At 34.8% G+C, this 72,089-nt stretch overlaps 3 protein-coding genes across 5 annotated transcripts; all 3 read left to right on the forward strand.

Moving 5' to 3' along the window:
- The first annotated feature begins 16,681 nt into the window (after positions 1 to 16,681).
- LOC148581909 (thyroid adenoma-associated-like protein) lies at positions 16,682 to 25,088 on the forward strand. Of its 2 annotated transcripts, XM_088484196.1 has the most exons (5): positions 16,708 to 17,977; positions 18,091 to 20,204; positions 20,481 to 20,740; positions 21,295 to 21,885; positions 22,501 to 25,088. In XM_088484196.1, exons 1-5 carry the CDS (start codon positions 17,896 to 17,898, stop codon positions 24,923 to 24,925), a joined length of 5,472 nt encoding a protein of 1,823 aa, XP_088340322.1. In that variant the 5' UTR covers positions 16,708 to 17,895; the 3' UTR covers positions 24,926 to 25,088. The 2 variants fall into 2 exon arrangements, with proteins under 2 accessions (XP_088340311.1, XP_088340322.1); XM_088484185.1 differs by having other exon boundaries at positions 16,682 to 20,204.
- A 2,517-nt stretch (positions 25,089 to 27,605) lies between these two features.
- On the forward strand, positions 27,606 to 33,573 carry DEG8 (Trypsin family protein with PDZ domain-containing protein). The gene is made up of 14 exons (XM_016325977.3): positions 27,606 to 27,744; positions 27,845 to 28,045; positions 28,242 to 28,369; positions 28,872 to 28,954; positions 29,062 to 29,160; positions 29,371 to 29,437; positions 29,809 to 29,884; positions 29,962 to 30,028; positions 30,627 to 30,844; positions 31,008 to 31,075; positions 31,325 to 31,404; positions 31,514 to 31,600; positions 31,680 to 31,787; positions 33,273 to 33,573. The coding sequence occupies exons 2-14, from the start codon at positions 27,858 to 27,860 to the stop codon at positions 33,399 to 33,401; spliced, it is 1,398 nt and encodes a 465-aa protein (XP_016181463.1). The 5' UTR covers positions 27,606 to 27,744; positions 27,845 to 27,857; the 3' UTR covers positions 33,402 to 33,573.
- Positions 33,574 to 53,539: 19,966 nt separating this feature from the next.
- Positions 53,540 to 56,643, forward strand: NAC094 (NAC domain containing protein 94). 2 transcript variants are annotated; one of them, XM_088495531.1, is made up of 5 exons: positions 53,540 to 53,617; positions 53,712 to 53,858; positions 54,188 to 54,393; positions 54,898 to 55,196; positions 55,843 to 56,643. In XM_088495531.1, exons 3-5 carry the CDS (start codon positions 54,207 to 54,209, stop codon positions 56,377 to 56,379), a joined length of 1,023 nt encoding a protein of 340 aa, XP_088351657.1. In that variant the 5' UTR covers positions 53,540 to 53,617; positions 53,712 to 53,858; positions 54,188 to 54,206; the 3' UTR covers positions 56,380 to 56,643. The 2 variants fall into 2 exon arrangements, with proteins under 2 accessions (XP_088351657.1, XP_088351675.1); XM_088495549.1 differs by having other exon boundaries at positions 53,712 to 53,815.
- Positions 56,644 to 72,089: the final 15,446 nt, after the last annotated feature.

Below are 72,089 nucleotides of genomic sequence, written 5' to 3' on the forward strand. Positions count from 1 at the left end.
CGAAGTTCAATTTGAGAGTGTGGTTTGGAGGTATAGCGCTACTTATGGTAGCCCTCAACATAATACCAGAAGTCTACTTTGGGATTATTTGGTAGCTCATTCGGCAACTTTTCAAGGGCCTTGGATTGCCCTCGATGATTTTAATGAAGTTTTATTTTCTCATGAATCTAAGGGTTGCCATTTCTCGAGTTGACATGCGGATCAGTTTGCCAGTTCTCTAGGGGATAGTGCTCTGTTTGACTTGAAGACTATAAGGAGACGTTTTTCTTGCTACAGGAGGGTGAAAAACAGTATTGAGGTGGCAAAAAAACTTGACCGGATTTGTATTAATACTGGATGGCTATCTCTTTTTCCTGAGACCTATGCAGAAATTTTGAATAGACTGCAGTCTGATCATTGTCCTATCTTGGTGCGCTGTAAAGGGCTCCCGCAGCCGAAAAGGAACAAACCATTCCGTTTTATGGCAGCGTGGGCAACTCATCCTAGTTACATAGATATTGTGAAACAGTCTTGGTGGTCTGACTTTAGAGGGGTGCAAAGCAAGCTCTTGGAGGTGCAGAGAAACTCTCTTGACTTTAATTCTAAAGTGTTCGGTAATATTTTTATTAGGAAATATGAACTGGAGCGACAAATTAATTATCTTCAGAAGCGTTTAGAAGAGAGGGAAGATTCTTACATGCATCAAAGGGAGCAACAGTTGATTAAGGATTATAATAACAGTCTTGTGCAAGAGGAACTCCTTTGGTTTTAAAAATTCAGAGAATAGTAGGTGAAATTTGGGGACATAAATACCAGCTTCTTCCATGTTCAGACTCTTATGGGAAAGAAGATAAATAAGATTCATGGTCTTTTTCTCAAGGACGGAGTGTGGGAGACGGACCCAGAAATTCTTAGCCGAGAAGCTGAATCTTTTTTCAAGAACTTATTCTGTCAGTTGGAGAATATTGATTTAGGGTGTCTGGATGAAGTTCCATTTCCTTCTTTGAATGAGGAAGCCTGATGTAATCTTACTGCGCCTGTGACTATGAAGGAAGTTAAGGCAGTTGTTTTTAGCATGAATTCCTTTAAGGCTTCGGGTTCAGATGGATTTCAAGCTTACTTCTTCAAGTAATACTGGGAGATTATTGGGTCTGATGTTTGGAATATGGTTAAGGAAGCTTTTTCTGGGGGTACTATTAATTCGAGGATGATGGAGACTCTTTTGGTTCTAATTTCCAAGGTGGAGTGACAGTATCAATGAAGGATTTTACACCTATTAGTCTCTGTAATGTGATCTACAAGGTCATCACTAAAGTCCTGGTCAACAGACTCCGGCCTCATCTTCAAATATTGTTGGCCCTCTCCAAGGGGGTTTATCCCAGGAAGGGGAGCTCTTGACAATATCATTATAGCACAGGAAGTTCTTCTTTTCATCAAAAAGACTAAGTCGAAGAAAGGTACTCCGGCGTTTAAGATTGACTTGAAGAAAGTTTATGACAGAGTCGATTGGAGGTTTCTGAATCAGACACTCGTGAAATTTGGTTTTCCTATCCCTACAGTCAAATTAATCATGAGCTGTGTCACTTCATCCTCATTGTCTATTCTCTGGAATGGTGATAGATTGCATAGTTTTATTCCTCGTCGGGGGCTTCGGTAAGGTGATCCTATGTCACCGTACCTTTTCGTGTTATGTATGGAGATATTGTCCTGCTTGATTAGCCATCAAGTTGATATGGGCCGGTGGAAGCTGGTTGCTATTTCTAGAGGGGGCCGAGAATATCACATCTCATGTTTGCCGATAATTTGCTTCTCTTCTGTAAAATGGAGAAGCTTCAAGTCCAAAATATGATGGCAGGATTGGAGAGTTTCTGTAAAGCTTCTGGGATGAAGATTAATTTGGAGAAATCTAAGGCGTTATGTTCCCGTAATGTTTCCTCAACAAGAAAAGAAATCTTTACGGGAGTGCCATCCATCAGATTTGTCCAAAACTTAGGCAAATATATTGGAATTACTCTTAGTCATGCTAGGGTGACCCGAGCTTCTTTCAATGAGATTTTGGATAACATCCGGGGAAGGATAGCTAGTTGGAAAAGGGCGTTTACTTAACAGGACGAGTAGGCTCTGTTTGATCAATTCAGTTGTGGCTGCTATTCCTACCTACCGCATGCAAGTCTCTCTATTTCCCAAAGGAATAACAAACTCTATAGTATCCATGATGAGGACTTTTCTCTAGAAAGGCCATGCCAATGGTCGGGGGCTAAATCTTGTTAGCTGGAAGGTGTTGGTCACCCTAAAAAAGTTTGGTGGCTGGTATGGGAACTAGAGATCCATTTTGTGCTAATGTTGCTTTTTTTGGTAAGCTAGTTTGGCAACTATTTCATCACCCTCACAAGCTTTGATTTCAGCTGCTGGTAGATAAATATCATTGTTCTTCTGGTGATGAGTTCAACCACTCGGCGTCTAAAGGATCTTATGTTAGAGGAGTTTGTGTAAAACATGAGATATTCTGAAGGATGGTTTTGAATTGTGCATTGGGAATTTGGATAAGAATTTTTGGTATTCTAAATGGAGGAAAGAGGGGCAGCTTTGCAATGAGATGGATTATGTTCACATTTCTGATTCGGATCTTCGGATTTTAGATCTTTGGTCAGCTGGAAAGTGGCAGCTTGAGAAGGTTTATTCTCCTCTTCACCAGGTTTTGCATGACAACATTCTCTCTTACAATTTGGATGTGCAAGCGGGTTCAGTGGTAGGTTGGACTTGGTTTGGGGCGGTGTCTAAGGTTTATAATGCTCGCAATGGCTACCTTTGGCTCTGCAAGAAGGTGTTTGGATGGGAGGAGAGAGGGAATTGGTTTTGGCTTTGGCGTCAGCTTGTTCCGGAAAAGATCAAATTCTTGGCCTGGCTTTGTCTTCAGAGGCACTGCCCATTGCTCGTTTCAGGAGAGGCTTGACTCCTTCAGATAGTTGCCCCAGTTGCTTGATTTGCTAGGAAACAGTTTCTCATTGTATTCGGAATTTCCCAAAAGCCAAGCTTGTTTGGCAGTCTCTGGAGATTTTCTGTCATCCTCTCGATTGAAAAATTAGTTCTTGTTCCACAGCAAAGAGCATCCTTTTAGATTCTTTTTTGGTCTTTGGTGGATTTGGAGAGTTAGGAATAATAAGATTTTTAATCATCAAGAGCCTTGGACACCTTTTAAAGTGGTGCGTATGTTGTTAGCCTTGGAGAAAGAGCTTCAGAATATTTTTTAATTGCAACGAATTTCTATTCCTTCTATGATTAGTGTCTCTTGGGTTCTCCTTCGTTGGGTACTTTTAAGGTAAATTATGATGCTAGTTATCCTGGTTCTGGTGATCGAATTGGTCTTGCCTGTGTTAGCAGGGTCTGGAAGGGAAACTGGCAAGGTGGCTGCTTGGGAACAATTGAGAACTGTAATATTCTTCAAGGAAAGTTGCTTACTATTTGGAGAGGATTTCTGTTAGTCTGGGACTTGGGGCAAAAAGATGTGATTTGTGAAACAGATTGTCTGGAGTCTTACAATCTTGTTACTGATTCTCATAGGGATGTCAATGGGGCGGGGCAGGGGCAGGGGATGCCTCCCTGCTCCCCGTCCCCGCCCTCAGATTTTGTCCCCGTCCCCACCCCGATCCCTGCCGTGGGGAGATAATTGCCCCCATCCCCATTCCCCGCGTTCCCCGTGTTCCCCGCGGGTCTCCATTCCCCATCTCTTTATGTTGAATATTTATATGAAAATTACAATAAAAAATTTAAAAAATATAAAAAAAAATGACAAAACATTATTACAACACACAAACATACATATCTTATCCAAGATTACAACTTACAAATCAAGAAATATAAAATAAGAAATCATAATCCATAAAACGAAATTTTAAAATACAACTTCCATTCTTAAAAAAAGCCATAAAATAAAGTCTTCAACTTCCAACAAACAACTCCATGTTCTCTGTTAAAATACAACACAAATATGAATATGTTAACATACATCATAAACAAGAATATCATATATTTAATATGAATTTGACATAATAAAAAAATAATTACCTAAACTCCTAAATCCCCATATCCATCACATAGTCCCAAGAAATTGGAATTTTTGACCCTGATTTATCTATATTATATCAACCAACAATTTATAAGAGTTAAATTTAACATGAAATTGAAATTTAATACGAAATAAAATTTGAGTTATTAGTACTTTTACCTGAAGAGTGTATCCAGTGCTGAGTGCAAATTAACGCCTCAACAAGTTCACAATCCAATTTATTGCGATGTGGATGTATAACTCGACCACCGGTGCTAAAAGCAGACTCTGAGGCAACAGTAGAAATAGGAATGGCTAAAAAATCTCTTGCAATCTTTTGTAAAGTTGGATATTTCACTACAATATTTTTCCAATAGCCCAAAATGTCAAATTTTTCCAAATTTGTTTTATCTACCATAACACTCTCTTCCAAATAGAAATCCAACTCAGTTTTTGCGGCGCAGTCTTCAGATGTATCTTCCACAAATTGCAAATAGATAGAGTTAAATTTTCTCTTTGAAGATCCTTCATCATGTCCAACATCCAAAGTAGAAGCTGAATTATCATCATTTGTTCCTCTTCTTTTAACCCTAGCCTTAAGTTGATATTCACATACTAATTCTTCCATCATTTTCTTCACCTTGCTCAGATGATTCTCACTTTGAGATCCATATATTTTAGGGAAAAAAATTTCAATAACTTCATCTTATACCTAGGGTCTAAGATAGCTCCCACAGCCATGACTTCATTAATTTGATCCCAATACTTTTCAAACTTACTAATCATATTTGTTGCCATTCTATGAACTATCTCATTTGAACTACACAACCACTCATTCAATGTCAATCTCATTTCACACACCTTGGGAAAGTACAAATTTGTCGTTGGATATAAAGTGCCAGAGAATAATTCAGTCACACTATAAAAGATTTCTAATTTATCAACAAGTTCATTTGCCATTTTCCACTCATCATCAGATGGTACAACTTTATACAGAGATTCACGGTGTCTTAAACGCTCAAAAACTTCTCTATATGGTAAAGCAGAAGCAAGCATTAGATAAGTTGAATTCCATCTAGTTCTACAATCAAGTGCAAGCTTTCTCCTATAATTAATATTCAATTGCCTACAAGTCTCTACAAATTTTTCTTCCCTCTTCTGTGTTGCAACCCAAAAAGAAACACTATCTCTGATTTTTTCAATAGAACCATATATTGCATTCATGCCATCTTTCACAATCAGATTAACAATGTGAGCACAACAACGCATGTGAAAAAATTCCCCTCTCTTAACAAAGTTAGATGGTGAAATCTTATCAAGCAGAAGATGAATCATGGCATCATTTGTACTACAATTATCAACCGTTAAAGTTGATAATTTTCTATCTATGTTCCAATCATACAAGGAATTCACCAAAGCATCACTAAGAACTTCAGCAGTATGAGGTGCAGGCACATATGCAAACCTAGAATAATGTAAATATAATAAACAATCATGACATTAAAAAATCAAATATTTAAAAGATGCTAAAAGCATAAATAATACCTTATAAGTCGACATTGCAAGTTCCAATCATCATCAATAAAGTGAGCCGTAATCGCCATATAGCCTTTGTTTTGACAATCAGCACTCCACATGTCAGTAGTTATAGCAATGCGGCTTGAATTTTTTTCCAACAATTTTAGAAGCTTTGCCTTTTCAGCTTCATACATCTTCTCAACATCATTTCTCAATGTATTTCTTGTATAAAATTTGAACAAAGGTTGAGTCTCAGCCATAAACTCATGAAAACCCACTTGCTCAACAAATGACATAGGGTGTTCATCCCTAATAACCCATTTTGTGAGTGCTCGTCGTGCTGCCTCTTGACTAAATGTGAAGTTTCCAACCAAAAGTGAATATGTTGGCCTTCCCGTTCCAGAACCTGATGATTGTTGCACTATTTTTAATATTGACTGCTTTGGTCCCCTAACAGTACGAATCGGGCAAATTCTAATGTGATCATGCAAGTGCTTAGTTCCTTGCTTCGTGTCACCTCCAATCTTTCTTTCGCAATATTTACATATTGCCTTCCACTTTCCATCTATTTTCTCCCTCCTAAAATGTTTCCAAGCCTCAGATGTTAATCCTTTTTTGTTAGGACTGTTTTGCACTTCTTGGCTAACTTCTTGTCCTCCCTCTTGTGTTTCTTCTTGTCCTTCCTCTTGTGTTCCTTGAATATGTGCTTCAATTGCTTGACCCTCATCATCTTGAGTTGGTTCTATCTCATTATTATTTTCAATAGGAGTTGAGCTAAAGCTATCCATCCTATACAGTAATTTTTAATACAGAAATACTAAATTAAAAATGAATACATAAACAATAAATTAAAACAAGCCACAATAAATTAAACCCAGCAGCTCAAAAGCAACTCAGAATTATTAATAAATTAAATTATAAAATTAGAAATAAATTAACAAGAAACAAAGATATATAAAAAATAGAAATAGCAAAAGAACAATTGAAGAAGACAAGACTCAAGTTAAATGACTAGAAAAGCAAAACTAGCAAAACAGTATCAAACTAAAAATTTATACATAATAATAATTTGTACAACATAGCTAAAGACTGATAGATAGAATCTAATAAGAAAACTGATGAAATAATAACTAAACAAGTGGCATAGTAGAATGAAGCTTGTGATGATGATGATGAAATAATAACTAAACAAGTGGCATAGTCAAAATAAATTAACAAAATCAAGAATTCTAGTTGATGGATTAGCTAATGAAATTGGACTACATCCAACAGTGGACTACAGAACTTGATTTGAGGGAAAGTAGGTTTTATATATATAACTACATTGGGAATATTGAATAATGCATTGGATCACCATATATATATAACCGTGCATGAATGTGTTTAGGGAATGGATAATGAAATGATAGCTATATACTTTACTTCAGCTCCTACCATCAGTGCTAAAAGTTGCCACAGAATTCCTGATTTATTGAACCACAATCGACAGAATCAATTCTGACCATTTCTAACTAATGCATTTTGTACATATGTTTAATTTGAATTATATATGCCAGTATACTCTGTACAGAAATTATTGTTTCCAGAATAATGAATAATCGTACCACACGATGAAAAGGGGTAGTAGAATTATTAGTTCATTGTAGTATACTAATCCAGTGAGATTTGTTTCAGAGTAATAAGACGACACGTTCATTGTATCAGCATTAGTTCATTGTACATACCTATGAATAAAAACTGAGAATAAAAATTTAGAAATATCCTTTTGTTAATAATATTTAACTTACAATGAAAGGAAAATGCTTAAGCAAGCAAACACTGCATTTAAAAAGAGTTTCTCCATTTGTTGCAAAAAAATGGTTTGTTCCAACAGCAGACAAAAAAAAAAACATAAAACCTAAAGTGAAATGCCAAAATATAAGAAGAAAAGGGGAGTAGTGACTCTTACCAGGGATAAGACAGAATCACAGAAATGGCCGAAGAGGTAGAGACGCTGGTGAAGAGAAGAGCGGCGACCGATGCGGAAGAGGGCGAATGGAAGATGGCGCACGGGGCGGTGCGGTGACGATGGTGGTCGGAGGCCGTGACGATGGTGGTCGGAGGTGGCTGGCTGGGACGAGGGAGAAAACGCAGAGGAAGGGCGCAGAGAGGAAGGGTTTCGCGAGGAGCACTGGAGCAGGGTGAGGGAGTTGCAATGCACGGCGCTCTATGCCTCTGGGAAGATGGGTTTCGCGAGGAGCACTGGAGCAGGGTGGATGCCTCTGTGGGAAGAAGGGTTTCGCGAGGAGCACTGGAGCAGGGTGAGGGAGCTGCAATGCGCGGCGCTCTATGCCTCTGCGAATTGGGATTCTGGGAAGAGAAGAAATTAGGATTTTCACTTTTCAATATATATATATGTAAAGTGAAATGACTAAAAAACCAAAATAAAAACTAAATTCTTAAGGGTATTTAAGTAATTTAATATATTCGAGGATTGTGGGGAATACGGGGACGGGGACGGGGATCCCTGCTCGGGTCCCCGCATCTACTTCAGGGGAATTTTGTCCCCCATTCCCGTCCCCGCAGGGAAAATTCCCCGCCATCGGGGCCCTGTTCGGGGTGGTCCCCGCGGGGATCCCCGCTGCCTGGGGATTTTTGACACCCCTAGATTCTCATGACACTGCTAGTTGTGTAGATCCTTTGGTACTTAAAGTCATCTATATCATGGCTTGAAAGTGGCGTGTTGATTTTTGCTTGATCTTGAGATATGCAAACACTATAGCGGACACCATGGCAAAGACGGCGATGAGATCACACTCTTCGCATGTCGAGCTATCAGTGCCTTGGAAGGAGTTTAAGTTGAGTATTCAACGAGACCATTCTACATTTTTTTAGTCCTTTAGGACTTTGTTTTTTCTTTTCTTTTATGTTTGGTTATTTTTCTTTTTCAGTCACAAAAAAAAATGTGTCATGATTTACATAATATTAAAACATGATATATATATATATATATATAGAAAGAATGTGTACATATGAACTTTTTTATTTAAAATATGATAAAATTTTGCAGTTCGTTGAACATATTTTAAGATACCTATATTTTATTCCGTACCCTTTTATAAAAAATTAAAATTAATATTCATTAATAACAAACAAAATGTTTAAAGAACTGTAAAGATTTTTAATGACCTAAAAAAAAAGGTTAAATTTATGATTTTTTTAACTTCTTTTAAATTTTACCACCAAAAAAAGATTTTGTTGTATGTGTGATGTGAATCATGCACAAGACAATTTAATTTTGTCTCATAATGAAATGAATGAAAATAGAATAGAGAAGAGAGAAGTATACAGTCATGTATCCTGTTTTAACTATTTTATATAATGTGACTTATATCTAGTTTACACCACAACTATGGTAAAATTTTCACTATCTTTTCAAAGATTATATTCACCAATTCTCAATGATTCTTCCTAATCCAATCAGGGACAAACCAAACTTCTAACTAAGCTTGATTTGACCAGGTTTACTCTCTAGACTATCAACACTAAGTGCTCACCCAACTTAGCAAATGATACTTTTTAGGTTCAAGGAAACAAAACAAAAAATAATTACAAAAGAGATTGACATAATTTTTTACTTTTTCTCCAAGCTAACTCTCTTTTTCTTTTTTCTCAGTGATTTTTTCTAAATTCTCACATTTATGCCTTTTTCCATTGATTGAAATAAAGAAAAATAAAACTGAAGAATCATAATATTAGAGAAACACGAAGGAGAAGAAGTAAAACAACTTAAAAACTATAAGCATAATCCGATTTCAAAATTCTCAAATATTGCCATCCATCTTAGTAGAATGCTCCCTTTAGTATAGGTGCATTGCTTCCAAAATTTTAAATTTTGAGTGAAGAGTGTGTTAGGTTATCTCAGAACTTTAGGTGTTCTCTCTCCTTGCCTCAATCTTTGATTGATTACTCCGTTTTGTATGAGGTAATACCTCTTGTGAAAAGAGTCAACTCATTAAGCATTGAACCAGCTGAGTTCTTCTTCTTCTCCCGAAAAATTGAAACAGAAAATCAGGGTTGAAAATCAGAGTAGAGTGGCGCAAAGGTAAGATGATCAGTAGCAAAGTCATGGTTATGAGACCTTCAATGTGTTTGTCAAATCAACACTCTTAATATTATGCTTTGACCCCAAATTTTATTTTTGGCCTTTGATTTATAACAGAAAAAAGTAATCACCATTTTTTTCTTCTTTTCCAAATGGTAATGGGTGAAAAAATGGACCTTCAACAAGTCATTTGACTTGTACAATAATGACATTGCTATAGTACTTATTTTGCTTCTGAACTACAAGAAGCTTTTGGTTTGACTTTGCCTCCATTAATTTAAATTTTTCCTCCAATGCTTTTTTGGTAAATGGTTTTAGTTCCATAAAAAAGTGAACCATTCTCCCTTTGATTTGCTTTGTCATTATTGGGTAAAACTTTAGTAGCAATTCTAAGAAATTTCCATTAAAACTAAACCAAGTTGATGAATTTGTTAGCATTTGGATTTCATACACAAGCTTAGACCTTCAACAAAAAGATATACATCAAATAAACTTTTAGATTTTTAAACTTAACCAAAAATATATGTTTGTCATTATTAATATTAAATTATTTCCTAATTTCAACAAATTGTTATTCAAAATCTAAATTAGTAATTTTCTCTGTTTTTTTTTTTTGAAAAAAAATTGGAGATAAAGTCACAACATCATATACAATTCAATATGAGACCAAAAAAAAAAATTCAATATGAATGATATGGTATACATTCGAAGGGTAAAAAACTGAGAATAAGAAAAAAATTAATGATACCAAAGCATCACAGTGTCATAATGTCATACCTTATTTTATGTGAGAAGGAATATGGTTGTTGTTGGTGGGTCTCCAATCTCAAGTGAGAGAGAGAAAGAAGATTTATTCTTTTTTTAACGAAAAGAAAAACGAAGCCCTGCTTCTGCGTCAAGGGAGAAGAAGAAAAATTGGAGAAAAAGGCAGTTACAATGTGTTTCGATTGAATCGGTAAATTCGTTCCATTTCTTAGGAAATTTTAGTATGTTATTCTTGGTGTAGAGATCAACATTAGGATATAACTTGCTAGTTGTATTGCCTTCTCTTTTGTCTGATTTGAGATACCCACTTTGTGGAGAGTTTATATTGATTCCATCAGTTTTGATAATGTATCTTGTTGATTGTTGAGATGCCTTAGTGCTACTAAGAAGACTGATTGTGTACCCATTATTTTGATAGTAGAAGATTTTACTGGACTAGGTCCCGTGGGTTTTTGTCCTTCTTTTGGGAGTTTTCCTACGTTAAAATTCTGGTGTCTGATTATTTAATTTCTGCCATTATATTTGCTGCTTGGAGTATCTTTGGTATTGCCTATTTAATCGTACATGTTGTGGAAAAATTATTTTTGGTGCTTCTGCTGTTAGACAGGTTCTTGTTTGAACCTTGTTGAGTTTTTCCAACAAAGTGGTATCTAGAGCTTTGGTTGTTTATGTGCTAATTAAATGGAGAAAAATACTCATGGACCGAATATGGTCAAATTGAATTCCCAAAATTATTCAATTTGGAAGATCTTCATGGAAGATATGTTGTATAGCAATGACTTGTATGATCATGTGGAGGGGGATAAATCCAAAGGTACTAAATCCGATGCTGAATGGAAGAAGCTGAATTGGAAGACAGTTGCTTTGATAAGGCAATGACTTGATCTTAGCGTGTATCCTCATGTTGATACCGAAACGAATGCCGAAAAGATGTGAAATAAATTGAAGGAGTTATATGAGAGGAAGAATGTGCAAAACAAAGCATTCTTGATTAGGAAGCTTGTCAATATGAAGTATATTGAAGGTAAATCAATGCCGGAGCAATTGAGCACTTTTCAGGAGATGGTGAACCAACTGACAAATAATAAAATCACTTTGAATGATGAATTGCAAGTTTTGTTGTTGTTGAGCTCTTTGCCTGATAGTTGGAAAGTTCTGGTTGTGACAGTGACTAACTCAACTCCAAAAGAAAAGTTGACATTAACAATGGTTAAAGAGAGCATGTTGAATGAAGAAGCCAGAAGAAGAGAGCGAGGTTTGATTAATGCCTCCTCCCAGTCAGAAGCACTTGTTTTAGAGTCACGGGGGAGAAGTCAAAGTTAAAAACCTTACAGTTCTAACAAGTCAGATAGTCGAAGCAAGTCAAGAGGAAAGTACAAGCCAAGAAAGGAGTTCATTTGTCACCATTGTGGCAAGTCGGGGCATATCAAGAGGTATTGTAGGTTCTTGAAAAGAGAACAATCAAGGGAAAGAAATGAAGACAAAGGTAAAGATAGTAATAAAGAAACTGCTGCTATTGTTTATGAAGATGTTCTTATCACATATGATGAAAATTATATGAATCTTGTCTGTGATGATTCCACTTGGATTATGGACTTTGGTGCCTCATGTCATGTCACTCCGAGGCGTGAATTTTTCACTTTCTATACTACTGGAAATTTTGGCAAGATCAAATTAGGAGATAAAAGAGTGAGTGATATCATTGGTATGGGTGATATGTGGCTTGAAACCAACATTGGATGCAAGTTGCAGTTGAAGAATATTAGGCATGTGCCAGATATGCGGTTCAATCTTATTTCAGTGAAGGCATTGGATCAAGAGGGGTATTGCACTTCCTTTGGTAGTGAAAAATGCAAAATTACCAAAAAGGCTCTCATTGTTGCTAAAGAAGACAATAGTCTCACTACTCTCTACGGATTGCAAGCAAAGTTGTGCAAAGAAGAGATAAATGTAGCTGATGATTCCTCTTCTTTGTGGCATATACGTCTTGGTCACTTGAGCGAGAAAGCACTAAGCGTCTTAGCCAAGAAACACTCACTTCCAGTGAAAGGTACAACTTTAATTACTTGTACTCATTGTTTTGTTGGAAAGCATGCTAGAGTATCATTTCATAATTCTGGACCTCATAGGAGATCACATGTTCTAGATTTAGTTCATACTGATGTTTGCACTATATATGCTAAGACACTAGGTGGTGCATCATACTTTATTACTTTTATGGATGATTATTCTCGAAAAATGTAGGATTTTGTTTTGAAATCTAAAGACCAGGTGCTCGGTATCTTCAAACACTTTCATGCAAGTATTGAAAGAGAAACAGGAAGGAAACTGAAATGTGTTTGAGCAGATAATAGTGGTGAATATAGGGGTCCGTTTGAAGAGTATTGTAAAGGACATTGGATCAAGCTTGTGAAGATGGTTCCAAAGACTCCTCAACATAATGGAGTTGCAGAGAGAATGAATCGCACTATCAATGATAGAGTCAGGTGTATGCTCTCTCATGCAAAGTTGCCTAAATCCTTTTGGGGTGAAGCGATGAGGATTGTAGTAGATTTGATCAACCTTTCTCTTTCAGTTCCACTAAATGGTGATGTTCTAGAGAAAGTTTGGAGAGGAAAAGATGTCTCCTATAGTCACTTACGAGTGTTTGGCTGCAGAGCTTTTGTTCACATTTCAAGAGATAAAAGGTCCAAATTGGATGGAAAGTCAAAGTAGTGTATCTTCATGGGTTATGGTCACGAAGACTTTGGTTACAGATTATGGGATCCAGTGAGTAAGAAGATAATTAGAAGTTGAGATGTGATTTTTCTTGAAAACTAAACTATTGAAGATCTTGAAAAGACAGATAAGCCAACAATAACTATTAGATGTTCTGCTAATGATGAACCTGGTCCTTCCACTAGACCTCCTGTTGATGGGAGAGATGCACAAGTTGATAATGATGGTGATTGTTTGCATGATGAACCTACACCTCAACCTGAGGTGCTAGATGCAGAAATTTTACGAGATGTTGAAGTTCCACCTGAATCACCAGTTGAGCCTGAATTGAGAAGATCTACTAGAGAATGTCATCCTTCTCAGAGATACTCTCCTCATGAGTATGTGATGAACACTGAGACTGGAGAGCCAGAGAACTATCAGGAAGCTATGTCTGATGAGCATAAGAAAGATTGGTTGAAGGCCATGCAAGAAGAAATGAAATCCTTGCATGAGAATCATATGTTTGAATTGGTAAAGTTACCGAAGGATAAGAGAGCATTCAAGAATAAATGGGTGTTCAAATTGAAAGCGGATGAAAATGTCTCACGACCAAGGTACAAAACTCGATTGGTTGTGAAAGGCTTTGAGCAAAAGAAAGGTATTGATTTTTGAAGAAATTTTCTGTCCAGTTGTTAAGATGTCCTCTATTCGAGTTGTGCTTGGATTGACAGCTAGTTTGAATTTAGAGGTTGAGCAGCTTAATGTGAAGACTGCATTCCTTCATGATGACATAGAAAAAGAAATTTATATGGAGCAATCAGAGGGTTTCGAGGTTAAAGGAAAGGAGCACATTGTATACAAGTTGAAGAAGAGCGTATATGGGTTGAAGCAAGCGCCAAGATAGTGGTACACAAAGTTTGATTCCTTCATGGAAGGTCATGGGTATAGTAAGACTTCTTCTGATCATTGTGTGTATGTTAAGAAATTTTCTGATGGTGATTTTATAATTCTCGTGCTTTATGTTGATAACATGTTGATTGTTGGTCATGACACTAAGAAAATTGAAAGTCTTAAGAAAGACTTGAACAGATCCTTTGCTATGAAGGATTTGGGTCCTGCAAAAAAAATTCTTGGCATGAGTATCACTCGTGACAGGAAGAATGAAAAACTGTGGTTGTTGCAGCAAAAGTACATTGAGAAGATTTTAGAGAGGTTTCGCATGAGTAATTCCAAACCTGTTAGTACTCCACTTGCTAGTAATTTCAAATTGAGTTCGCAGCAATGTCCTACAAGTGAGAAAGAGAAAGCAGAAATGAAGAAGATTTCATATGCATCTACAGTTGGTAGTTTGATGTATGCTATGGTTTGTACCAGGCCAGATATTGCTCATGCTGTTGGATAGTCGGTTTCTCTCTAATCCTAGCAAGGAACACTGGCAAGCAGTAAAGTGGATTCTCAGATACCTTAATGGTACTTCCAGAGTTTGTTTATGCTTTGGGAGTGGCCAACATGTGTTAGATGGTTACACAGATGCGGATATGACCGAGGATCTTGATTCAAGAAAATCTACTTCTGGTTATATGATGACTTTTGCAGGGGGAGCTGTGTCATGGCAATCTCGACTTCAAAAATGTGTTGCTTTGTCTACTATAGAGGCAGAATACATTGCTTTTGTTGAAGCTTCTAAGGAACTTTTGTGGATGAAGAAATTTTTACAAGAGTTAGGCATCAATCAAGAGAAGTTTGTGTTATTCTGTGACAGTCAAAGTGTTATCCATCTCAGCAAGTATCCGACATTTCATTCTAGATCGAAGCACATAGAGGTGAGGTAGCATTGGATACGTCAAGCGCTTGAGATAAAATCATATGCACTTGAGAAGATCCATACTGATGATAATGGTTCAGATATGATGACTAAGAATTTACCTGCAGTGAAGTTTGATTCCTGCAAAGAGAAGGCGGATTTGGTAAAGCAGCCTATCTCCACTTGAATTGGTGAGGGAAAGATTTGTTGGTGGATTCCCAATCTCAAGTGGGGCCCACACAACTTAAAAAAATAAAGAAAGAAAGAAAGTGGCAAAAGCCACGAGAAAGAGAGAAAGAGAAAGAAGATTCATTATTTTTTGAATGAAAAGAAAAATGAAGCCTTGCTTCGGCATCGAGGGAGAGGAAGAAAAATTAGGGAAAATGGCAGTTACAATGTGCTTCGATTGAATCGGTAAACTCGCTCAATTTCTTATGAAATTTTAGTACGTTATTCCTGGTGTAGAGATGAACATTAGGATATAATTTGTTAGTTGTATTGCCTTCTCTTTTGTCTGATTTGAGATACCCACTTTGTGGAGAGTTTATGTTGATTTCATATGTATCTTGTTGATTGTTGAGATACCCTAGTGTTACTAGGAAGACTAATTGTATACCCATTATTTTGATAGTGAAAAATTTTTCTGGGCTAGGTCCCGTAAGTTTTTTGTCTCTCTTTTGAAAGTTTTTTCATGTTAAAATTCTGGTATCTAATTATTTAATTTCTGCCATTATATTTGCTGCTTGGAGTATTTTTAGTATTGCCTATTTAATTGCACAGGTTGTGAAAAAATTATTTTTGGTAATTCCGCTGTTAAACAGGTTCTTGTTTAAATTTTTGTTGAGTTTTTCTAACAGTTGTTGTCTCTTCTTCCCACAATACATAGCAAAAAAAAAAAAAAAAAAAGAAGAGAAGTACCCAAAAAGAAAAAAAAAAAAAAGAATTGAATATTTAGTAATAAAGAATAAAAATTAATAAAAATGAAAATAATGATTTTTTTAGAAAAATAGAATATTACATAATTATTTTTTAAAATTTAAAATGAAATTAAAAAATCAACAATAAAATGCTAACCTATAAAAAATATAACACATAGATATAGATATACTTTACTTAAAATACGGTACTGTCTATCCGAATAATCTTATATCTATAACTTTTAAAAGCTTTTTCATTTTTACTCCTAATGTTTAAATTTTATCAACTTTATCCCAAACTTTATAAATATCGATTTTACATCTAATTGTTTTAAATGTTGTCAAATATTGGTCATAGTATACGCATTTGATAATATCTTAGAGAGCAACACTATAGAGTGACAATTAATTTCAGTTAATATTATAGTAAATTATCAAATAAACTTAATATAAAATTTATTAAAAACGAACTTTTGTTAAATTTAAATTTTAAGTATTTTTAATTAGATTTTTAATGTTATTATTTTTAAGAGTTTTATTTTTTTATATTAAATATTGACTGCAAATTAGTTTTTAAAATATTGAACGTAAAATTGATACAATTTAATTATCATAAATAAACTTGAAAATTTTCAATAGATTTACATATTTCGAACAAAAATACCAAGAACATTAAAAAAAAATTATGACGAATTTATAAGTTTTGAGAATTTGTTTTTCCAGGAGTTTTGGTTTTATTTTAAGAATTTATAAATCTATTACAAAATTTTTCAGAATCTAATTTTTTATTATTAGAAAAAAAAAGAAAAAAAACTAAAGAGAAAAAGAAAAGTAGAAAACAATTAAACAAGTGAAGGCGCCAATTGGAGTCTCTCTCAGTCTCTCTCGTATCCCTAGACCGGTTATCCCTAATCCCTCTCTCTGCGGCGCCACCACCCACAAAACAAAACCCTCTTTACCTAATTACCTTTTTGTCCCAATCATTCTCTTGTTCATTGAGGCATTTCATCGAACATGTCATCGGCGAAGTGGCGTGCTCTTCAGCACCGCCACCGCTACACCTACAGCGCCGTCACCTTCCCCTCCTCTTTCCTCTCCGCACTCTCTTCCGTCCTCCCCAACCCCCTCTTCTCCAACTTCCACACCACCCTCCTCCAACTCACCACCCTCTCCTCCACCTTCTCCCAACTCTCCCACTCCAAACACCTCGCTTCCTCTTTCTCCCATCTCCTCCAATCCCTTCCTCAAGATGATCATCACCACCACCACCACCCTGCTCTTCTAGAAGCTTCCACACTCTACTTGGAGCTCCTCTTTCTAGAAAATTCCGCGCCTTTGCACCGGACTCTTGTCTCTGTGCTAGCCAAGGAGAAAACTTGGTGCCCTTTTATTGCTGGATGCTTCAAGAAACTCTGCGAGGATTATGCTGCCGGTGGCGGCAACAAGGGGAGCCGGTTTGCGGCCTCAAGGGCGGTGCTGTCGGTGCTGGGGATGCCCAAGTTGGGGTACTTGGTTGATGTGGTGAAGGAGTGTGCTGTGTTGGTGGGTTGGGATGTGGTGTGTGGCTTGGAGAGTGTGCTTTGTGAGACCAGTGATGGGTGGGCTAGGCCTTCCCCTATTGTCATGGAGCAGTGCCAGGAGGGTTTGTCTTGTTTGTATTACTTGCTGCAGAAGTTTCCTCATAAGTTTAGGGAAATCAGTGATGGTGCTGGTGATGGGAATTGTGATCGTAAGGGTGTTGTGGAGAGAGTTGTTAGTGTTCTTTTGAGTGTTTTGAGGTCGTCGGCATTCTCACGGGACTGCTTTGTGGCTGCTGGGGTGGCACTCTGTGCTGCCCTTCAGGTGTGCTTGAGCTCGCAGGAGCTTGGATTGGTGTTGATTCATGGTGTTTTTAACTTAAAGGTGTTGAATTCCAGGGTTGATTGCGGCAGTGGGTTTAGCAATGCCACTGGAAAGATTCCTTGTAAGGGCGATTTCTACAATGAAATGTGTAGTCTTGTTGTGCTAAGTAGGCTTTGTCTCATAAGAGGGATTCTTACCGCGGTTTCTAGGGACTTGCTTAACACTCATTTTGTGTCCATGGATGGTGGCTGTGAGGTTCAGAATTTTGAGGAAAGAACTATCAAGACTATATTGTATGATGGGATTTTGCCTGAGCTCTGCAGGTATTGCGAGAATCCTGTTGATAGCCATTTCAATTTTCATGCCTTGACTGTGATGCAAATATGTTTGCAACAAATAAAAACATCAATATTGTCAAATCTTACTGATCTTTCAGGAGACTATGATCCTATTCCTGAGGAAATGGGCATGCGAATACTTAGAATTATTTGGAACAACTTAGAAGATCCTTTAAGTCAAACAGTGAAACAAGTTCATCTCATTTTTGATCTATTCTTAGACATTCAGTCATCTCTTTGTAAGTCAGAGGGTAGTGAGAAAATTAACAAGTTCTTACAGAAGATTGCATTAGATCTTCTTTCCCTGGGGTCAAGATGTAAGGGAAGATATGTTCCCTTAGCATTGCTAACCAAGAGGTTGGGAGCAAAGAAAATGTTGAATATGAGCCCTGACCTGCTATTTGATACCGTACATGCATATGTAGATGATGATGTCTGCTGTGCTGCCACATCATTTCTCAAGTGTTTCCTTGAATATTTGCGTGATGAATGTTGGGAGACTGATGGCATTGAAGGTGGGTATGCTACCTATAGAGGTCTTTGCCTTCGCCCAATTCTTTATGGACTAGCTTCTGGATTCTCAAAACTTCGCTCCAATTTAAATACTTATGCACTTCCAGTTTTACTAGAAGTGGATGTGGATAGTATATTTCCTATGCTTTCATTCATCTCAGTTGGGCCAAGTGGGGATGAAAGTGGACTGCAATGTCCCGAGCATGTTTGTGGAAATATGGAATTGAATCTTGAACAGAGAATTGCAATTCTAGTTTCATTGCTCAAGGTATCTAGGTCTCTTGCTTTGGTTGAAGGAGATATTGATTGGTGTGAGAATCCTGACGAAAAGGAACAGATGGGAGTAGAAAAACATGCTTTTGTTTGCATAAAGGGTACACATGTTAAGATCCTTGTTCAGTGGCTAGTAAATGCATTGACACATGTTGATGAGTCACTACGTGTAGATGCTGCTGAGACTCTTTTCTTAAACCCGAAGACAGCAAGTCTTCTTTCTCATTTAGAGCTAACTCTAATGAAGGAAGCTGTACCTTTGAATATGAGGTGTTGCTCCACTGCTTTTCAGATGAAATGGAACAGCTTGTTTCGTAAGTTCTTCTCTAGGGTTCGAACAGCCCTGGAGAGACAACTAAAGCAAGGAAACTGGATCCCCCTTGAGCATAATAATTGTAACAAAGTTCTTTCTTCAAATGGGAACAAGGAATTGACAATTAAAAGAGCAGATGATCTCTTTCACTTTATGAGGTGGTTGAGTGGTTTCTTATTTTTTTCATGCTATCCTTCTGCCCCTTACAAGAGAAAAATGATGGCAATGGATCTCATCTTGACTATGATAAATACTTGGTCTATGAAGCCATCAGCTAGTGAGAACTTTAACAGTTCTTTCTCAGGAAATCATCTCTATCCTTACTGTAAGGGAGTGACTTCATCTGATTCAACTCTATTGTTAGTTGGCTCAATTGTTGATAGTTGGGACAGGCTGCGTGAGAGTTCATTTCGCATATTACTTGATTTTCCAAACCCACTTCCTGGAATTTCATGTGAAGCCATGCTGAAGCAGGTAATTGACTGGGCTATGAAATTAGTTTGCAGTCCACGTGTAAGGGAAAGTGATGCTGGAGCTCTAACTTTACGGCTTATATTTAGGAAGTATGTACTGGAGCTAGGTTGTTCAATTGAAGATTCATTTAATGTCATCCATTTAAGTTCAAAATCTGAATTGGTAAATGAGGTTAATCAGTCTGGTACATTCAGGAACCCTGTGATACTTTATATGAAATCAATGGTTGATTGGTTGGATGCTGTTGTGAGAGACGGAGAACAAGATCTTTCTAAAGCATGCAAGAACAGCTTTGTTCATGGTGTATTACTAGCTTTACGTTATACTTTTGAGGAATTGGAATGGAATTCTGATGTGGCATTGTCTAGCATAGCAGAGATGAGAAATTTGTTGGAAAGGCTGTTGGAGCTTATAATGCGGATAACTTCGTTGTCACTATGGGTGGTGTCTGCAGATGCTTGGTATCTTCCTGAAGACATGGATGATATGGGTGATGATGATAATCTTTTGGTAGAGATACCAGATGATGAGCATGAACACATGCCTTCATCTGAAAATGATAATAATTCAAAGCCCTCCCATGCTGCCAGATCTTCAGAACAGATTGTTATGGTTGGTTGCTGGTTGGCTATGAAAGAGGTACATAACATGAACTTTAAGGGAAATTTTATTTTCCTTTTATTATAATAGTTACAAGTTCTTGAAAAAGCTAACACAACATGAATATATTTCTAATTTTATTGCTAATTATTTATTAATAAGTATTCTGGGAAGATACCAACAACACAAAATTTACTTGTTAATACTGTTTCTTTTCAGACAAGAATTGAGTGAGGATTGTATATTCTATGATGTATAACTTTAAATTTCTCTTTTCGGATCCCAATTGTTGTTTCACTATGTTTTCTTCCTCAGGTGAGCCTTCTTTTGGGGACTGTCATAAGAAAGGTACCATTGCCAAGTAGTGCTTCTTCAGAGTTATCCGAGTCTGACAAATCTTCTGTTAATGCTGCTGGTTTTTCATCTGATTCTGTGCTTGATTTGGAACAACTTGAAAAAATTGGGAATCACTTTTTAGAAGTCCTATTGAAAATGAAGCACAATGGTGCAATTGACAAGACGAGGGCTGGGTTCACAGCTCTTTGCAATCGCTTACTTTGCTCTAATGACCCAAGGTATACTCTTATTGTTCTATTTATTCCATTAAATACTTTATGATGTTGCATTCTTTTGGTCCATATTCCTTACTTATCGTTCATGTCAAGTGAACACCGAGAACTCAACATATTAGAATGAATTTGTTAGAACCTTAGTAATCATTAGCATGCTTGGCCTATCAAGATAAAATATTAAAACTAACATATTACAATGAATGCCTCAAGTTGGTGGCTTTATGGTGATTCTTTATTACCTTACTCTATTGATAAATATTGATGCAGTTAGGTTTTCAAATCATATTTCTATTTTATTCACTTATAACATCGTAGGTTAACATGATGTAGAAAATGTGTATGATAATCAGTTGTGAAATTGTTGTTTACAATCTTGTTAGAGGTCATACCCTTGTACAAGTAATTAAGATTATTGGCTTTGTCATGTTCCTTATTCTGTATCATGAATAGATTACATTTGCTTGTCTTAATTGAGGATGGTTATATCATTATGACCAAATAATGTTTTCATAGATAGTATATCTTTGCTACTTCTTAAATGTATCTCTCCTTTTCAGACTTTGTAGATTGACAGAGTCCTGGATGGAACAACTTATGCAAAGAACTGTAGCCAAAGGACAAACAGTGGATGATTTGCTAAGAAGAAGTGCTGGAATACCTGCTGCATTTATTGCTCTATTTCTTTCCGAGCCAGAAGGAACTCCAAAGAAGCTTCTCCCACGAGCATTAAGGTGGCTTATTGATGTAGCTAGTGGGTCTATGCTGAATCAGATAGAAACTGATTGCTTAAGTGGTGACCCTTGCAAGTCAAATGGTTCAATGAACAAAAATGAATCTGCACACTCTGCTGAAAGAAATGTGAGCCAGGTGTCATCAAAGATCAGAGATGAGGGTGTCATTCCTACAGTACATGCATTTAATGTTCTAAGAGCTGCATTCAATGATACTAACTTGGCTACCGATACATCTGGTTTTGCTGCTGAGGCTTTGATTTTGTCTATTCGGTCTTTCTCTTCACAATACTGGGAGATTAGAAATAGTGCTTGCCTGGCTTTTACCGCTTTGGTTCGCCGCATGATTGGATTTCTCAATGTTCATAAACGAGAATCAGCTCGACGTGCAATAACTGGGCTCGAGTTTTTTCATAGGTATGACTTTGACTTTTGGATCTGATCACTCTATTTCCTCTGTACAACTCAATCCATTTAATGTTAATGTTTTTACAGGAGGAAAATTTGTTTATTGCTCTTCACTACTTTTTCCCCAGATTTTTGGGACTTTTACTTTTTGAGTTAATCATTTTCATTATTTAGTCCGCAAGAACTTTATGGTGTATTTGTTACTTTTCGAATATCTATTTTGCAAAATATGTTAGCTAAAGCATAAAATACCCTTTTCGGTGGAAGCAAAAGTAACAAATATGGCAACTACTGCAGTTGGGACCAACTTCTTGGTGTTATTATGTGAAAGGAATCTGGTATTATGAAATAAAAGGTAGACAAACAGAGGGAACGCCATTTATTTATAAATTTTTTTTTGACAATAAAGATAATGTTGACACTAGTTCTGGAAATATTTTGATGAAAACATGGGTTCACGGGCCTATGGGTTCGTTTTCTCAAGTTCAGGTTTACATTCAATAGTTGTAGCTCCATCAATTACTAGTATAGTAGTATGTATTTTCAGATATTGTATGAATAGTTTACTTTTATTAAACAGTAAAAGTTGACAATTATTGACTTTTAACTTGTTTTTGGTCCAAGGTACCCATCACTGCATTCATTTATGTTCAATGAACTGGAAGTTGCAACAGAGTTTCTGGGCCCTGCATCTTCAGGAGACTTGGTATCGAACCAGGGAAACAATCTGCATCCAAGCTTGTGTCCTATTCTGATTCTTTTATCGAGGCTCAAGCCTTCATCAATAGCTGGTGAAACAGGAGATAATCTAGATCCTTTTCTGTTCATGCCTTGGATTAGGAGATGTTCAACCCAAAGCAACTTACGTGTTCGTGTACTTGCATCTAGAGCTCTAACGAGTCTGGTGTCAAATGAGAAATTGGGATCAGTGCTTCTAAATATTGCTTCTGAGTTGCCCTGCATAGAGAACCCAGACAAATCTGCTACTTCTGCAAAGGAACCATGTACAAATAATGGTTCCTATAAGATTTCTTTCAACTCCATTCATGGAATTCTCTTGCAGTTGAGTTCTCTGTTGGATATAAACTGTAAAAATCTTGCTGATAACTCAAAGAAAGATCATATAATTGGTGAATTGATCCGAGTACTTATATCTAAGTCATTTATTGCAAGGCCTAATCATTGCCCTTGCCCGATCCTTAATGAAACATTCTTAAAGGTTCTGGATCAAATGCTTAGCATCGCAAGAACATGCCAAATAACAAAACATTTTTATCCCATTCGCAACCTGCTTTTAGAATTATCTGCGGAATGCTTAGATTTAGAGGCCAATGGATTGCCATATTATGACCCAACAGTTGCTGAACTTCGTGAACAAGCAGCCATTTCCTATTTTAGCTGTTTGTTCCAAGCATCCAATGATGAGCAAGAAGTAATCCATTCGTCACTGAAACATTCTCTTCCCAGTTCAAAAATGTTGCATAAACATGACTCAGAGAACGTTTCTGCCAGTCTTTTGGATAGGTTGATTCACTGCTTGTCAGACTCGGCATATGAAGTTCGACTTGCAACACTGAAATGGCTGCTGAATTTCCTAAAAGCAGCTGATTCTGGAGGTAATGTCTATGATCTTTCTAGTAAGGACATCAGGGATTTTCAGCTTTGGGCTGAAGCAAACCTTCATGGAACATTGGTGAAGATCTTGACATTAGAGAAACACCATAAATGTAAATATTACATCTTGAGGATCCTTGTAGCATGGAATTTGCTGCAGTTTGAAAAGGCAAGAGGTGGCAAATGCACCGGCACAACTTATGTTGGTGAAATGGACTTTGAGACTCTCTTTCAATTTTGGAATGATTTAGTTTCTATGTACAAGCAAATAAGACATGCAAAGACTCGAGAAACCCTTGTTTGCTGTTTGGGAGTATGTACCAAGAGAATTACCATGTTATTTGCAAGTTCTGTTCTATTTAATGAAGGAATGGAGAAACTTGTAAATAACGAGGAAATGCTTGTCTGGTTGTTTGAATCCATTGTTTACTTTTGTAACATGATTAAACAATGTAGTTCATCGTCTGAACCAGCAAGTATGCGCAAGGCAGCTGCTGAATCCTTGATAGCATCTGGTTTGCTTGAGCAGGCTGCACTTGTCGGCTCGCATGTTGTCAATAACCATGTTCCCTCAGGCACTTCATCTCTTGGTTTTGTGAAAAATGAAGCCGCAAATTTGTATGCTCATCAAGTACTGGATGCATGGTTCACATGCATCAAGCTTCTGGAGGATGAAGATGACTCTGTTAGATTGAGACTTTCTTTAGATGTTCAAAAGTGTTTCACTTCAAAAGGATTAAGCAGGAGCTATCCCTCTGGATCAGTTCCAACCCAAGTCGATAGGGTCATAAGATTCTGTTTCGACCACCTATCTTCCATCTTTGGTCACTGGATTGATTACTTTGATTACCTTTGTCAATGGGTATTACATGCTGCAAGCTATGTAGCAGCACCTAAAGGAGATCTTGTGAGGCAGGTTTTCGACAAGGAGATTGACAATCATTATGAAGAGAAGCTGTTGATCAGCCAAATTTGTTGCTCCAACATGGAAAGCCTACCTACTTTGAAGTCTTGGGCCCACAAAGATGAATTCAGGAGTTATTTACATGGATGGAGGATGAGATTCTTCCATCAACTGGTGTGGTATGCTGAAGAACATCTTGGGAAAGAGGAAAGTAATGTTTGGTTAGGAGGCTTGGGTAACCATAAAGATGCATTTTTGCCCTTGTATGCAAATTTACTTGGTTTCTATGCCCTCTCAAACTGCATTTTCCTTGTGTCTGGAAATAATGATGCCAAAAAGCTGTTATCTGATGTGGACATGCTTGGAAGAGCCATTAATCCATTCCTTAGAAACCCTTTAATTTCTAACTTATATATGTTAGTCCTACATTCACATGAGAAAATGATCACTGATGTTGCTGATGGCTTATTCCCTGAGATGGGATATGATTCTAACTGGGAGAGTTATAATGCTTATTTTCTTCTTGGTTAGGACTTTGTATCTAGTTGTAATTTAAAATTTCACAGGAGAGCCGTTTGTGAAAGGCTCAAGGAAGTTTTCAGTAGTTTGTAGTATTTATGATAATTGATAAGGGATTATTTGTTTTTTGAGAAGCTCAATTTTAATGTAGGCTAGTCACACTTTTGTTCTCTCACTGATTTGGTGCTGATCAAAATCTCTGCTAGTAACAATCAGTGTGTCTTGTGGTTTATGGATTCATGGTTGACAAATTTATGTCCACTCAATGTAATTCTTGTTGACAGCTTCATGGGAGAACTGTCATTCCTTTTAGGGATAGTTTTCATAGGTTAATATTATCATTTTGTTATTCTAAACTAAAGACAAATTTATTGATAAAATAACTCTTCAACACGATCAATAGTTACTTTGGGAAACACGATATAGATTACATATTATTGCTAGGTGGTAATTTATAATTGTTAAATTAGTTAGATATATAGATTACGGATTATTACATGGCAGCATGACAACTAAAAATTTTAATACTTCATTTTTCATTATGACATTTAAAAATGAAAAAAGAAGTTGCCTGTAAATACCTCTTATAAAAAATGATAATAATTTTTTACTGGTTCAAATAATTCAAAAATAAGATAGCTCACCCAAAATTTAAAAGAAAAATGTTACATGTATAATTTTTTTTAATCAAGTTTAACCAAGTTGAATAATAAAATTCGGGTGAGAAGAATGAGAATAATTTTTGTTGATGCTACACTAACTTAATTAGATTAAGTTTACAAAAAAAATTGTATGTATAACATTATTTGAATTTTACGAATTTATAAATAAAAATAGAAAACACTCAAACTATACACGCATTTGTTAAATACCAAAGTGTTTGATTTGAAACACACATTTAATCTCTTATACAATTTACTTAATAACTATTTTGAAAGCACGTAATTTTTCTCATAACTTCTCATGAATTACAAAATTGATTTGGTTTTTCTAATAAATTATCTCATTTTCTTAATCACTAATCATTTAAATTAAAAATTACGATGTTATTCCTTTCGTTTTAAAATAAGTGTTATTTTTATTTTTTTGATTTATTGAAAAATTAATATATTTGAGTAAAGGATTTGTCTCGATATATTAATTTTTTAATAAATTTAAAAAGTAAAAACCACACTTATTTTAAAATAGAGAAAAATATATATAAAATATCTAATATATCATTTTATATATTTTTAACGTATATTTTATATTTAAAAAAGATAAAAACTCATGTGCTACTATTTTTATGTGAAATTGTTAAATAAAAATTGTTAAATAATTTAATATATTTATCTAATTTCTTTTTTCTAAAATTAAGATTGAGACTCAAATCCGAGACCTCTAAATAAGAATAAAGAGATTATGTCATTTAAACTATAATTCGTTAACAACATATATATCTAAATTATTATTTAGTAACTCTCAACTATTATCTTCACTTAGACACAGGTGTATGTATTTTCACTTTAAAAAAACACACGCTAAACTGTCCTGACAATTACTTCAAAAGATAACGAAATTCTCAACAAAAAAAATACCATTTCCTGCCCTTAATTTTTATTTTTATGAAACTGATTAGTACTTCTATCAATATTTTCTATTGATATTAATGGAATAAGTCTACATGGCATGTTAAACTGTTGATTTATCTATTAAAAATTAACTAAGATTAACAAATTCTTTTTTGTTGAAAATTTTGTTGTTTTTTAAGGATAATTATCAAAGTCGTTTAGTTTTTAACTTTTTATTTTTATATTACCTTTTTTAAATACATTAGCTAAATTTATTGTGTAAAACTAGGGGTGTTCGCAAATCGGATCGGATCGGATATGGCCGAAAATTCGATCTGATCCGCACAATTTCTATCGGATCGGATCGGATATGATATCCGCACTTTTTAGTGTCGGATCGGATCCGATCCGATCCGAGATATCGGATATCGGATATATCCGCATAATTAAACTTTTTCTTTTTAATCATATTTTTATGTAAAAAAATTCGATAAAAATATTTCTTTCGTACTTTTAAACTTATTTATTCTTAAAATATTTTTAATCAAACTCTCTCTAAATAACAAAAATAAAATAATACAATATATGAATAATAATTACTAACTAAAACATACAAACAAGTAATACCAAACATATATATTTATTTATTTTTTAATTATTATAGTGCGGATCTACGGATCCGTGGATCGGATACGCAGATGTAGAGTAGATATCCGCGATCCGATCCGCAATTTTCGGATCAGATCCAATATATTTACCGCGGATCTGCGGATACGATTCGATCCATGAACACCCCTATGTAAAACTAAGAAATATTAGTAATTTTTAAATTATTTTTGTTTTTAAAAAATAAATAGAGGATATATTAGTGATTAACGTTTCTAATGAGTTCTATTTAAGGATTTATCGCTGGTCAATAGGTTGCTGCATGCAGAAGAAGAGATTCGAACATGTAAGTATATTTTGGTGAGAGATTATTGACATAAAAACTAATCACTCTCACAAAGTTAAATATCAAAAATAAAAAAAAATATTTTTTCTGTTTGAAGATCTCAAAATTATTACCAGGACCAGGTTAAGTATTCAATCATTTTTAATTTGTAATACGTAAATAAAATGCCTACGTGTATCTATCTCATCTCAAGAATGGGACACTGAAGAGTAGCAAATTGAAGATTGTGTGTGATGGGTGGGCCACAAAAAAATCTGGAATTGGCAAAGCAGTAAATTGAAGACTATGTCGGAAGTTAAACGATGAGGCATTTGTCATCTCAGTAGAAAGTTAGTTGACACTTCCTTCTCTTTCACTCGCACTCTCATTTCTCTTCATAATCCCTTATCTCCTTCACTTCCCTCACAAAAATCTTCTCTTTTTGTTCAGAATTTGAAACAACATGAAAATAGTTTCAGCATGCAATTCTTGGTGTGTGGGAATGGCGGTGCCAACATCACAAACAAGAACCACTGTTCTCAGTCGCCGTGAGCTTTTCTTTGATGGAATGTCCTCTGTGTGTTCTTCTCACTCCCAACAACAACACTTCCTAAACGACGCCGTTCAGTCCCAACCTATCTCCATTTCAAGGTACCTTACTGCGCAAGGTTTCAAAATTACAAATTTGCAACTGGGTGTGTTTGTGTGTGGTTTCTTGTTGTTACATTGGTTTCAAAGTTTGAATCCTTGTCATTGTTATTGGCTATTAGATTGCATTTTTGTTGTTGGTTTGTTGGTTTTCTTATATGGGTGAGATTGTAATTTTTTTTTTTTTGTGTTTATGCAGGATTGGTGAAGATGAAGCTCAGGATTTTGATGGAATGCTGAGGAAAATTCATTTGTCGCCGACGCGGCGCGTGTTGATGGCGAGTTTGACAATGTATTCATGTTTCCATTCTTCAAGGTATTTGTCAGGTTCGCACGGTTCTGCTTTTTTTGCATTCCACCTGTTTGATTGAATGTTGGAAAGGGAATTTGGAAACTTTTATAACTTTTTGAACTTGGATTTGGAATGGCTTGTTCAATGCATAGAAGCTTGTCATTTTCTTTTTATCATAGAAGTTTATTTCAATTTTTTTATTCTTAGATTGTTGCATGGAGCCATGAATAAACAATAGTATTAAAATTAATAACTGTAATATGCCATCAATAATTACCCTTCAAGTCATGAATACACATTCGAAAGGCATTGTCAATATACGAAGTTTTTAGTAGTCAAATCACATCCTCTCTTTTCGTTCTTTCCTTGCTTTCTTTCATCCCTGACTATGAGAGATACTGGAACAACTGTCTCAAATTCATCAGACATCAGCTTTGTTCTATTTTTTTCATATGCTAAATTCTTTAGTAGAAGTCTTCACTAGTATTTGATATTTACCACAAAATTTCTCATTAGACATAAATTGTAAATGTACAGCCCTAGCTTTGGGAGACCCATTGGTGACACTTGAACAAGTGACTCCTCCTGTGGTTTCTTCTGGTCCGCTCTTTCCGGTTGAGGTCAGCTTTCGGCTGTAGCTGCCCTTTGTCTATTGTGATTGTGCATGCTTTTTACCCTTTCATAGTGGTATTCCAGGTAACTTAATCCAATTTGTTGTGATTGGCAGGATCGAATTGTCCAACTATTTGAAAGCAACACGTACTCCGTTGTTAACATCTTTGATGTGACATTGCGTCCTCAACTTAATATAACTGGGGCGGTTGAGGTAATTTCATACTTTAGTACTAATATTTGTGTCAAAATTTAAGGATATCAAGGACTCTCTCATTTATTCATCTTATATTATCTTTAGCTTATACGAATTATAAGCTTTTCTATTGGCCTACATGTTTATAGGAGTTGAATCATGTACTTCATCCCTTTTTATTTAAAAAAAATCTTTATTTATTTGTTTCTTTGTTATTCATGCGTCCAGATTCCTGAAGGAAATGGTTCTGGAGTTGTGTGGGACGAGGAAGGCCACATTGTGACGAATTATCATGGTGAGAATTACTGAAGAAAGTATCATATATGTTAAGCGTTAGTAATATATATGCATTCAGCATTAGTTCTCTTCTCTAAGAGTTTAGTGAGATATGAACGAACATAAAGTTTCTTTTACATGGATCAAAGTCTTTTCTTGTTTAAGCACAACTAAATGCTCTTCTTAACTTGAACATGAATTTTCAGCACAATAGCATGGATTCATTGAAAATTTTCGGCTTTTGGGTATTGTATGATTTTTCTCTTTTCTCCTTGTTCTGCTGGTTGACTATCATGTTGACTATGCTCCAGACACATACTGCATGCACACACTGGGACACATTTCATGTTTGGAATGGATTTCTGATTCTTCTGTTATTTTATCATTCAGTAATTGGTAATGCCCTTTCAAGAAACCCAAGCTCTGGTCAGGTTGTTGCACGAGTTAATATTCTAGCATCCGAAGGGTGAGGATGGAGACTTTATTTATTTTCATGTACTTCTTTCTGCCAACTAAATAATTATGGTTTTTTACATCTTTAAGGGTACAAAAGAATTTTGAGGGTAAACTTGTTGGAGCTGATCGGTTGAAGGATCTTGCTGTCTTGAAGGCATGATTTCTTTTTCACTTTCTGTATTTATTTCCCAATCAATAGAGTTTTCCATTAAAATTATGGTTTGTTGGATGCTATATCTTATCCATCAGAATATTTTGCTTCCATGTTGGATTATGTTTTGCTACTGTTATGGTTGCTGGGATTATATCGGATCCTATATTTGTTTGTTTTTATCAATACTTTAATGTATTACTTTTTAATCGCTAACTGATAATTTAACTTTAAAATTGTCTATAATTTTTCTTTTTCCAAGTTCTTTCATGTTCCTTGTGTGTTCAGTAAAAGTTATTAGTTTATAACAGTTGCTTTTTTTGTTAATAAAGTAAATACTATTGAAGATTTTGTCTGTATATACTTCGATTTTGTTGGTGTGATGTAAGATTGACGTTCGGCTAAATTAAATAAGACAACCCTCAACCTGGGGTTATTAGTAATTAGTCCCTTGTGTTCCTCTTGAAGCAATCCAACTCCCTAAACCCTATGATTGTAATCATACTTTACTTTTGAATACTATAATATCATCATCTAAATGTCTATTATTTTCATGCATATATCACCTGTAGATTCATAAATCATAACCTTACAAATACAGGTAGAAGCCCCTGTGGATCTTTTAAGGCCTATCAAGGCGGGGCAGTCATCGTCTCTGAAAGTCGGGCAGCAATGTTTGGCAATTGGAAACCCATTTGGTTTTGATCACACCCTCACGGTTGGGGTTATTAGTGGACTTAACCGAGACATCTTCAGCCAAACTGGTGTAACAATTGGTGGTGGTATTCAGACTGATGCGGCCATAAATCCCGGGAACAGGTTACACTTGGATCCTTTCCACATCTGAATTAGGAATGCATCATTTTTTGATTCCATAGTCTGTCCCTTCCGGTTCATTTCACCCAGCAAAGTTGTATGCTTTCCATTCCCTAGTTGCTGCCACATAACACCCTGATTTTCTTGCCTTTTCTGTCTGTTGCAGCGGGGGTCCACTTCTGGATTCAAAAGGACGCTTAATTGGGATTAATACCGCAATATTTACTCAGACGGGCAAGTTGTCATTGTCTTGTTCTTTTCATTTTTCCTCCATTCTTTGTTACCATGAAAATAAGAACAAAATAGACTGACCTACATAAGGAGGATGTGTGTTTTGGTTCAGTTGACTAAAACCTTCAATTTCTTTTCACCTATCACATTGCCGGTCTATTAATTCCTTTGCATAAAAAAGTGGCTGCTTAAGTTCCAGTTTCTGCACTTCTCTAAATGCTTCTTTTATAGCCTTTTTTGTTGGTGTTGCAGGAACATCAGCTGGTGTTGGATTTGCAATCCCATCTTCAACCGTTCTTCGAATTGTTCCACAACTGATTAAATTTGGAAAAGTAAGTAGTTTGCAGAAACATAGACAAGCACACAAACAATCTTGGTAAAGATACCTTTGTTATGAAAATATTTCTTGCTTCTTGATGTTGATTATTATCTCTTTCTAAGGTTGTCAGAGCTGGTTTGAATGTTGATATAGCACCAGACTTGATTGCAAATCAACTTAATGTCCGGAATGGCGCTCTTATTCTTCAGGTAATCCATGATATGTTGTTTTTCTTATACATATTTGCTTCTGAATCATGCTTTAACGGTGTAGAACTTACATTTCCAGGTTCCTAAAAATAGTGTCGCCGAAAAAGCTGGGCTAAACCCGACAACAAGGGGCTTTGCTGGTAATATAGTCCTTGGAGACATCATTGTTGCAGTTGACAATAAGCCGGTGAGCCGTCTTTTGCAGAAACTGTTAAAATCATCCTCTTTTGAATGCCGAACTTTTCATTTTATATTTATCTATCTTGTTTTATACAAAGACAATAAATATAAAACTCGTTTGGTTGTAGAGATAGGGTCAGACAAAATTTATCTCCACAGACAGTAAATTGATAAATTCTTGTGTTTTCTGTACTTCATGCAAGTAGGAATAGAAAATATCCTTCTGCCTTTGTATTTCTGTCGCAAGGATAGAATCTAAACGCAACCTCTAAGTTAGAAAAACAGAGACAGTTAGACACAAAAACTCGTTCAGTTGTGAAGGCGGCGACAAAGTCACTATTTTTGTTGTAGAGACAAAATAGTATTGTATTTTCCATATTTCCCCAAAGTGAAAAATATCTGGCCTTGTTTTTGTATTTCTAACTCTGTAATTTTGGCTCTTAAATAGAGATACAAAGACAATTGACACAAACTCATTTGGTTGTGGAGATAGAGAGATAAACAAGTTTTCCATCCCAAAACAGAAAATTCTTGTGTTTTTGTTCTTCTTAAAAGTGAGAATAGAAATATGTGTTTGGTTTGCATTTTCATTATCTGTTTTTCATTTGTAGTGTTTTTTGTTTTCGGAATTTTGTGAAGGAAAAAGATAAAACAGTTTGTTTTATCTAAAAGAATGCAAAATAAACCAAACGCACCCTTAATCTTTTTCTTTCTATCTAAAACACAGAATGAAAATGTAGTCTACGTAGTTTGGAAATCAAAGCTTTTATCTTAAAAATTTTTCCTTGATCAACAATTTTAGTTTGTTGTTTCTATCCTTTTCTATAAGCATGTTTTTGTCTCCAATAAGTAACTTTGTTTGCCTTGAAGTCAGTAACCAATAGGGATGACAAGTTGGATCGACCCGTCCTCCCCCGCCCTGAACGGGGGTGGATATTTTCAACGGTTGACTGGGTATGGCGTGGGTTTGAGTAAGACCAAATTATTTTTGTTTGGGTATAGGCGGTATGGGTAATGGCCGTCCCGCCCCATCACCCACCCCACTCTGCCAGTATATATGTGTGTTATTCATGTGTAAGACCTGGTTATTTCTATATACTATGTGTTGTGAATAATTTAGGATTATCTTTGAACTTAGTTATGTTTCGAAGTACTTAATCATGTTTGGAACTTTATTTATTATTTTCGTTCAATTTGTTTATCTTCTTCATATTATAGATTTTTCTAAGAAGAAAAACTATAAATCAATTAGGTTTCGGGGCGGGACGGGACAGGGCAGGTATATATACCTGTGGGTTTGGGTACGGGGCAAAACTTAAGATACCCGTGGGTAATGGGGCGGGAAATGGGACAATGTGTGGGTATTCAGGACGGGTATGGGTACTTAAATACCCGTCTCGCCCTGTTCCATTGTCATCCCTAATAACCAAACACTACCTAAATTCCTTCATAGAAAAGGGACTCATGAATTTGGTATTTTTGGTGTTGGCAGGTGAAGAACAAAGGAGAGTTACTGAAAGCATTGGATGAGTACAATGTAGGAGATAAGGTAACCTTGCTCATTCAAAGGGACAGTCAAAAGTTGGAGTTGTCTCTGGAACTTGAGGAACAAAGATCTTAAAAGGTTAATTTTATATTCATGCTGCATCACCAGTTAATTAACTTTACTTTTTTTTTTTTCTTTTAATGCAGTACTAAACATTATTAAAAATAGTTAGTTGTGCATGAGTTTTTTGTAATTTGGCTAATTTTGAAAACAAAAATGCTCTATATTTTGAGTTTACATGACAAAATTTAGAAAGATGCTATATATCATGAATTACATAATACATAGATAGAAATTGGTGTGTGTGTGTGTGTGTGTGTGTGTTTTTTGGTAGTAGATGGCTTGAAAAAAGAGGGGGAAAAAAAAAAAAGGAAAGAAGCGTGAGTAATATACAAATTTACATCACGCACTTTCCACAGTATCATTGAAGTTGATAATTTAATTTGACGACTAATTTATCTTTTGAATATGAATCATTGTTTGTTCCCACAAAAGAAAACGAAAAGGAAAAAATCAATGTGAAATGTGAACGTGAAATTATGGTTTATGCAAACATGATCCTAAATTCAAGTCTCTACGTAATTGTTCTCATTTTTATTAATACTCAATTTTACAATGGTGATAATGAGGTGCGAACTTGCAACCTCATGCTAATTACCAAAATTTCTAGCCACTAAAATGTAAATAGAATTAGATTGACGATAGTTCGATTATGAAGTAAAAAGTTTTATATACTTAACCGAATTATTTTTTCAATTATGCTACATATACACTATGTAGTTTAGGCACTAATCAATCTATATGTATTTAGATTTTAGTGTTTACGAAAAAATTGATTATGCTGTTGCAAAAAAAAAAAAAAAATTGATTATTTGATTGTGACCAATTTTATTATTTTGCTACGTTTAATTTTGTGGTTAATATTTTTGTTAGAAAAACTTGTGAAATAATAATAATAATAATAATAATAATAATAATAATAATAATAATAATACATTTTGCCTATAATAATTGTTGTGGCAAAACAATTAATTAGTGAATGAAAATTTTGCCTATAATAATTGTTGTGGCAAAACATTGGATGATAATATAAAATTAAATGGTTTCAAAATTGATTTAATTTGTATGTGTTGAATCAAAATTAAATCCAATTTAAAATTCGAAAGCAAGTCGAATTCCAAATCTAAAAGAGAAATGGAGTTAAAATTGAATATATATATCACAATTTCAATTCAAGTGTGTCCAAATGATTATAAAAAAGTTTTATACTAATAATATATGTCATTTTTTTAACAGCTAAACTAATAATACTTTTCCCCTATAATATCAATTTAGTCAAATTAGAAACTGTAAAATTGAGAAAAATATTATGCATGTTAATTTTCAAATACAATGATGTTAATTAATTTTAAAATTAATAACTTTAAATTGATTAAATTAAATGAGATAAATGTTACAATAATGCTTTTTTTTATATAGATATATTATATAATAAATCAACAACGTGAGAGGGCTTCTGAGTTAAGTATATCGCTATGCAGTTTAATATCTTGACCTATGATGTACGGACACTGACACGGGACACGACACGGAACACGCCAACACGCGAATTTTAAAATTTTACATGACACGGGGACATGCATATATATAAAATATAAAGTATTTTTTAGATAAATTGTAATGATATTTTGATATTTTATTGATATTAAAATATAAATTAAAATTTTAATTATTTTTTGTTTTAATAAATAATAATATATACTATATATAAATTTATTTTAAGAATATATGTTAAGAATAAGACTGGACACGCGGACATGTGATGGTATTTAGGTGTGTCCAGACGTGTCCGGAAAAAAATTTTTTATTTTTTATTAAGACACAGTTGGACACAGCAAACACGCGTGTCGGACGAGTGTCGGTAAGTATCGTGTCCGAAATATGTCCGACACGCGAACACTATAACTCAGCAAAGTGTCCATGCTTCATAGATCTTGACGAATTAAAAGTAAATGAACACTTATCTTTGAGCAAATGAGCCAATAATTAAAGAATTATTAAAAGAAAATAACACTGCATATAAACAAGCTCTTTGGAGCTATTAATTTCGTGTGGAAGATAAATATTCTTTTAAACCATGAATACTCTAAAAGGGGAATATTATTATACATTATCTTTATCATAACAGCGACGTTTCCTCATAACTGTAATTAATTAATTATATTTTCCTGATGGAATATGAACACAACACTTGATTTCAAAGATTCAGTCTGATAGATCATAAATGTATATTAAATTATATTATATATACACTAAAAATAAACTATTAATTAATTTAAATATATAAAGATATGTATTTGGTATATAAAATTTTTTTATTATTCTGCTCTTAAATATAAAAAAATTATTATTTTATTATTGTAGATTTAATTATTATATTATTAGTGGTTAAATTATTTAATTAAAAAATGTTAATCAATATTTATATATAAATAATAGTGTCTAATTTTTTGTATGTACGTAATATTTTTTTATAATTATTTATATTATTTTATCTAATAGCTTAAATTTATAAAATAAACAATTTTATGATATAAATGACAAAAAAATCTATATACATACAATTCACAGTTCCAAAGGTTTTTTTTTTTTTTTTTTTTTGGAATAAACGTATTAATGAATATATAACAATAATTTTAATAGCTAGGTTAACTCTATCCACTCATCATAAAGGTATAAATAAGATTGGTTAAATCCTGTGATTAGTCACCAAAAAAAAAATCCTGTGATTACCTATTCATATTATTTGATATTTTTTACGTGATGATCAAACCATGCAATCAACTTCACCAGTAGGGCCTACAGTTAAAACTACGTCGCCAAAATTCTTCAGATTGATCGATGGTTAAATGTTCCAAAAAATTTTCTCATGCTTTTAATTATTAACATCTATTTTATTTAATTTGATTTATCATATGCTTGGAACTTCGTTATTATTTTGGGTACGATACCACCAATCAACTCAATATAGCATTCATCAATAATATATAATTTAGCCCCATGTTATTATTAATTTATTATTTATCAATTTCATTCTCTTTGAAGGGTGCACGGAATTAAATATATATTATATTCCTTCACGCTTATTCTTTAAACTCGTAAAATTGTAAACTAACCCATTTAGATTAATCTAGTAATCAGTTTATTCATCTATTAAATAAATATTAAAAACTTAAATTTCGTATTATATATATAATAATTCAGTAATCAACAATAAATTTTTAAATACATTCAGATGTTTGACAGATTAATTTTTAATTTGTTATATTAAAAATATCAAAAAATAAAAATAATAGCATAAAACTATTGGAAAAGCTTTCCAATAATTTAGATGTAGATTGGAAACTAGACATGTGTTTCCATTAATTTGCTTCCTCATTATGTAACTATAGCGGTAAAAATTAAACTAGAAATTGAATCGGTCATGCTATTGAGTTATTGTGTCACTGATTTAATTGGTGAATTATTAGTTGAATCAGTTAATTCAGTTTTATATGAATAAAAAATATAAAATTATTAAAAATTTAAAATTAAAATTTAAAATACATATTTTCACTAACATTTTAATAAATATTAAGTCTTAAATTATAAAAATAACTAATACAAAAATAAATATAAAATTTGTTGGTACTAAATATCTTTAGCACAATAAAAATAACAATCTATAAATTATATTCAAGGAGTAATTTCTTTATATGATACAACTTCACTCACTTTCTCCAATTTTTAACATTTTGAAACATCAAATTAACATAATGCACTGCACAAGAAGATCAATACAATTTAGAAAATTCAGATTCCAACGACCTTTCAGCAGTAATAAAATTTGTAGCATTTTCCATCACTATTTGTACAACATTCTTAAGACCAACAAATAATACAACATCCCTAAGCAATTTAAACAAAGCATTAGCAGTTTTTGAGATATGAGAAGCATCAATTGACTTTAGAAAAACAGTTCCTTTAGAACAATAAACCAAGAAATTAATTAAAGTACGCCTACAACGATAGTCCATCCATCGGCCATGATAGTACATCCAGTTTGTTTTCAAATCTCACGATAATCTTCAATCATTTTCTTTACATCTTCAACCAATTTACTCAACAAATATCCACGAACTCTTCCATAATTTGGCCCTTTATACCCTGCATCCATGTTTGCAATAACATCAATCATTGACTAGTAATAAGTTGAATCAATAAATGGCACAGAGGCATCCTTCATCCATTTCGCAATAGCAATATCACACTTCTCTACAATTTCTTTGCTTTAGAGAACACTTTTGGTAGTTGGTTGAGTTTCAGGAGTAATCCTTTGAGTTGTTTTTCTTTTCTAGAGTTAAGTGCTGAAAGCCTTGATTTTTGTTGATGTCACATCTTATTACATTTGATCTCATCAAATTCTCTTTCAACTTCATCACAAGCATTATAATTCTCTTTCTTTTTCTTGCTTCGAAGATCATCAATGTTTTGATTAAATTAGTGTCTCACTACTACTGGCACCTTTCGATATACCTCAATATCTCCTTCTTTTCCAGCCAAATAATATTTAACCCGGTTGATTCCTCCACTTCTAATAAGCTTCTCGCAATATATACATAACAGAATAATTTTTTCTTTATCCACAACTTGTTAATTCCTCCAGCCAAATTATTATTTTGGGTTCCAATTATTGCATCAGGAGTTGATCTTTGTTCTTGAAAAGTTGGTGTTTCTGATGGTGTGTATTTGATGAAGCCATCCTAATCAACCAGGAATAATCTTTACAACAATAATCTACCAGAAATAATATAATCAACCAAATATAATCAACAGATTTAGATAATCAATATTATTAATCAATTAACTCTAACTGAAATACTAAAATACTGAATAACTTAAAAAAAATAAAAAAACACATACCCGATGCACGACGGATAGAGAAGAGGGAGACCGGAGACCAAACACGGTGCGACAACGGTGACGACAGAGACGCGACAACAACGACGACAAGGACAACCAGAGACGCGACGATGGTGACAGGCGCACAGGACAGGAGGCGACGAGTCAAGATGCACAGGGGCCACTGAGACAAGTCATACTAGCCGACGACGTCGCAGCAATAGTGTGGTGGCGATGGCGCTGGCCGGTGGTCGGGTGGTGCGAGCTTCTCTGACTCTGAGCCACACTGAGACTGAGAGAGGGTTAGGTCTTTGGGAGTTTGGGGGAATGGTGTCGCCATTTTAGCCTTCTAGGGTTCCCTTTTTGTTTTTTAAGTCAAAACGACGCCGTTTCAGGGTGGGGGCAAAAAAAAATGGAGTCTGAATCGATCCGGGTTTTTCAAACTTGCCGATTCATCGATTTTGGTCAAAATCGTCTCGTTCAAACTAAGTCTCATCGATTCAATTCTTTTATCCGGTCGATGACTCATTCAGACCGACTTTGTCACCGGTTCACCAATTTTTTAGTCCAACCAAATGAGTCAGTCTTGACAACTATGCATGTAATTAATTAAATTTACATGCTTTAATTATTTTATTATTTATGATAAATAATAACTGTTCATACCCTGACCCAACGCTAAGTCCCAAGTCCAAATGAGAGGCCCAACCCAAAGGGTTGCGCCTCATCCTACACCGACCTCTCCCTATAGAAGTCGGTCCTTACCGCGACTTGCTCTAAAGAAGTCGGGAACGAAGATTAGCTGGCAGATAGGCACTCATTCAAACGAGAAACTGCCCCTAAAATCTCTCAACCTACTTCCAGGAGCCATATCTCAACTTCCCTAATATAAAGGGACGGTTATCCACCTTAAAAGGTGGAACTACTCCAACGGTGGTTATTGGCTCACCATTATAAATACACTAACACCCCTCAGGTATCTCTAAGTCCCAATACTTTCTAAACCTGCTTACGCCCTTGCTGACTTAGGCATCGGAGTGTCTTTGCAGGTACTACCCCCGCTCATTCATACTCACAAGTCGGACGGAGGCCCAGAAGCGTGATCCATTGCGAAGGCTTCCCTCCTCAGACGATCGGGCCAACCTAACGAGTACAGCCCATTAATCTCCGGTTACCCATCGTAACATTGGCGCCGTTGCCGGGGATCCGAGAGATCGACCAGTGATGGCAGACAAGTCACCAGAAGATGGTCATACCGCGTCCGATTCCGAACAGGGAGACCTGGATACCGAAAACAACGACGCGGACCCAACCCTTCACCAGGAAACCGACGACCAACATAGAGAGGGCACCTCTAGGTTAAAAAACCCAATGGTAAACTCCTCAGAGGGACGAGAATCAGGAAAGGAAGGGCCACCCCATGCAACCGAGCTAATGGGATTGGTCCATGGTCATCAAGGTCGTTTGGAACAACTAGAACAGGAATTAGAGCGACAACGAGAGGCGGAGCGAAACCTCAGGGAAGAGATAGAGCGACGAAAAGAGTTAGAGGAAAAACTCTTGAAGCTAGAATCTTCCCTTAGAAGTCGGAACTCCCGTGGCGACCGAGAGGAGTCGCCCCTGGGAGGAGAGGATCCTTTCAGTGAGGACATCATGAGGGCAAAAGTTTCAAGAAACTTCAAAAGCCCTGATATGAACCTCTATGACAGAACCACGGACCCGAAGCATCATCTAAGCAATTTTAAAAGTCAGATGTATCTGGCTGATGCTTCTGATGCAACTCGCTGCAAGGCTTTCCCAACCACTCTATCAAAAGCGGCGATGAAGTGGTTTGATAGCCTCCCTCCAAGGTCGGTTACCAGCTTCGAGGACCTCTCGAGAAAGTTCTTAATGAGGTTCTCCATCCAGAAGGATAAAGTAAAGCACGCACCGAGCCTCCTAGGAATAAAGCAGGAGGTTGGAGAGCCTTTACGGGACTATATGGAAAGGTTCAATAAAGCGTGTTTGGAGATTCAAGACCTGCCCACTGAAGCGGTCATCATGGGGCTGGTAAATGGACTTAGAGAAGGTCCCTTTTCACAGTCCATATCAAAAAGGCACCCCACCCCTGAGTGATGTACAAGAAAGAGCTGAAAAGTACATCAACATGGAGGAGAATGCCAGACTACGAGAGCCGAATTGGCGATCTGGGCATCCCCACTCGATAAAAGAGAAAGAAAGAGAGCCCAAGAAGAAAGAAGAGCTCGGTCTCGACAGATCGAGAAAATATCACTCTTATACTCCTCTAAAGGATTCTACGGTGGACGTATACCGAGAAATCTGCAATACTGAAAGACTGCCGCCTCCCAGACCCATCAAAAATAAAAAAGGAGGAAGTCGCAGCGATTACTGTGAGTACCATAAGATCTATGGTCATTCAAAAAATGATTGCTACGACCTCAAAAATGTGATAGAAAAGCTGGTCAGAGAATGTCGACTTGATAGATATCTCATGGAAAGGTCGGACAATCATGGGAAGAGAAAGTGAGAGGATGGGGACAGAAGAGACCCACCACCGCAAACCTCCGAGGGACACATATATATGATCTCGGGAGGATTTGCAGGAGGAGGACTCACCAAGTCATCTCGCAAGAGACACCTCAAGCGAGTCTACCAGGTTGGGAGCGAATCACCTGACCTCCCCACAATCTCATTTACAAGGGAGGATGGGCAAGGAGTAATCCCTGGACATGATGATCCAGTGGTGATAACCATGATCCTAGCCAATGCCCATCTCCACAGAACTCTAATAGACCAAGGGAGTTTAGCAGACATCCTTTTCAAGTCCGCATTCGACAAACTAGGGTTGGACGAAAAGGAGTTAAGAGCCTACCCCGATACCTTATACGGATTAGGCGACACGCCGATAAAACCACTAGGATTTCTACCCCTTCACACGACCTTCGAAAAGGGGGAAAAATCCAAAACTCTGAGCATAGACTTTATAGTCCTCGACGTGGGGTCAGCATATAATGCCTTAATTGGCAGAGCTACCCTAAATCGACTCGGAGCAGTGGTGTCTACCCCTCATCTTTGCATGAAATTCCCGACACTTGCGGGGATAGCAACGGTACGGGGAGACCAGAAATTGGCGAGAAAATGCTACAATGAAAGCCTAAACCTGAGAGGGAAAGGCAAGGAAGTCCACATCATAGAGCTCGGCGGCACAAGAGCCAAAGAAGAGATGTGTCCACAACCAGGAGGAAAAACTGAAGAAGTACAGGTCGGCGAAGAGGAAGAAAAAAATACCAACATAGGGGCCGACCTAGAAGAAAACCTAAAACAAAGATTGACAAAGCTCTTAAGAAATAACTCTGACCTCTTTTCCTGGAAAGCTTTCGACATGTCCGGGATAGACCCCGAGCTCATGTCCTATAGGCTCTCGGTATATCCGGGGTCACGACCTGTACAGCAGCGAAGGCGTAAGCTCGGCCCAGAACGAGCTCAAGCGGTGGAAGAGCAGGTTCAAGCTCTCCTGGAAGATGACTTCATTAGAGAAGTCAAATATCCAACATGGCTAGCAAATGCAGTGTTAGTCAAGAAGAAAAACGGCAAGTGGAGGATGTGCGTCGACTATACCGACCTGAATAAAGCATGTCCCAAAGACCCATATCTACTCCCAAGCATTGACACTCTAGTAGACTCCAGCTCGGGGTATCAATACTTGTCATTTATGGATGCTTACTCGGGATACAACCAAATCCCGATGTACAAACCAGACCAGAAAAAGACATCATTCATCACGCCCAGAGCGAATTATTGCTACGTGGTCATGCCCTTTGGATTAAAAAACGCAGGGGCCACATACCAAAGGCTGATGAACAAGGTGTTCGCTCCCCACCTCGGGAACTTAATGGAGGTCTACGTAGACGACATGCTGGTGAAAACCCGGGAAGAAGTCGACCTCTTAACAGACCTCTCGTAAGTTTTCAACACCATAAGGTCGCATGGGATGAGGCTAAATCCCGCAAAATGCACCTTCGTGGTGGAGGCTGGAAAATTTCTAGGATTTATACTAACCCAAAGAGGGATCGAAGCAAATCCCGACAAGTGCAAAGCCATCCTAGAAATGAAAAGTCTGACTTACTTAAGAGAGGTTCAACAACTGAATGGCCGACTTGCAGCCATCTCCAGGTTCTTGGCAGGATCAGCATTAAGATCCCTTCCACTGTTCTCTCTACTAAGAAAGGGATGCCAGTTCGAATGGACTCCAGAATGCGAAGAAGCATTCTAGGAGTTCAAAAGGTTCTTGAGCCAACCTCCAATCCTAACCCGACCTCTAGTTGGGAAAGAGCTCGTCCTATATTTGTCTGTAGCAGACAAAGCTGTCGCATCAGCCCTGATACAAGAGGATGAGGTCGGACAGCATCCAGTGTACTTCACCAGCAAAGTTCTACAGGGTCCCGAACTAAGGTACCACAAACTAGAGAAGTTTGCTTACTCCTTAGTAATAGCCTCACGGAGGTTACGGCCTTACTCCCAAGCCCACACAATAAGAGTCCGAACGAATCAATCTATGAAGCAAATCCTCCAAAAGACGGATGTTGCAGGGAGAATGGTTCAGTGGGTGAACCAACCAATGCCTCACCGACTTCATAGTGGAGTACGCAGGAGACCAAGAGGAAAAGCCAACTACGTGGGAACTATACGTAGATAGATCCTCAAATAAGACAGGAAGCGGTGCAGGCATAATACTAGCCAATGAAGGGGGAACACAGATAGAGGTTTCCCTCAAATTTGAATTTCCAGCTTCTAATAATCAGGCGGAATATGAAGCCCTGATTGCAGGATTAAAGCTAGCAGAAGAGGTCGGTGCAACCAAAGTGCTGATATTCAGTGACTCTCAAGTGGTGACCTCCCAAATAAATGGAGAGTATCAGGCCAAAGACCCGAATATGAAGAAATACTTGGAAAAAACTCTGGAGCACCTCGGGCGCTTTGCAAAAACCGAGGTCAGACACATAACTCGGGATCTTAACAGCAAAGCAGACGCCCTCTCCAAGTTAGCAAGTACCAAACCAGGAGGAAATAATAGAAGCTTGATCCAGGAAACTCTCCAAGAACCCTCTGTGGTGAAAACAGAAGACAAACAAGATGTCCTTGAAGTAACCGGGCTAAACCTCGGATGGATGAATCTCTTGGTCGAATACCTAAAATTCGACATTCTCCCCAAAGAGGAAAAAGAAGCCAAGAAAATCCGGAGGAAAGCACAATACTACACTCTGGTAAAAAATATCCTCTATAAAAGAGAAATATCAACACCACTACTGAAGTGCGTACCGACCTCAAGGACATCTGAAGTACTAGAGGAGGTTCATAATGGGATCTGCGGAAACCACCTCGGAGCCAGGTCACTTGCCAGAAAGATAATCCGAGCTGGATTCTACTGGCCGACCTTACAAAAGGATGCCATAGAATTTGTGAAGAAGTGCCAGCCATGCCAGATGCACGCAAATTTCCATGTGGCTCCCCCCGAGGAGCTCATCAGTATAACTTCTCCATGGCCCTTTGCAAAATGGGGGATGGACCTGTTAGGACCTTTTCCCCAGGCCCTAGGACAAGTCAAATACTTGATTGTGGGAATAGACTACTTCACAAAGTGGATAGAAGCAGAACCATTAGCCACCATCACGGCCCAGAGAAGTCGGATGTTCCTTTACAAAAATATTATCACAAGGTATGGGATACCTCATTCCATCACCACAGATAACGGGACCCATTTCACCGACTCTACCTTCAGAAGCCTGGTAGCCAGTATGAAGATAAAACACCAATTCACCTCGGTGGAACATCCACAAGCAAATGGACAAGCTGAAGCAGCCAACAAAGTCATACTAGCAGGACTAAAGAAAAGGCTACAAGATGCAAAAGGAGCCTGGGCTGAGGAGCTCCCACAAGTGTTATGGGCTTACCGAACGACGCCTCAATCTGCCACAGGGGAAACACCCTTCTGACTCGTCTATGGTGTAGAAGCCATAATACCAGTAGAAATCGACGAGCAAAGTCAAAGGGTGATCTTCCATGACGAGGTCGGAAACATACAGGGGCACAAAGAGGAGCTTGAACTGCTTCCCGAAGTTCGAGAACAAGCCCAGATAAGAGAAGCGGCATTGAAACAGAGGATGACTACCAGATACAACAAAAAAGTCATTCAAAGAAGTTTCACCCCAGACGACTTGATCTTAATCAGAAATGACATTGGAGTCAACAAATCTGGGGAAGGAAAACTCGCAGCTAATTGGAAAGGACCATACAAAATTAGTGAGGTCTTAGGAAAAGGTTATTATAAGGTGACCGACTTAAACGGCACCGAGTTACCAAGGTCGTGGCATGCTTATAATATGAAAAGGTACTATAGTTAAAAGCGAACTCTACTCCCTGATGTACTCTTTTCCCAACTTCATGATTTTTTTTTCAAAATAAAAGGGTTTTTTCTGAAGGAGGGTTTTTAATGAGGCATCACAGTAGAGACTAAGGGACAATAGACAGTCAAAAACCTTTAGTAGCAGTAAAGTACCTTCACAAATAAATAAAGATCTTTTACAATGTCTCTTATAAATTCCTTCTCGCTTTCTTTCTTTCTACGAAACGCGCCGACTTAAGCTCGACAAAGCGTGAAAATCCCATGAACCGACCTAGATGGTCGTCAGGATAAAACGATGAGGTACAAGTCGGTGTAAAGAGGTTATAAAAGTCGATCGTGATAAAACTCAGAAATTATCTGACTTACAAGTCAGAAAAACCGAGAAACAAAGAAATGCATCGCAAAAATAACCTAAGTCATAAGAACTCAATAAATCAAAAAATTGAGTATAAGGAATACCAAAAAGAGATCGGAAAACCTATTAAAAGCACCAAAGCAAAATACTATCCAAAGTTCTTAAAGAAAAAAGAAACTTAAAAGGAGGGACAGTCAGCCAAGAAAAAGGGGTTTTCAAAATAAGGATCAAAAGGGTTTTTCAAAACCTAAAAACAGAAAAGCATGCAAAAAGACAAAGAAAGGTAACTTAAACCCTTATCCAAAAAAGGGTATTTCTAAATATTTCGTTTACGGCCTTAAAAGGCCAAGAAAAGTGTCAACAGAACATCACCACCACATAAAAACAAATAAGTTTAAAAAAGAGGGGGACCCACAGGTCGGGCCCCATATAGCCACAACAAATTTTTTCAGCTAGGAAGGTCGTCACCACCAGAGTCAGGGAGATTAGTCGGAGCACCACCAGAGTCAGGGAGAGTGGTTGGAACACCATCAGGGCCAGGAAGAGAAGTGTCCATAGGAGAAGAAGTAGAAGTTTCCGGAGCCTTCGAGGAACTCGGAGCATCCTTTGATCGCGGAGGGGACTCCATTATCCTTTGCCCCCGAGTCTTTAGATCAAACTCGGTGACATAGCGGGGAGAGGGAGGAGAAACTATAACCCCGTCGACCACGATCTTGTTCGGATCCAAGGGAGAGAGATCCAGGTCGGGAGCAAGGACTCCGACCTGTTCCTTAAAAATCCTCCATGCTTCTTCAGCCCCGTCAGTAATGGAGTCCTCCAACTCTGTATAGGCCTCCCGAGCCCTCATCAAATCCTTCTTCACCTCCACAAAATCCTCGAACAGACTCGAGTAACTCTCCTGCGCCTTCTCCCTCAGGCTCACCGCCATGGAACACTGGGCCTGTAGCTTCCTCTCCCTCTCCTGGAGACCATTCATCTCTTCCTTCAACTTGGCGACCTCCTCCATCAGCGCCTTCTCCTGCCCTTGATATAAGAGAAGCCTCCCCTCTAGCTCTTCAACCATCGAGGATGAACCCAGAGAGCTAAGAGGAGTCTTCTAAAAAATATCAAGGAACTTTGTGCACACTCCCCCCGCCCTGATACTCTCCTAAGCCAGAATAGTAAGGTGGTTTCGAACAGAAGCATCATCCATACCTATACGGGTATGAGGATAGATATACTTCCGAACGAACTGAGGCGCATCCACCTTGACCTCACCTTCAAAAGAAGAGCTAGACTCTAAAGTCTTGCGTTTCTTCTTTTCTGGTTCAGTAGAAGATCGGGGAGGAGGGGATGGCAGAGAAGAAACTGAGGAGAAATGACAATGGGTTGGGCAGAGGTCCCCGAATTACGAGAAGAGGGGGGAGGGGAAGGAAGGAAAGAGCTAGTTACCCTGGCGCCACCAACTCTGGCACGAGATCTTGCCTTGGCCTCCTGAACTCTCTGGTAAGACTCCCTGGAATTCTTCTTCGCCATCTCTGTAAAAAACAATTAGGTAGCTAAAATCAGCAAAACAAGTCGGAAAAAATAAGTCGGAAAATATAAACAAACAAAAAGCTACCTAGTTGTATCTGGACAAAGGTCGGAGACCCCTGGAGAAACTTTTTTGTATCCAGATAGGGGGCCCTCCCCCACACTTCTCGAAGGAACCCCACAATGGCTGCCTCCACTTCATCCAAGTCATCCAAACTATATTTCTCACAGGGGGAGGCCTCTAACCAGTACAGAGGAAAGCGAGGAGAAGAATTCTCATCCAGGAAAAAGGGGTGGTGACCCTCTACAGCTTGAACTTTGAAAAAATAATTTTTGAAATCGTGAAAGGATTCATCAAAAAGGGTGAAGACTATCCGACCTTGTATAGCTTGGAAAGACACCCACTGTTGTTTGTTATTTTGCCCACTAAAGGGCTTAGTCATGTGAAAGAGGAAAAAGAAAATCCTCAAAGAAGTCGAAAATTCTAAAGCATGGCTGATAAATTGGTAAATTTTCAGAAAACCCCAAGAATGAGGATGAAGCTGGGTAGGAGCAACCCGGCAATGACATAAAACAGCAATCTCAAAATCGAAAAAAGGAAGAAAAATGCCCAAGCGAGCAATCATGCTCTCATACATATAGAAAAAATGAGGGGCTGCCTCAGAAGCCCTCCTAAAACAAATCCGGTCTTCCGGACCCGGGGCAATCAGTTCATATTTCGGCTCATTCTCATCAGAGGTGCAAAGCCTATGATGAGTGCAAAGGTTGGTGATGAAGTCGGTATCAACAAAAGGTTCTTCCCCCAGAACCGTGACATCCACCCACTGAGCAAGGGTTTCCATAGAAGACATTTTTTCCTAGAAAGGGTTAGTGAAACCTACAAAGGAAAAAGAAAAAAGGATCAAAAATAGGGTCTCTAAGGGGCCTGGAATCAAACAAAACAGAATCACTAGAAGCCTACAAGCCAACCCTCCTCTCTAAAAATAAAAACACGCAAATGAAAGTATTTTATAAAAAGAGAGTAGAGGAAAACTAACCTTTGCTTGAAAAAGGATAGGGGCAGAGAAAGATGAATTCCTTCTAACAAGAGCTTCTTCCGAACAGAGGAGAGGAAGTGTGAAAGTTTTCAGAAACGAAGCGAGGAAAGAGAGGGAAAGTATTTATAAAAACGTTGGGGGCATAATGGTAAAAACGAAAGCCGTCATTTAAAGAGAGTCACCGTTCCCAATGTAACTGATCCCCGCATATGAATACACAAATCCCTAACGGACGCGACGTTTGATTAGACGCGACTGTTGAGAATTTTTAAAACACGTCGGTTCTGAAACATCACGTCGGTTCCTTATCAGGTCAGTTACAGTCCTGAGTTAAATACTCAACTCTAACTCTTAAAAGAAATTGGGCTCGAGTAGGGGCACTGTTCATACCCTGACCCAACGCTAAGGCCCAAGTCCAAATGAGAGGCCTAACCCAAAGGGTTGAGCCTCATCCTACACCGACCTCTCCCTATAGAAGTCGGTCCTTACCGCGACTTGCTCTAAAGAAGTCGGGAACGAAGATTAGCTGGCAGATAGGCACTCATTCAAACGAGTAACTGCCCCTAAAATCTCTCAACCCACTTCTAGGAGCCATATCTCAACTTCCCTAATATAAAGGGATGGTTATCCACCTTAAAAGGTGGAACTACTCCAACGGTGGTTATTAGCTCACCATTATAAATACACTGACACCCCTCAGGTATCTCTAAGTCCCAATACTTTCTAAACCTGCTTACGCCCTTGCTGACTTAGGCATCGGAGTGTCTTTGCAGGTACCACCCCCTGCTCATTCATACTCACAAGTCGGACGGAGGCCCAGAAGCGTGATCCATTGCGAAGGCTTCCCTCCTTAAATGATCGGACCAACCTAACGAGTCCAGCCCATTAATCTCCGGTTACCCATCGTAACAATAACCATATATAGATTAAACTACTTTTACAGGTCCGTCAAATTTGCTTAATAAAGATCAGATCAAGGGTTGAATAATTGAATTATAAATTTTTAACTTACAGTTTAAGCAAACCGAAATGAGTAATTCTCCACATACAAGTGATTTTCCATACAAGTCATACAAGTCATTTATAAACACGCCGTTTCACGTTTTTTTTTGTGCCTCTTTTTCTTCTTCTTCTTTCTCCGTGCTTCCTCTTCCGCTTCTTCTGTGTCTCTTTTTCTTCTCTTCCTCCCTCTTTTTTTATTGAAATTTCTTCTCCTCTTTTCGTTTTCTCTTTCTCCTTCATCAAAATCACAAGAAAAAATGAAGAAACATTATTCAAGGTACGTTTCTTGCCTTCTCTTTCTCCTTCTTCTTCTTCTTGCTACACGTTCTTCTTCCTCTTCCTGTTCTTCTTCTTCATTTACGTGCTTTTCTCTTTGTTTTCTTTCTTCGTTATTCTCGGTTTCCATTATTTTTTGACATCAAGCTCTGAAATCGTTTTTGAAGAAGAAGAAGCAGCAGCAGAAGATGAGGAGGAAAAAGAGAAAGAGTTCTGAATTATGCATAAGGTGTACTTCAACAAATTTTGGGTGTATTTCTTAAATTCTTTGGGTGTATTTTTGTAATCCTTTGGGTGTATTTCTATAATTCTTTGGGTGTATTGATTTCAAGAAGAAATATATTGTCTCTCCCTATATTGGGTGTATTTCTTAAATCCTTTGGGTGTATTTCTTAAATCCTTTGAGTGTATTTCTGTAATCCTTTGGGTGTATTTCTGTAATCGTTTGGTTTATTTCTGTAACTGTTTGGGTGTATTTCTGTAATCCTTTGGATGTATTTCTATAATCGTTTGGGTGTATTTTTGTAATCGTTCGGGTGTATTTCTGAAGTTCCATCATCTTCAAAACAATTTCAAAGCTTGATTTCAGAAACCATGAAAATCGAAAAAAACGGAAGGAGATCGAAGGCAAAGAGAGAACGCTTTTCCATACAAATCATTAAAGTCATTTATATTCACGCTTCTTCTTCTTCTTCTTCTTCTTCTTCTGCTTCTTCTTCTTCTTCTTCTTCTGCTTCTTCTTCTGTAACGCGCGTGTTAGGCCCAACTTCTTCTTCTTCTGTAACGCGTGTGTTAGGCCCAACTTGTAAGACTTGTAAACAAAAATGACTTGTATGTGTAGTACTCATATAGAATTTATTATAATCAGAATATTATTAAGGCTATACGAAACAACTAAAAATAACAAAGGGTTACTCACTTATTCTTGAGAAAGGGAATCTCTTATGTTAATTACCATGAAATTGCAAAGAAAAGAAAAACAGAAAACACTAGAAAAAGATTCATAAACAAAAACATAAGTAACCTAGATTGAACTGTATGAGACCTTCTGATAATAACAAATAATATATATAAAAAAAAATACTTATGGTATATAAGCTTAACTAATTTGAATTTATCGAATTATGAATATACCATATATTAAATAATAAATATTTTACAACGAAAATTATTTAAAAAAAGATCAAACAAAAATTTTGCTTAAAAAATAATCATCTTCAATCTTATGTAAAACACCATGCATGTGGTAAAACAAAATTATGCTTAATAGTATTTTTCACCAAAACTTTTCTTATTGGATTAGTGGTAGTTTGGGAAACTAAGGAGGAAAATTGTCCTTTAACCTCAACATATTTAAAAAAAAAAATATCGTTATAATTATGATTAGGAGCTGATGTGTATAGAGACAGAGACTTAGATAGAAGATTTATTTTGACCAGTTTTTGAACTTGGGTTGGTAACTGTAGGACATGAAACAGACAACTAGCTAGACCTTCATACGAGGTCTAAATTAAATTCCGGGAACTTCATTCATTATGTTTGGATTTTGCAGTCTCAGCCATTGAATTTTGTAGAGGCAGGCTCTTAAACTTTTAACAATATGTTTCCTCAGTTTTATTTGCATATATCGTTTTCATATATTTTTTTTTCTAAAGTTAGGAGTGAGACTCGAATCGAAGATCTCTAGGCGAGAAAAAAGACTATATCATTTGAGTTATAACTCGTTGATTCGTTTTCATATAGTTTATAATAAGTATTTTTGTCCCTTTTATCGGTCATTTTTATAAAATTAAGAAATCATCATTACTATATAGTATATATTAATATTTAATAAAGATCATTATATATAAATATATAATATATTAATACCTGTGTTAATACTAGAAATGTAGTGAAAATAAATAAATAAAATATTTGAACACCTACAAATAAAATGTCACATTTAAATCCAAAACCCTAATGTACTCTTTCTAAATATATTTTATTCATTTAATCCAAACATAACACTTACATTCACATTTTAAATCCAACATGTCCACCACCATATCACTGTGTAAATTATGGTATATTTATTAGGAATGTGTACATTTAAACTGATCCAAATTAAAATTGTACTAATTTAAATTTAATTGGATTCCATTTTTTTATAAACCGCATAGTAAATCGGATTGAATTTGATATACTTCTTAAAATCGATCCAATTCAATCCAAATCGCATAATGTATGTGCTATAATATTATTATTTTATTATTATATTTACAATTTTATTTATCACATGTTTAATTTGTTATTACATTTTTATATTATTCATGTATTATTATTATTATTTAATAAATATTTTATGTTCAAAATGGGATTTATTTATTTATTTATTTTAACTAAATTATAATTTTATTTTTATTGTTATATTATTGTTAGTTTTTCAATATATTACTGAGACTTGTTATGTCATAGTTGGTTATTTAAAATTTGATGTTGAGACTTATTATGTATATTTATCGTTTTTGTCTCTAACATTTGGGGTAAGTCTCAAAGTTATCTCTAATGTTTAAATTGTCCTGTTTAAGTCCCTAGCATTTCAAAATTGTCTCAATGTTATCCTGCCGTTAGGGATCTGTTAACAGAATTGACTGCGGAACAAAATTGAGACGATATAGAAATATTATGGAGTTAAATAAGACAAAGACATTGGGGGACAAAAATAATACATTACTCTTAAAAAAATTATCAAATAATATAAAAAGAAATTAAATTTTAATGGAATGAATTGTATTACGAATTCAAGATTTTTACCCATCATAGAATACTCCTAGAATGACTAGTAGATAAATTTTCGAAAAAAGAAAAAAAATAAGTATTATATATATAATAAAATATAAATTATATCTTTTTTAATATTTAATTTAAATAAATTTTTTAACTTATAAATAAATTTTAATTTTATCTTTCAATAATATTTTAATCACGTCTAAGTAAATTACACTTAATCATGTTATTTTTATTCTAAATAATTTTTTTTTAATTTTACTCTTAAAATTTTTTACTCATAATGAAATATTTGTAGAATAACTAGTCATAAACTTACGAAAAAAAAAATGAACATGATACATATACAATAAAGTATAAATTATACCTTTTGTCTCTAATGTACCGAAATTTTTTAATATTTAATTTAGTTAAACTTTATTTTTAATTTTAAAATAAATTTTAATTCTATCCTTCAATAATATCAAATTTTTAAGTAGATAATTATTCAATTTTTTTTAATTATATTTAAGTAAATTACTCTTAATCACATCACTTTTATTTTAAATAAATTTATTTTTTAATTTTACTCCTAATCACATTATTTTTATTCTAAGTAAATTTATTTTTAATTAAGAATAAAATTTAAAAATAAATTAAATAATTATGTATCATAAAAAATTAAAATTGATTAAAAAAATGAAAAAATAAAATTTAATATAATTAAACATTAAAAAGTTCGATATATTAGAGACAAAAAGATATAAATTTTACTTTATTGTATTTGTACATGCTCTTTTTTTTCTTTTCTAAAAGTTTATATATTAGTCATTTTATAAGTATGAGTAAAAATCTTGAATTTGTAATGTAATTTATTCCCTTAAAATTCATTATCATTTTACTTGATTTGGTAATTCTTCTAAGAGTAATGTATCATTTTTTCCTCCAATGTTTTCGTCTTATTTAAGTCCCTAATGTTTTAAAATCTTTTCAATTTTATCCCACCGTCAATTCTGTTAACATCACTAATGGCAAGACAACATTGAGATGATTTTGTAATGTTAAGGACTTAAATAGAATGATTTAAATGTTAAGGACAACTTTGAGACTTACCAAACGTTGGAGACAAAAATAATACTTTATTCTTTTTTTAATTTACAAAATTACAAATCCAATTCAATCCAAATCCCTTAAAATTAGATTGGATTTAAAAAAAAAAAACATCTAATCTAAGCCGCACTGCAAGTAAAATTAGTGTTTAGATCAGATAAGTTTTTTATTCAAAATCGATCCAAACAGCACTACGAACACCCTACTACTTATCCAATTATCCCTTTTATTTGGAGTTTCTTTTTTTAATTTTTATTTTTAACACTGAGTTATATAATTATATTTTAAAGATACCTATCTAGACAACTCATGACGTGTCACTTGTTCTTATTCCTCACAAAGCATGGGGAATAGATAGGAGGTGTGAAAATAATGGGATTGAAATGGGAATTTTGGATACACATGAATTGTTGTTATAAGGAAAAAAAAAATGATAATTTTTTCCAAAATCGGCCATAGAAGAATTAGGTATATAGAAAACAATCAATCATACTGAATATAACATTAGATATTAAGATTATTATATTAAGAACTAGGTCCAGCCAACAACTTACAAAGAACAATTTTAAAATAAAAATAGAATTGCCTTATTTTATTAGTAGAGAAAATGAAATAATTGTTACTACATTCAAAGAAGCTTGCTTTGTCATTTTCCCCTTGTCTTTGTATGTTGAAATTGAAAGGGAGAAGTTTATGAGCATCAGCAAGTGTGAAAAATGGAATAATCTCCTTTTCTTTTCTTTTTTCAAAAAAATAATAAATTTGAAGAAAAAAAAGGAAAACAAACAAAACAGTATTGAAAGCTATTGATTCTATAGTCTCTTATGTGATCCTTATTTTGGTCTTTCCCAAAATCATTATATATTAATACTGGTCTCAAATGGTGGAATTGAGACACATCCATTAAAGGGTATGTTTTTATTTTATTTTATTTTATTTTCACTTGTCCTTCATTTAAGTGACATAATTCCTATTCACTAAGGAATTTTTGTAATCTCAATTAGAGAAATATAAATATATCCTTAATGAAAGGGAGGCAGAAGCTTAGGAAGCATATATAAACATTCTTGGGAGGCACATAAATTTCCTTGGACTAAACAAATTTATTGTAAGTGCAACAACTTGAAACTTCTCAACATCTTTTTTTTGAGGTATACTGTTTCATCAATTTATTCTATCTTTTTGTAGTATTATTAGAGAAAACAAACATCACATTGATAATTGGTTTTGTTTGGTTTTTCCAAAAATTGTTGCAAACCACAGTTTTTAATATTCATCTATAGAAAGATGGTAGTAATCTAGCAATTAAATCTTACATAGTTTAATTATATATATACTTAATATGCTTTTCTTCTCATTATTCTACAAATTTATCAAGAAGTCTTCTCTTATATATCTTCGGATTTGATTGTGAGAGATACAAGAGTTTTTTTTGAAACCGACGCTAAAAAACTGTCGCTATCTGTCGAATTTGGTATAGTGAGAAGTTGAAATTGGAGATGGGGGAAAGAAATATTGAGATGGAGAATAAGATTGAAGATGAGATGATGCCAGGTTTCAGATTTCACCCAACAGATGAAGAGATTGTTGGTTTTTATCTAAAAAGAAAAATTCAGCAAAAATCTCTTCCTATTGAATTGATCAAGCAAGTTGATATCTATAAGTATGAGCCATGGGACCTTCCAAGTAAGAACTAATATCTTTTCTTGTTGAGTTTTTTTGTTAATCTCTTTTATCTGTTATTATTGTCACCACTTCTTGGCACATCTTTTTTCACATATATTCATTTAATCAAGGATGTAAAGAATAAAAGATAAAAAAAAAATTACAAATAGACTATTAAAATACAAACATAAAATTATTCCTCTAATATCTATATGTTCCTTAATAAAAATCAAACCCATTTTTATACTTGCTTCCTAATAATCAATAATGAGTTCTCAAAAATCAAAACTGCACCATCTTTTTCTAAAGATGAAAAAATAGTTAATCTATTTTCTGTTTGTGATATTTTCTTTTTGAGTTATGCTGAAATTCTCAAACAAGTTTTTTTTTTCCCTCTTACATTCTCTTCAAAATAAATATAAATTTTAAAAAAATTAATATCTCTAAACATAATTGAATAAAAAAATTCCTTGATTCTTTTCAAATTTTATTTAATTTATTTAAATATTTTTTTATTAAAAAAAGAGGTGGCAAGTAATGGAGAGAAAGAATGGTATTTCTACTGTCCAAGAGACAGGAAATACAGAAACAGTGCAAGGCCCAACAGAGTGACAAGATGTGGGTTTTGGAAGGCCACTGGAACGGACAGGCCCATTTACTCATCTGAGGCCCAATCCATTATTGGTTTGAAGAAATCACTTGTTTTCTACAGAGGCAGAGCTGCTAAGGGTTTCAAAACTGATTGGATGATGCATGAGTTTAGGCTCCCTTCTCTTTCTTCTGATTCAGCCAAGAAATGCTCTGACAAAACTACCCCTGCTTCTGTAAGTTTATTTTTTTATTTATTTATTTCCAAGGGTTTTATATAGGATATAATAATTTGGTCTGTTAGCTTTTATATATTTGATTAATTTGGTTTTGAATTTTAAAAATATTTGTTTTGGTTTTTGAACTTTTACCTACAAATTAATATCTCCTACATATTTTATTTTGACACTGTTAAAAAGATATTATTACGCATCGTTAAATAGTACGTAATATAAAATATATTTTTTTAATATTTATATTTTATTTTAATTTTATCTTTAATGTATAGTTTTTATTTTACTTCTTAATATTTCAATATATTTTAATTATACTTCTATGTATAGATAACACATGATGTTATAGCTCAAATGACATAGTCTCCCCATATTCAATTAAAAGGTTGTGGGTTCGAGTCTCCTATCTTTGGTTAAAAAAAAAAAAGTATCTTTATAAGCCATATTAATTTTTAAATGTATAATTAAAATATATTTAAAATAATAAAAATAAAATTAAAATAAGTTAAATATATATTAAAAAAATTTTAAAAATAAAAAGTATATTTTGCCCTTAATCTAAGAATGAGAAATTGTTAAAAGTATATTTATACAATGGAAGTGAATTACAGAAAATTAATTAATGAAATTTGGTTGGTTGGAATTTCAGGATTCATGGGCAATATGTAGGATATTCAAGAAAACAAACACAATGTCCATGGCACAAAAAGCCTCATTATCTCATCATCCTTATAATTGGAATCATCATAATCAATTATTTGATGATATACTCACACATCAACAACACCAACACCCTATTATTCCAAACTCCAACAACAACTTCATCTTCTACAATTCCAATTCTACCCTTGAACCCACAAAAGAAATTGATGCTACTACTACTAGTAGCTCCATTGTTATTTCTTCCAACATAGGCCTTCATGAAGATCCAAATCATCATCATTACAATAATAATAGTAGTGGGTTCTCATCTTCTTCAATTATGATGATGCAACCAAACATCATGGCAACCTCAGATGATGATGATTCAGGTGTAATTACAACAATTGCTGGCTTCCCATTCAATTTGCCTCCAAATGATGATGATGCTGCTTGGAATAATAATATTAAGCCTAATACTACTCTGCCATGGGACTACTTATCAGACATGTCCACTACCTATTCCACTAATAAATCTTACACTTAAAAAAAAATTATATACCATAGTTAATTAAAACCAAAATTTGGATTTTATTTTGGTTTTGATAAGCACATTTACCATTAAAATCAGTACCATTGTTAGGCTCTGATTTTACTAGTAAATGTACATGTATGTGTTATATATGTGTATATGTAGTTTCTTTTTGTTCGTATAATTAATTGGTTGCTTATTAGTTGTATATATATCTCAGATACTTGATTTGTGTACACATAGTTTGCTTGTATATATAGTTTTTTCATAATTTTCTCACATAGTTTTAAAGTTTAACTTGACCTCCATTTTTACTCTTTCTTATTCCTATCAATCTTCTTTTTTTTTTTTTAAAAAAAAAAGAAAGAATAATGTAACCTTTCTGTTCGTAGATATATTATTTAACACTACTCTATTCTTAAATAGGTGTTTGTTTTTTTTTTTTTTAACTTTTTCACGTGAAATATATAATAAAATATGATTGATGATATTAGTTTTTTTTATTTCTCAGCAATTGACAAGCTCAATAAACCAAAGGAACATGTCTTGAATATTAGCCTGGTTAATTTTATATGAATTTAAAGTTATTATCAAATTAATTTTTTGAGATGAAAATTGTAAAAAAATAAATAAATTCAATTTAGATGTATGGTGATCAAATTGTGACTACTACAACCAGTAGAAAACCGAAGAAAGATTATTGATTATAGTTGTTCAAAGTTTGATCAAACAACTTAAGCAGATTCAAATTGTATGGTGGTACAAAGAGAAAAATTTAATTTGAAAAATCTAATTTAATAATTTGAAAAATTAGATTTCGGAGTCAAATACTGTAAAATAAATAAAAGGCAAAGGTGGGAGACATATTTTAGAGGTGTGGAAGATATTTTCTAATGGGTAATGCTTTCCAAACTAACTATTTTTTTTTTTTGATAAAATGATATGAAAAAAACGAAAAAACTATCTCTTATTTCACAATTTGCAACTTACTTAATTCTCTTTTTTATCTTTCTTAAAGAAAAAAAATTACATATTTTTAACATAACATATATCTCTTGCATTTTGCATTAAAAGTGATTGTTATTGTTTTAAGAATTAAATTGGAATTAAAATTAAATTATTTATACAATTTTATTAAATCCAACCCAATTAACAACTCTTTTTTATTGACAAACAAATAATTTTTCAGTATAAATTTTATAAAATAATAATACGCTGATTTGTGAATATTTCACTTTTTTTACGGATGGACATTTTTCACTTATGAAACAAATGTCCATATTTCAGATATTTACAAGCCCAACACCAAACAATAAACTCTTCACACTATTATGAGAGCACGATACAATCATGGCCCATCCAATATTTTTTGCATATTTCTTGTGTCCCAAGGTTTTAAATTTTTCTTTCTTTTTCTAACATTTCGGTCTCATTCACAAAGCAAAATTAAAAAATACTCGTTTAATCAACTTAGATTGATTGAGTAGTCAACTCATTCGTCCGCTTAAATAAGTGTCAAAGATTTAAATCTCGTCTTATACATGCAACAACTTATTAACTTGGTATAATATAAAAGAAAATACCGTGAACAACAAAAAATAATACTCACTAAAAAAAATTTGTATATATATTTACTTGGTATAATATTATTAAATTTTAAAAATAAAAGTATCTTATTTTTAAATAATTTTTACAAAATTATATCAAAGTATGATTTTTATAATTTAAAATATTTTTTGAGAATAGATATTTAATATTTAATTATATTTATCATATTTTTAAATATTTTTAAAATTTATTTGTTATTCGTATCTTTTAATATTATTCTTATTAATGATATAACTTTTCAATTACCATTTTAGTAGATTATCCAATAGAAGATGCATATGGGTTTGAATACCTATATATAACCTGCGTCGAAGCAAAGTCTACACCATAATTTTTACCCTTTTTTTTTCCTTCAAGAGTATATATATTATGGATAAGAATTAAGAGATCAAATGATGAGTTATTAATTATACATAACGTAATTTAATAAGAATATATATTCTATCAGATAAATTGATTTTGGAAAACATGTTTGTAAGTGCTTTTAAAAACACATTTTATTTTAAAAGCCAAAAAGTATAAGCCTATCAACTTTTATCAAATACAAAATATTAATTTAAACTTTTGTATAGTACAAAGTGTGTTTAAGAGAGCATCAGTCCATCAAATTAAAACCAACAGGACCTATCCATAGGCTCACCTATCGCTTATGTAAAAAAATTTAGAGCATCTCTAATATTAATTTTAAATTTGATTTTATTTTGCTTCTTATAAAATAATATATCAATATTTATAAAATTATATATTATAAATAATTATGTAAAATTAAAAGTAAAATTTATCATTTTAATACTTAATTTTAGTTCAATTAAAATTTTATATTATTTTTAATTATTCTATCAATATAGTTATATAAATAATAATTTTTTATTAATTTTTTATTAAAGTAATATATTTTTTTAAGATGAAATTAATTTTATTTTATCTACTAATTATCATACAAATTTTAATTCTAAATTAGTTCATTCTTTAAAGTTACCAAACTAAAAGTCATATTCTAAAAATATTTTATTAGAGTTGTTCTAATAAATATTTACTAAAAAATATCTGGTAACAAAAATTAAGTATTTGAACATATATTTATTCTTAAATTTTATGGTGTGTTTGGAATGTAATAAATTAAAATTGATTTTATTTTAAGATAAAACTTTTTGTTTGAAATTTAGAAAAAAAAATTAAATTGGTTTATAGAATATATAGATTAACTTTAACATTTGATTAATTTTTTTCATTTTTAGAAAAATATAGAAAAAAAAAAAGGCATGAAGACAAGAAGAGATAGTAGAGCTCTAGTAGTCTTGCCACCGACTACAATAATTACTGGTGACAATAAAAAATTATGCAATAAATAAAATTTTATTATTAATTTCTTTTATAAAATTCTAAAAAAATATTAAAAAAAACAAATATGAGTAGCATACGAATTTACTAAGGAATGAGAATTGAAGGTCTAGTAGCTAGTAAATCAATGTCACCGACAAATACGTACTTGTTGAAAAAATCAATAAACAAACCCATTAAATATGTTTTTTTGAAAAAACCAATAATGATGTGTTTGGATTGCAATAAATTAAAATTGATTTTATTTTAAAATAAAATTTTTTATTTAAAATTAGAAAAAAGAATTGAATTGATTTATAGAATATATAGATTTACTTTAATACTTGGTTAATTTTTTTTTATTGCCAACGAGTCAGAGTCAACGACACAGCGACGCTAGCTTTAAGATTTGAAGTTTTCTAAAGAAAGTCTTTCTAATTTATAATCTGCTTATTAGTTAGTATCCCTCACACTACATTGCTTAGTACTTACAAACTTCTTACCAACTAGTATATCTCACAGACGTGTTTGAACACGCCCCAATATGCCAAACATAATTTAATGTGTCCTTTAATTATCTACATTATAAATTAACTAAATATTTACAAAATTATTAAAAAAAAAGTCTTTGATATCAGATGAAATCAAAATAAAAAAACTACTTTATTTTTTTCATACTCCTTGTCTTGAATTGAGACGTCCATTTTAGTGAATATTCAGAGTTAAACTAACTCTAACGTGTACAAAATCCCACCAACTTTAAGGTGCATCTTTCTCATTTGTCCCATATACTTTCTCAACTCATGTATTTTTCATTGCAATGGCTTTGGTAAATAGACTCAAAACCATGTGCTACTTCTTTTGCTACATCAGGCAGTATCAATGCAATAAGTAAGAGTTACTTGTATCTTGGATATATGATAACATATAGTGTCATAGTACTACATGGTGTCATGATCACACACCAGTAAACTTTTTTTTCTTGTGAAACCCAAAGTGCAAGATGGCAATAGTTGGCATGAGGACTGAATGGGGGAAGTTGATGGAAACTTCAAGCGAGGGAGGTGAGGAGGCTAGGAGACTCTATTGAAAAAATAGACAAAATACTAAACTTGTATTCAATAGGAAAGTTTGTATGTTGCTGATGCATGTGAATTTCTTTTAGCAGTAAGGAGCCAGCCAAAGAGCGAGTTAGATCTACTACAAATAGGGGCCAAGTGTTAGAGATATAACCATTAGTGTTACCTTCTCCTATCAGCTTAAACTTTTGGGATGAGTGGTTTCATGACATGGTATCAGAACTCTATGTCCGAAAGATCAAGAGTTCGATCCTTGGTGAACCCCAAAAAGTGAAAAAAATAGCAAATCAAGCAAACCCAAAAAGAGAGGCTCTTACTTGAGGAGGAATGTTAGAGATATAACCATTAGTGTTACCTTCTGCTATCAGCCTAACCTTTTGGGATGAGTGGTTTCATGATATCTACTACAAATAGGGGCCAAGTCTTGCCTAAGCTTTTTAACTTGTTCCTCAAGCCTTTCGATACTTCACCTTGAATACACTTTAAAACTACCAGACCGATTAACCATCGGCTCTGATACCACTTGTTGGGCCAACCGTGGAGAGTTCTCGACCGCCGGAAGAATTAGGGGGGGAATCAAGTGAGAGAATATAAGATGAGAAGATACCACATATAACTCAAAACCATAAGGTAGTAAGTTAATGGGTCTCTCATCTTATAAACTCCTCACTCTTCCGTGCTTTCTTTGATGTGCGACTAACTTCATGCACTCCTCACACTTGCAACACTAACAATTTTCTCCTCAAGTGTGAGCCTCCACATCAAGCATAAACTCTCCCCCTTTCTAGCTCTTCCGCCACGAGTATTCGTGCATCATACCGCCGCAGAATACCGCAGAACACGCCACCCGGACTACCTTTGCCGGGAAGGCTTTCGATGCTTCACCTTGAATACTCCTTAAAACCACCAGACCGATTAACCATCGGCTCTGATACCACTTGTTGGGCCAACCGTGGAGAGTTTTCGACCACCGTGAGATTTAGGGAAGGAATCAAGCGAGAGAACATAAGATGAGAAGACACCACATCCAACTCAAAACCTTAAGTTAGTAAGTTAATGGGTCTCTAATCTTATAAACTCCTCACTCTTCCTTACTTTCTTTGATGTGGAATACCGCGGGATACGCCACCCGAACCACCTTTGCCGGGGAGACTTTCGATGCTTCACCTTGAATACTCATTAAAACCACCAGACCGATTAACCATCAGCTCTGATACCACTTGTTGGGCCAACCGTGGAGAGTTCTCGACTACCGGGAGATTTAGGGGAGGAATCAAGCGAGAGAACATAAGATAAGAAGACATCACATCCAACTCAAAACCTTAAATTAGTAAGTTAATGGGTCTCTCATCTTATAAACTCCTCACTCTTTCTTGTTTTCTTTGATGTTGCACTAACATCATGCACTACTCATACTTGCAACACTAACAATAGGAACGTACTAAATCAACAGGCAGGAAAACAAGACTTTAGCGGATAATGAACGATAGACAAGAGAAGACACAGGAGTTATCATCATTGTAGAGAGGGCCTATTCTTGAAAAGGAAGTACCAGTCAGTTCTCTGGGAGCAAGAGGCGGGAAAATAGGCTGATCGCACCACCATGGATGATAATCCCATCCCATGCATAACAGGAATAAAGTTTGGCCTTCTAACTGAGGAAGATATATTTAAGTATATTCTTGATCTTATCTTCATTAGCTTTCAGTTGCTTGCTGAGATATACGTAATCTACACTTATTAACCATGTATTAGATATTAATCAATTTCACCTTTTACAGGAGAATTCCTCAAGTTTGAAAATACAAGACCATCGACATATTAATGGTTCTCATTTGGGACTTCCAAATCTAACTTATGAGTGCACCACTTGTGGCGCTAAAGCCTTTCGTTCAGTTGAGGATGTATATCCATACATTCTATACTCTAAAGTCAGTCATTTTTGTAAAGGTAAGGATGTATTTCAGGACAATTTATTTAGAGATTATCATTTGTAAATATACTAAAAAAGACAGTGAAGGATTAATATTTAATTTCAGGCCATTATGGGGTAATTAAATTTAACGTTATCATACCCCATCCTTATTTTCTATGGGAGATGGCACACATTTTGAAAAAAATCTTCCCTGCTTGTAAATCTATTCGAGAAGAATTACCAAGCAAGGTCAGCTATGTTTTACTTCTGCCAAATATTACTATTGTTAAATTTATAGATATTCCAGAAAATTATATGTATATGTTTCTTTATTGTTATTTGGCTGGGTTGGCCTGAATGGGTTGAATTTGTATTTTTTTCCATTGTTATCAGCTTCGATTGATAGTTCAAGCGTCTTCTTACTTCTTACAGGATGCTCAGTTACTCTTTGGAACCAAACGGTCTAATGGTTGTAAATATTATTTTGTAAGTTAATATGGCTTCATCCCCTCCAAGAATCAATTTTGGTTTTGGTTTCCTTTTATATTGTGCTTTTGTTTTGTATTATTCATAGATTTTTGTGTATCAAATAGGAAAATAGATATCACAAGATGAAATTAAGAGTTTCTTCCAACAATCTCTTCCGAAAAAATGCGATTATTGTTGAAATAAAAGCAAAGAAACATAGAGTACCTGGAGAATTTTGAGATTTCATCCCTTATAATTCTCAACAAAAAGAAAGTCGCATAAAATCAAACAGAAGAGCTTTATCCCCTTATCAAGTAGCATTCTCCACTTTCACATATGTTATTCAATTTTTAGGGGCTATTTTTTAATTTTAAAAGATAAACTATTTATTATTGTATGTAATGAAAATACTTTTTAAAAGCTTAAACTTGTGTCTTATAAATTTTAGCGCATTATTTGGCATACACAAATAAGATAGGTCCATAGGATATTAATGCAACAATTAGACATGATATATGCAATTATATATCTAATTTCAAATTGGGCTTGATTGCAAAAAGATACATGCATCAACTCTAATATTGGGATTCAGATTGTATTTACTTGATGATGATGATGATACTTGGCATTTCCCTTTCCAATAGAAGCTTAGGAAGCATATATAAACACTTTTTGGGAGGTACAAAAATTTTTTTGGACTAAACAAATTTATTGTAAGTACAACAACTTTATTTCAACTATTAATTATGATACAAATTTTAATTCTAAATTAATTCACTCTTTAAAATTACCAAACTAAAAGTCATATTTAAAAAATATTTTATTAGAGTTGCTCTGATAAATGCTTACCAAAAAATATCTGGTAACAACAAAAACCAAGCATTTGAATATACATTTATTCCTAAAATTTATGGTGTATTTGGAATGCAATAAATTAAAATTGATTTTATTTTAAAATAAAACTTTTTGTTTGAAATTTAGAAAAAAGAATTGAATTGGTTTATAGAATATATAGATTTACTTTAACACATAGTTACTTTTTTTTCATTGCAACGAGTCAGAGTCAACGACACAGCGGAACTAGCTTAGGACTTGAAGTTTTCTAAAAAAAAGTCTTTCTAATTTACAATGTACTTACTAGCTAGTATCCCTCAGACTACATTACTTAGTGCATACAAACTTTTTACCAACTAGTATATCTCACAGACGTGTTCGAGCACGCCCCAATAGGCCAAGCAGAATTTAATGTGTTCTTTAATTTATCTACATTATAAACTAACTAAATATGTACAAAATTCTTAAAAAAATCGTCTTTGATATCAGATGAAATCAAAATAAAAAAGCTACTTTATTTTTTTCATACTCCTTGTCTAGAATTGAGACGTCCATTTTAGTGAATAGTGAGAGTTAAACTAACCCTAAAGTGTACAAAACCCACCAACTTTAAGGTGCATCCTTCTCATTTGCCCCATATACTTTCTCGACTCATGTATTTTTCATTGCAATGGCTTTGGTAAATAGACTCAAAACCATGTGCTACTTCTTTTGCTACATCAGGCAGTATCAATGCAATAAGTAAGAGTTACTTGTATCTTGGATATATGTTAACATATAGTATCATAGTACTACATGGTGTCATGATCACACACCAGTAAACTTTTTTTTCTTGCGGAACCCAAAGTGCAAGATGGCAATAGTTGGCATGAGGACTGAATGGGAGAAGTTGATGAAAAATTCAAGCGAGGGAGGTGAGGAGGCTAGGAGACTCCATTGAAAAAATAGACAAAATACTAAACTTGCATTCAATAGGAAAGTTTGTATGTTGCTGATGCATGTGAATTTCTTTTGGCAGTAAGGAGCCAGCCAAAGAGCGAGTTAGATCTACTACAAATAGGGGCCAAGTGTTAGAGATATAACCATTAGTGTTACCTTCTCCTATCAGCTTAAATTTTTGGGATCAGTGGTTTCATGACATGGTATCATAACTCTATGTCCGAAAGGTCAAGAGTTCGATACTTGGTGAACCCCAAAAGTGAAAAAAATAGCAAATCAAGCAAACCCAAAAAGAGAGGCTCTTACTTGAGGAGGAATGTTAGAGATATAACCATTAGTATTACCTTCTCCTATCAGCCTAAGCTTTTGGGATGAGTGATTTTATGACATCTACTACAAATAGGGGCCAAGTCTTGCCTAAGCTTTTTAACCTGTTCCTCAAGCCTTTCGATACTTCACCTTGAATACACCTTAAAACTACCAGACCGAACCATCAGCTCTGATACCACTTGTTGGGCCAACCGTGGAGAGTTCTCGACCACCGGAAGAATTAGGGGAGGAATCAAGTGAGAGAACATAAGATGAGAAGATACCACATCCAACTCAAAACCATAAGGTAGTAAGTTAATGGGTCTCTCATCTTATAAACTCCTCACTCTTCTGTGCTTTCTTTGATGTGGGACTAACTTCATGCACTCCTCACACTTGCAATACTAACAATCTCCTCCTCAAATGTGAGCCTCCACATCAACCATCAACTCTCCCCCTTTCTAGCTCTTCCGCCACGAGTATTCGTGCATCACACCGCCGCAAAATACCGCGGAATACGCCACCCAGACTACCTTTGCCGGGAAGACTTTCGATGCTTCACCTTGAATACTCCTTAAAACCACCAGACCAATTAACCATCGGCTCTGATACCACTTGTTGGGCCAACCGTGGAGAGTTCTCGACCACCGGGAGATTTAGGGGAGGAATCAAGCGAGAGAACATAAGATGAGAAGACACCACATCCAACTCAAAACCTTAAGTTAGTAAGTTAATGAGTCTCTAATCTTATAAACTCCTCACTCTTCCTTACTTTCTTTGATATGGAATACCGCGGGACACGCCACCTGGACCACCTTTGCCGGGGAGATTTTCGATGCTTCACCTTGAATACTCCTTAAAACCACCAGACCGATTAACCATCAGCTCTGATACCACTTGTTGGGCCAACCGTGGAGAGTTCTCGACTACCGGGAGATTTAGGAGAGGAATCAAGCGAGAGAACATAAGATGAGAAGACATCACATCCAACTCAAAACCTTAAATTAGTAAGTTAATGGGTCTCTCATCTTATAAACTCCTCACTCTTCCTTGTTTTCTTTGATGTTGCACTAACTTCATGCACTACTCATACTTGCAACACTAACAATAGGAACGTACTAAATCAACAGGCAGGCAGACAAGACTTTAGCGGACGATGAACGATAGACAAGAGAAGACACAGGAGTTATCATCATTGTAGAGAGGGCCTATTCTTGAAAAGGAAGTACCAGTCAGTTCTCTGGGAGCAAGAGGCGGGGAAATAGGCTGATCGCACCACCATGGATGATAATCCCATCCCATGCATAACAGGAATAAAGTTTGGCCTTCTAACTGAGGAAGATATATTTAAGTATATTCTTGATCTTATCTTCATTAGCTTTCAGTTGCTTGCTAAGATATACGTAATCTACACTTATTAACCATGTATTGGATATTAATCAATTTCACCTTTTACAGGAGAATTTCTCAAATTTGAAAATACAAGACCATCGACATATTAATGATTCTCATTTGGGACTTCCAAATCTAACTTATGAGTGCACCACTTATGGCGTTAAAGCCTTTTGTTCAGTTGAGGATGTATATCCATACATTCTATACTCTAAAGTCAGTCATTTTTGTAAAGGTAAGGATGTATTTCAGGACAATTTATTTAGAGATTATCATTTGTAAATATACTAGAAAAGACAGTGAAGGATTAATATTTAGTTTCAGGCCATTATGGGGTAATTAAATTTAACGTTATCATACCCCATCCTTATTTTCTATGGGAGATGGCACACATTTTGAAAAAAATCTGCCCTGCTTGTAAATCTATTCGAGAAGAATTACCAAGCAAGGTCAGCTATGTTTTACTTCTGCCAAATATTACTATTGTTAAATTTATAGATATTCCAGAAAATTATATGTATATGTTTCTTTATCGTTATTTGGTTGGGTTGGCCGGAATGGGTTGAATTTGTATTTTTTTTCCATTGTTATCAGCTTCGATTGATAGTTCAAGCGTCTTCTTACTTCTTACAGGATGCTCAGTTACTCTTTGGAACCAAACGGTCTAATGGTTGTAAATATTATTTTGTAAGTTAATATGGCTTCATCCCCTCCAAGAATCAATTTTGGTTTTGGTTTCCTTTTATATTGTTCTTTTGTTTTGTATTATTCATAGATTTTTGTGTATCAAATAGGAAAATAGATATCCAAAGATGAAATTAAGAGTTTCTTCCAACAATCTCTTCCGAAAAAATGCGATTATTGTTGAAATAAAAGCAAAGAAACATAGAGTACCTGGAGAATTTTGAGATTTCATCCCTTATAATTCTCAACAAAAAGAAAGTTGCATAAAATCAAACAGAAGGGCTTTATCCCCTTATCAAGTAGCATTCTCCACTTTCACATATGTTATTCAATTTTCAGGGGCTGTTTTTTAATTTTAAAAGATAAACTATTTATTGTTGTATGTAATGAAAATACTTTTTAGAAGGTTAAACTTGTGTCTTATAAATTTTAGCGTATTATTTGACATATACAAATAAGATAGGTCCAAAGGATATTAATGCAACAATTAGACATGATATATGCAATTATATATCTAATTTCAAATTGGGCTTGATTGCAAAAAGATACATGCATCAACTCCAATATTGGGATTCGGATTGTATTTACTTGATGATGATGATGATACTTGGCATTTCCCTTTCCAATAGAAGCTTAGGAAGCATATATAAAAATTTTTGGAAGGTACAAAAATTTTTTTGGACTAAACAAATTTATTGTAAGTACAACAATTTTATTTCATCTATTAATTATGATACAAATTTTAATTCTAAATTAGTTCACTCTTTAAAACTACCAAACTAAAAGTCATATTCAAAAAATATTTTATTAGAGTTGCTTTGATAAATGCTTACCAAAAAATATCCGGTAACAACAAAAACCAAGCATTTGAATATACATTTATTCCTAAAGTTTATGGTGTGTTTGGAATGCAATAAATTAAAATTGATTTTATTTTAAAATAAAACTTTTTGTTTGAAATTTAGAAAAAAGAATTGTATTGGTTTATAGAATATATAGATTTACTTTAACACTTAGTTAATTTTTTTTCATTGCAACGAGTTAGAGTCAACGACACAGCGGTTCTAGCTTAGGACTTGAAGTTTTCTAAAGAAAAGTCTTTCTAATTTACAATGTGCTTACTAGCTAGTATCCCTCAGATCTCATTACTTAGTGCATACAAACTTTTTACCAACTAGTATATCTCACAGACGTGTTCAAGCACGCCCCAATAGGCCAAGAAGAATTTAATGTGTTCTTTAATTTATCTACATTATAAACTAACTAAATATGTATTAAATTCTTAAAAAAATCGTCTTTGATATCAGATGAAATCAAAATAAAAAAGCTACTTTATTTTTTTTTCATACTCCTTGTCTTGAATTGAGACGTCCATTTTAGTGAATAGTGAGAGTTAAACTAACCCTAACGTGTACAAAACCCACCAACTTTAAGGTGCATCTTTCTCATTTGCCCCATATACTTTCTCGACTCATGTATTTTTCATTGCAATGGCTTTGGTAAATAGACTCAAAACCATGTGTTACTTCTTTTGCTACAGCAGGCAGTATCAATGCAATAAGTAAGAGTTACTTGTATCTTGGATATATGTTAACATATAGTATCATAGTACTACATGGTGTCATGATCACACACCAGTAAATTTTTTTTTCTTGCGGAAATCAAAGTGCAAGATGGCAATAGTTGGCATGAGGATTGAATGGGGGAAGTTGATGGAAACTTCAAGCAAGGGAGGTGAGGAGGCTAGGAGACTCCATTAAAAAAATAGACAAAATACTAAACTTGCATTCAATAGGAAAGTTTGTATGTTGCTAATGCATGTGAATTTCTTTTGGCAGTAAGGAGCCAGCCAAAGAGCGACTTAGATCTACTACAAATAGGGGCCAAGTGTAAGAGATATAACCATTAGTGTTACCTTCTCCTATCAGCTTAAACTTTTGGGATGAGTGATTTCATGACATTGTATCAGAACTCTATGTCCGAAAGGTCAAGAGTTCGATCCTTGGTGAACCCCAAAAAGTGAAAAATATAGCAAATCAAGCAAACCCAAAAAGAGAGGCTCTTACTTGAGGAGGAATGTTAGAGATATAACCATTAGTGTTACCTTCTCCTATCAGCCTAAGCTTTTGGGATGAGTGGTTTCATGACATCTACTACAAATAGGGGCCAAGTCTTGCCTAAGCTTTTTAACCTGTTCCTCAAGCTTTTCGATACTTCACCTTGAATACACCTTAAAACTACCAGACCGATTAACCATCGGCTCTGATACCACTTGTTGGACCAACCGTGGACAGTTCTCGACCACCGAAAGAATTAGGGGAGGAATCCAGTGAGAGAACATAAGATGAGAAGATACCACATCCAACTCAAAACTATAAGGTAGTAAGTTTTTGGGTCTCTCATCTTATAAACTCCTCACTCTTCCGTGCTTTCTTTGATGTGGGACTAACTTCATGCACTCCTCACACCTGCAACACTAACAATCCTCCCCTCAAGTGTGAGCCTCCACATCAAGCATCAACTCACCCCCTTTCTAGCTCTTCCGCGACGAGTATTCGTGCATCACACCACCGTAAAATACCGCAGAACATGCCACCCGGACTACCTTTGCCGGGAAGACTTTCGATGCTTCACCTTGAATACTCCTTAAAACCACCAGACCGATTAACCATCGGCTCTGATACCACTTGTTGGGCCAACCGTGGAGAGTTCTCGACCACCGAGAGATTTAGGGGAGGAATCAAGCGAGAGAACATAAGATGAAAAGACACCACATCCAACTCAAAACCTTAAGTTAGTAAGTTAATGGGTCTCTAATCTTATAAACTCCTCACTCTTCCTTACTTTCTTTGATGTGGAATACCGCGGGACACGCCACCCGGACCACCTTTGCCGGGGAGACTTTCAATGCTTCACCTTGAATACTCATTAAAACCACCAGACCGATTAACCATCAGCTCTGATACCACTTGTTGGGCCAACCGTGGAGAGTTCTCGACTACTGGGAGATTTAGGGGAGGAATCAAGCGAGAGAACATAAGATGAAAAGACATCACATCCAACTCAAAACCTTAAAATAGTAAGTTAATGGGTCTCTCATCTTATAAACTCCTCACTCTTTCTTGCTTTCTTTGATGTTGAACTAACTTCATGCACTACTCATACTTGCAACACTAACAATTGGAATGTACTAAATCAACAGGCAGGCAGACAAGACTTTATCAGACGATGAACGATAAACAAGAGAAGACACATGAGTTATTATCATTGTAGAGAGGGCCTATTCTTGAAAAGGAAGTACCAGTCAGTTCTCTGGGAGCAAGAGGCGGGGAAATAAGCTGATCGCACCACCATGGATGATAATCCCATCCCATGCATAACAGGAATAAAGTTTGGACTTCTAACTGAGGAAGATATATTTAAGTATATTCTTGATCTTATCTTCATTAGCTTTCAGTTGCTTGCTGAGATATACGTAATCTACACTTATTAACCATGTATTGGATATTAATCAATTTCACCTTTTACAGGAGAATTCCTCAAGTTTGAAAATATAAGACCATCGACATATTAATGGTTCTCATTTAGGACTTCCAAATCTAACTTATGAGTGCACCACTTGTGGCGCTAAAGCCTTTCGTTCAGTTGAGGATGTATATCCATACATTTTATACTCTAAAGTCAGTCATTTTTGTAAAGGTAAGGATGTATTTCAGGACAATTTATTTAGAGATTATCATTTGTAAATATACTAGAAAAGACAGTGAAGGATTAATATTTAATTTCAGGCCATTATGGGGTAATTAAATTTAACGTTATCATACCCCATCCTTATTTTCTATGGGAGATGACACACATTTTGAAAAAAATCTGCCCTGCTTGTAAATCTATTCGAGAAGAATTACCAAGCAAGGTCAGCTATGTTTTACTTCTGCCAAATATTACTATTGTTAAATTTATAGATATTCCAGAAAATTACATGTATATGTTTCTTTATTGTTATTTGGCTGGGTTGGCCTGAATGGGTTGAATTTGTATTTTTTTTCCATTGTTATCAGCTTCTATTGATAGTTCAAGCATCTTCTTACTTCTTACAGGATGCTCAGTTACTCTTTGGAACCAAACGGTCTAATGGTTGTAAATATTATTTTGTAAGTTAATATGGCTTCATCCCCTCCAAGAATCAATTTTGGTTTTGGTTTCCTTTATATTGTTCTTTTGTTTTGTATTATTCATAGATTTTTGTGTATCAAATAGAAAAATAGATATCCAAAGATGAAATTAAGAGTTTCTTCTAACAATCTCTTCTGAAAAATGCGATTATTGTTGAAAGAAAAGCAAAGAAATATAGAGTACCTGGAGAATTTTGAGATTTTATCCCTTATAATTCTCAACAAAAAGAAAGTCGCATGAAATCAAACAAAAGGGCTTTATCCCCTTATCAAGTAGCATTCTCCACTTTCACATATGTTATTCAATTTTTAGGGGCTGTTTTTTAATTTTAAAAGATAAACTATTTATTATTGTATGTAATGAAAATACTTTTTAGAAGCTTAAACTTGTGTCTTATAAATTTTAGCGCATTATTTGGCATATACAAATAAGATAGGTCCAAAAGATATTAATGAAACAATTAGACATGATATATGCAATTATATATCTAATTTTAAATTGGGCTTGATTGCAAAAAGATACATGCATCAACTCCAATATTGGGATTCGGATTGTATTTACTTGATGATGATGATACTTGGCATTTTCCTTTCCAATAGAAGCTTAGGAAGTACATATAAATATTTTTGGGAGGTACAAAAATTTTTTTGGACTAAACAAATTTATTGTAAGTACAACAACTTTATTTCATCTATTAATTATGATACAAATTTTAATTCTAAATTAGTTCACTCTTTAAAACTACCAAACTAAAAGTCATATTCAAAAAATATTTTATTAGAGTTGCTCTGATAAATGCTTACCAAAAAATATCTGGTAACAACAAAAATCAAGTATTTGAATATATATTTATTCCTAAAGTTTATGGTGTGTTTGGAATGCAATAAATTAAAATTGATTTTATTTTAATATAAAACTTTTTGTTTGAAATTTAGAAAAAAGAATTGAATTGGTTTATAGAATATATAGATTTACTTTAACACTTAGTTAATTTTTTTCATTGC

Source organism: Arachis ipaensis, chromosome B10, assembly GCF_059453495.1.
Source record: "Arachis ipaensis isolate K30076 ecotype BB chromosome B10, ASM5945349v1, whole genome shotgun sequence".
Lineage (NCBI taxonomy): Eukaryota > Viridiplantae > Streptophyta > Magnoliopsida > Fabales > Fabaceae > Arachis > Arachis ipaensis.

What these genes read in the sequence shown, in the direction of transcription:
- LOC148581909 (XM_088484185.1), top strand. Translation starts at nt 16,827, where the DNA reads ATGTCATCGGCGAAGTGGCGTGCTCTTCAGCACCGCCACCGCTACACC. An exon ending in GCTGGTTGGCTATGAAAGAG is followed by an intron (nt 20,205 to 20,480) that starts GTACATAACATG and finishes TTTCTTCCTCAG; the next exon opens with GTGAGCCTTCTTTTGGGGAC. An exon ending in GGGCTCGAGTTTTTTCATAG is followed by an intron (nt 21,886 to 22,500) that starts GTATGACTTTGA and finishes TTTTGGTCCAAG; the next exon opens with GTACCCATCACTGCATTCAT.
- DEG8 (XM_016325977.3), top strand. Translation starts at nt 27,858, where the DNA reads ATGAAAATAGTTTCAGCATGCAATTCTTGGTGTGTGGGAATGGCGGTG. An exon ending in CAACCTATCTCCATTTCAAG is followed by an intron (nt 28,046 to 28,241) that starts GTACCTTACTGC and finishes GTGTTTATGCAG; the next exon opens with GATTGGTGAAGATGAAGCTC. An exon ending in ATGGCGCTCTTATTCTTCAG is followed by an intron (nt 31,601 to 31,679) that starts GTAATCCATGAT and finishes TTACATTTCCAG; the next exon opens with GTTCCTAAAAATAGTGTCGC.
- NAC094 (XM_088495531.1), top strand. Translation starts at nt 54,207, where the DNA reads ATGGGGGAAAGAAATATTGAGATGGAGAATAAGATTGAAGATGAGATG. An exon ending in TGAGCCATGGGACCTTCCAA is followed by an intron (nt 54,394 to 54,897) that starts GTAAGAACTAAT and finishes TATTAAAAAAAG; the next exon opens with AGGTGGCAAGTAATGGAGAG. An exon ending in ACAAAACTACCCCTGCTTCT is followed by an intron (nt 55,197 to 55,842) that starts GTAAGTTTATTT and finishes TTGGAATTTCAG; the next exon opens with GATTCATGGGCAATATGTAG.